The sequence below is a fragment of the Erpetoichthys calabaricus genome, chromosome 1 (assembly GCF_900747795.2).
Source record: "Erpetoichthys calabaricus chromosome 1, fErpCal1.3, whole genome shotgun sequence".
Taxonomy (NCBI): domain Eukaryota; kingdom Metazoa; phylum Chordata; class Cladistia; order Polypteriformes; family Polypteridae; genus Erpetoichthys; species Erpetoichthys calabaricus.
The window spans coordinates 113,014,314-113,086,402 of record NC_041394.2 but is presented as its reverse complement, the minus strand read 5'-3'; the positions used below and the strand labels follow the sequence as shown (position 1 = coordinate 113,086,402).

Sequence of the window (72,089 nt, the reverse complement as noted above, 5' to 3'; positions counted from 1 at the left end):
GGGTCTCCCTATGGGAAAGGAAGAGACCCCGTTCCGTCTGCGTCCCTGTAGAGTGACGGGAGACCGACGCTGGCTTGGGACACAGGGCCCTTGGACACCCGGCACACATCAGCCAGTGCCCTGACTGCCCTCTCGCTCTCTCCACCCTCACCACGAGATAGCCCATCACCGCCGCATCCACTGTTGGAGCCCCTGCTACTTGATTCCGATCATAAATATCACAGGTCATTTCGCTACGATCTCCTTTTCTTTGTACGGTGCCAGTTCCACTCACCTGCACCACTGTGCTTCTCCGGCCGAAGAATCCAGCATTGCGCCATTCCATGCACTGTCTCAGCGTCTTCACGGACTCGGCCGTCTTCCCCTCCAGCTCCTTCAATACGCTATGGAGGGCGTGTATCACTTGAAACAGCCACTCTGCGGGCTGAAGGCAATCCTCCAGCTCATGCAGAGCCGCCAGCAAGCACAGTCCATCAGCCGGTGGTGGACTTACCTGTTGTTCAGCCCTACACACCGGTAGTGTGCTGTAGGGCCTTCTGTACGGCCCAATTGGGTCCTTCCCCAGCTCAGGACGGATATTCGTTGGTTCTGTCTCTGACCAACATTCGACGGGCACGCAACACACACCATCCAATCCTTTGCCTGCCTCGGGGAGGGACTTCCGGTTCTCACCCATTTTCCCCTTCGAGCCCCTGATGCAGTGGCTCCTCCTCCACAGCTCTTCCTGGTGCCACCGCGCTGACGAAGCCCCACGGATCAGCATGCGTCTGCCACTGACGTGGATCTGGGCAGTCCCTGCCTGCAACACAGAAACAAAGTCCGGCCTCCCAGGGCCGACTGCCGTTGGGTAGGGAACTTACCTCCCGGATCCCATCTGTCCAAGGGGATTTCCTTGGTGTGGCCTTGCTAAACGCGATGCTGTCCCGGGCATCCTCAGCGGCGGCACGCTCATAGGAGTCCGCAGCACTCCTGCTATGCCGAATGTTGTCTTCCCACATCAGGTGGGGATGGCGATTCTGTGAACTGTTGGCGGTTTCTTGGGTGAGTCAATCTCGTGGGGCTGTGCGGGCCGTCCACAAAATTATTTTTAGCAACGGGTCCCTGCCTTGAAACAGGTGGAGAGTCCCATTTGGGTTGCAATTTTGGAGAACAGCCTGGACACAGACAGGCAGACACCGATGGTTTACACCCAAACACACGTTTATTCATATTTACAAGTGAATATCCAACCGCACACTACCCAGTGCCCCAGCACTAAGCACCCTCAGTCCAGGCCTCTATCACAACGCCTTTCCTTCGCCGCCTCCATTCCTGTGCTCCAAGCTACGTTCACTTCCACCCGACTCCACTTGACGAATGGAGGGAGGCGGCCCCTTTTATGTTCATCCAGATGTGCTCCAGGTTATCTCATATTAAACTTCCACCGGCACAACCTGGTGTGGCGGAAGTGCTGACGTCCAGGGCTCTTCAGCATCCGGGTGCCCCCTGGCAGTGACCACGGGCCCCTATAGGGTTGAGCTTCCATGCTCTGTTCCTGTGGTCCCCATACCAACCAGGGCAGCTGCCCCCTTGTGGTCCAGAGAAGGCGTAATCCCTCTTCCGGTCCTTCCAGACGTCCCGGCTGGGTACCGCCCCCAGCCACTCGCCACAATATATATATATATTTATATGTATGAAGCCATAACAGAATAAATTATTAAACATCAGGAAAAGGACTGAGTGTAACTCAAGAGTTAACTAAATGTAACTTAAAGCTTAAAGAGTAAGAGGTCTGTGCCCCATCTTAAGTAGAAGATACCAATGAGTAATGAACACCCCTCCAGAAAGAGGGGATAAAATGATGGAACAGCCCATACATCTCTCCTATTAAGTGGTGCTAAGATCAATAAAACAATCCGCAAAACACCCATCATAGTGAAGTGATGTTCAGAACAATGGGAGAGGTGATACTAGACAGAATTAACTGGTGGCTTTGGAACTGGATTGGAATAAAGTGATAAAGTTCTGCAAATTACACCTGATGATGTGATGTGTTATATGAGGAAACAGTAATTAGAAATAATGATTGCATACTCCATGGACTGATACATTTGTGCGTAACTCTGTGCAAATAAAGAAATGTTCTTATCTGAGCTCCATGACTGCCTTCTTTGAAGATGGAGGAAAGTTTCTTCCACGACAACGCCTGCACATGTTCATTACCAATGACAACACTGAGCAATTCTGTACTATGATACTGACAAACCGATAAGGACTTTAGGCCCTGGCTCACCTTCAGCCCATAAAAAGTGGATCACTGCTCTTCTTTGGTGCAAAGTGAGAGCAGAATGGCCATTTTTACATGTCTACTTCTAGACAACAACAAGAGAAACTGACAATTCAGGTTTGGAAATGTACCACTGAGACCACAGACACACTATGTTTGCGGGAAAGGCTGTACCCTTGTAAGATGGTACTGCACAGCTTCTGCAATCCAAATTTCAGATTCACTATAAAATATAAATGACTTTATAATTGATCAGTTTCGAGTAATTAAAACATTTGTTTCAGGACCTTTTGCATGCCTTACCGACCCCAATTCTTGCCCTTATGATTGGTTATTTTAACTTCTTCTGGTTTTCAGGCACTAGCCTATACCTGACTTCACCTCTGCCTTCACCCATTAGGATTTTTCACATGTTGATTGTTTTATTAGGCCATTGACAACTGACAACATTTTGAATATTATGACACTTATTCATTTTATTTGCATAAATCCTAAACACCAGGATGACCATTATATTACAGTGAATTCGCTGGCATCTTCCTCAAACCAAAACTTGTGGTGTAGTTCTTGTACTTCACTCTCAGTAGTGGAATAAGGTTGACTTCTCATCTGCCATACACCTCCAAAAGCAAAGGTTTGCCTTCTGAAATGCCTCTCTCAGCATGTCTGTAATGCTCATCTATCTGTAAACTGTCATGTCAGTCTTTCATGGTCGCTGTCATCAATGTTTGAGTACAGTGCCACATTTCAGTGGTGGTTTGTCAGCCTTTTTTCAGTAAATGAGAGGGGCAATTGTAAACTACAAAGCAAATTCTCCTACTTTTCTTGGCTGTCAAATACTTTTAATGTCCTTAATGAATATAATATCACCAAGAGTAATACAATGACACTGCAGTTAACACTGCTGCTTCATAACGCCAGAGATCAGTGTACAATTTTCAAGCTGGAGGATTAAAAAAGTTTGCACTATAACTGTGGTTTTCAGACAATATTTGGGTACAAACAGTTGTTTGATTGCATTGACCTTAATGATGCAATAAGATGCTGCAGATGTTTAGACGGTTGTGGCGAGTGCCCTCTTCTACACGGTGGTGTGCTGGGGAGGCAGCATAAAGAAGAGGGACGACTCATGCCTGGACAAACTGGTGAGGAAGGCAGGTTCTATTGTAGGCATGGAGCTGGACAGTTTGACATCTGTGGCAGAGCAACGGGCGCTGAGCAGGCTCCTGTCAATCATGGAGAATCCACTGCATCTGCTGAACAGTATCATCTCCAGACAGAGGAGCAACTTCAGTGCCAGACTGCTGTCAATGTCCTGCTCCACTGACAGACTGAGGAGATCATTCCTCCCCCACACTATGTGACTCTTCACTTCCACCCGGGGGGGGGGGGGGGGGGGGTAAACAGTAACATTATACAGTGTTATTGACTGTTATACCTGCCTCGCACTCTCCACCTTGCATTTTTTAACTTGCACTGCATTTTTATCACTCTTTAATTAATATTGTTTTTATCAGTATGCTGCTGCTGGAGTATCCCCTTGGGATTAATAAAGTATCTATCTATCTATCTATCTATCTATCTATCTATCTATCTATCTATCTATCTATCTATCTATCTATCTATCTATCTATCTATCTATCTATCTATCTATCTATCGGGTCCTTAAAATGCTTGTTCTTGTAGTTTCATTTTATGTAATTTCATTCTGAATATTTTACCCAACCATCCAATTTATAGTGAAGAACCTCAGATGCAAAGAGTGATAATTTTTTATGTGTCTCTGTTTTACCATTATTAATTGGATCTTGGTTAATAAAGGAGAGAGAACCTCAATCTACCCAAATAAATAATCATTAAGAAGTAAAAAACAACAAAAAAACTATAAAATAATAGGCAGCGACTTCATCAATAAAACCCATGACAGGAACTGACATCTTTCTGAATTTTTCTGGAGAATTCAAAGACATCCTGTTAAGAACTTCTAAAATGTCAAACTGATAAACCTTTCAATAGAATAATTTCTTCTGGAATAGTTTTCTATTTAAGAAATTGGTGTAATGATAAATAGAGCTCAGTTTCAACATTGTATATACAAAATGAAAATGACAGTTTGGTTACCTTTTGCTTTGACAGCGGCGTTTTTTAGGTTTTGTATTCCTTGTTCACCACTTGTCTGTATCTTTAGCCATGAAACTTATCAGTTCATTTACATGAATGGTGGGCTCAACACATATTAGTTTTGTTTTTTGTACTTACATGATTTGTCTTTTCATTTTTGTTATTTGACCAAAGGCAGTTTGCAATCTCACTACATGTCAGTAGATGATGCTATATAAATACCTTTTCTGCTGAATTCAAATAACGATTTCCTTGTCTGCAATGATAATAAAGGAGAACAGATGGGAATTTGACACATTTACATCACTCAACATATGATATACAAGCTGATAAAATACACCTCAAGTGCTTCTCTCATTGTTACAATACTGCTGTGCTTGTGGCCCATTGAGTGGTTTGGTTCAGTTTTCATTGAGCCCTTGTAATTTTTTGCTTTTTCCTCTTTTATCACTTATGACTTTTTGGCCAAAGAGCAAACCATATTTGCAAGTGAATTAAAAGATGCCTGCTGTGGGCTGGCGCCCTGCCCGGGGTTTGTTTCCTGCCTTGTGCCCTGTGTTGGTTGGGATTGGCTCCAGCAGACCCCCGTGACCGTGTAGTTAGGATATAGCGGGTTGGATAATGGATGGATGGATAGATTAAATGATGCTAGACATCAAGCGTTGTAGCACTATACTGTATGAAAAAGAAACTGCTTGCCTTTATTCACACACCCACTGCAACGGCTGCTTTCTGTTTGTTTCAGTAAAAGGAGTGCTGTCAGGTTCTACAAATAAGTATCATTTTGGCATTTTGATTTTTAAATTTCACCAGTATTTGTCAAAATATAACTACTTTTGCATTCTTTTGTTCGTGTTGTGTTTGGCACCTCTGTGATATCACGGTGGGTATTTTATGTTAAGGTTACTTATTTATTGCAAAAATCAATCCCAACACTTTTGCCAGCGGAACAGCATATTTGTTCTCAGCAGGCAAAGATGTTAAAGTTACTACATTTACTGTATACTTCATGTTTTGCAAGAAAGGCAGGCCACATCATTTAAGATTCTCTCTGTTTAGACCAGGACCAGCGGCTGGATGCTTTGAGAAGTAGTAATGAAAGTCTGATTCTACAAGGAAAAAAAAACCTTTTTGAGGGCCAGCTACGTGCAACATGATAAAGTCAGTATGCACTGTAAGAAAACTAATTAAACCAAAAGGTGAACAAAGAGCAGCAAACCTTTTGGTGACACGTCTGCTTGTATTTCAAAAATGAGGCAGCACTCCTAGATCTTGTTTTTTTTAGTAATCTTCATGAATGGACACTGAAGATCTAAAATAAATGGGGCTTGCCTGGGTTATGCCGCACATCAGACACACAACTCCCTTAAAGACTGAGAACTCCATAACTGTGATTACTGTTTGGTTCCCCTTGAAATAATGTCAGACGCCCTGCAGAGTAGGTGAAAGGAGCTCCTGCTAGGTGTGCTTTCTTCTATTGAAAGTATGGAACAGAGTGTATTTTGTGCTTGAGGCCCTTTGAAATCCACTGTTACAGTATGTACTCTATACATGTGTGATGATGACATCCAAAATAACATATTTTAAGTGAAGGTGCTAATAGATTTGATAATCAGATCATTTGCAGCACCAAGGTGTTATGTAATATACTCTAAAATATTCATATTCTGTACATTCAACAACAATTAAAACTAACTGATTTAACACATTGTGGTATTGAACTCAGACATTGTTTTCCTCATTTGATGAAAAGCCTGAATTCAATACAAGCACAATGCATTTTGGGACATCAAAGACAAATTGAGTAAAGTATTATAACCTGTCCCAAGAGGTTCTGCCCATAAAAGCAAGTTAATATTGGAATGGTGGACACTTTGTGATGAATAGGTTTCAGGTACAAATACCATAAGGGGCTGGTGAAAGAGATCCTTGAATTTCAAAGCCACAAAAAAAAAAACTTACATAACCAGAGCACTTAACTGTTCCTACAGACACATTTCATTACTACAATGGATAACATCTCTAAAATGTGAAAGAGAGTGAGCCAGTGCTTACTGCCCTTAACTTGAAGGAATGGGCAACGTATTATGCTTATCCCTGGGGTCCGGTGATTGGACCTATAGATACTTTACTTAGTCGATAATCAGATGTAATCTGCTTAAAATATTTTTAATGCATTCCAAGGGAGAAGTTTGATTCTAGATAAGAAAGATAACACAAAACATAAAATCCCCTGGTAGTACACCCAATATGGTAGCTTCTCATCCTAGCTTTCTTTGCTGTGGCCCCTTATTATTCCAATTCTAGGAGTCTAGGAGAATAAACATTGTAAGAATCAGATAACATTTAGGTCCTCAACAAGATAAAATTTTAGTTGTTGCTATTCCCTTCATTGATTATCCTTACCTTTATGGCTACTTGACGCACCATTTTTATTGACTAAACAATTTACAGAAGCAACTAAAAAGGCAAATTAAAACTGTTGAATATAAGTCAATGGACACTAAGTTCAAACTATATAATGCACTAGCAACACTGTATCTGGAGTACTGTGTGCAGTTGTAGTCACCACACTACAAGAAAGACATAGCAGCACTTGAAGCTATGCAGAGGAGAGCAACCATGTGCATCCCAGGACTCTGACAGACTCAGAGAATTAAACCTTTTTGTTTCAAGCACAGGAGACTGCATGAGGACCTAATCCAGGTATTTAAAATACTCAAAGGCATTGATAAAGTAGATCCAGCAACATTCTTTTGGCTTAAGGGTGAATCAGATACTTGAGGATATCAGTGGAAATTAAGGGAAAGTGCATTTAAGACTGAAGCCAGAAAGCACTTCTTTATGCAAAGAGTTGTGGGACTTTGGAACAAACTACCATGACATGTTGTTGAAGCAGAAACCTTGACAACCTTTAAAGTATCTGGATGAGATATGGCGAAAGCTTAGATATTATTTTGTTTTTTTTTTATTGAATTTATTAAAAGCATATAACATTCCATACAATCTAGTCAAACTTAAAAACACTAAATTCAATTCAACTCCCACCCATAAGAAAGAGAGGAAGGCCAACAGCTAGAGTAAAACTATTGAGAGAACTAACGAGAGAAAGTAGTCCTTCTCCCCAGTATATGCATATTGTAAAATGTTACTGATTAGATTCTGCCAGGTTTTAGAAAAGTTTTGAACAGAACCTCTAAGTGAGAATTTGATTGTTTCCAATTTCAAATAGTACATAACATCAGTTACCCACTGACTTAGAATAGCAGAGTTAGGATTTTTTCAGTTGAGCAAGATAAGTCTGAGTGCCAATAGTGTAGTAAAGGCAATTACAGTTTGTTTGTCTTTCTCCACTTTAAGCCCATCTGGAAGTACACCAAACACAGCTGTTTGTGGATTAGGAGGGATTGTGACACCAAGGCTGTCTAATAGGCATTTAAAATTTTTGTCCAGAAAGATGTTAATTTGGTACACACCGAAAACATGTGGCCTAGTGAGTCTGGAGCTCGAGTGCAACGTTCACAGGTTGGATCTTTCCCTGTAAAGATGTTGGACATTTTTAAAAAAGATAGATGTGCTTGATAAAAGATTTTACGTTGAATAATTGAATACTTTGCGCATAAGGAACTAGAGTGAATTCTGTGCATGGCTGCCTTCCAATTCTTCTCTGAAATGTTGAGTGAGAGATCCTCTCCCCAATGTAATCTTGGGAACTCATTGACAGCAAAATGTAAATTAAGTGATTTTTTTTTATACTTTGGCTATATTGTTGAATAAAAGCGTATGTGTCTATTTGATATTTGGACTAAAGTCTTTACACATTATATACTTCATGTCATTATTAGTATAACATGGTGTTTTGTCTTGGTAGAGTAATATATATTGCTCTACTTTCCCCTATTGTATTATTAACATGTAGCCTTAGTCAGAATGCCTAATCTCACAGACTTACCACTGTTTATAAGGTATTATTGTATATAACTTATCCCCACCTTCCCTTCTATATCTATAACCTCAGGCAATTAGATGTAGTAAAAAGACAAGCAGAAGTTAAGTTACAGTTTAAATAATGTATTATTGATAATATTCATAAATAATAACAAAATGCAAAGTATATTTGAATATTGGCAACCATTCAACCTGATTAAATGTTGATATGTAGTTCAGACGGCACACAGACTTCTAGTTACTTAAATGTCTCTAATTAAGGCATCATTGTTGCTCAGCTTTCAGCCACATGTCTGTTCAAAATGGCTGCTGAGCTGTGCTCTTCATTGTGTGGTCTTCATCACAGTTTAACAAGAGAGATGCTTCTTTCAGATGTTGGTTAGTAAGAGAGAGAGATTGTGAGGTTAAACACATATATTTATAGATGTTCTGTCCAACCCCGAGAGCCAATAGGACATCATTGTACTTAAAGGCCTCTGAGACAAGCCAATTCCAAACAGCCATACCTCAGACCATCTTAATCCCTGCCACCCCCAAGACCATATATCTTTAAGTCTTTCTTGCGGCGGAGGGGGGGGTTGAAATAAATTAAGCAAAGAAACACTAACCAAACCAGTTTAAGGCACATCTTCCCCCAAATTCAAAATTCAAAGAGGCTCAGCCGTAAAAGGGGGGGCAAACACGAATGCCTCTCACCAAAGTAACACTAAATTACATTGCTTTGCCTAAAAATCAAATACAGACATACAAAATATTCATCAAGTTATATGTAAAATCTCACATCACAACACATGGAAAAGGTTCTGCTTTAGGTATGTGTTCAGCATTGCTTGCCTCGCATTTCCTTTCATCCTACACTTACCCCATCTTCCACAATCTACTGCTACATAAATCCAGGTCATCGTGAAAAGTAACGTACGTGCACGTGCCTGCTGCCACTCCCCAACTCCTCCCAGAATTATGCCTCTTTGAATATGCAAATCAATATAAATAGCCTTTAAGCTCAGCATTCTGTGAAAAGGCAATGGCAAAAGCATGGGGTAAAATAGAAGAATTTCAGCGAATACCAAGTAGAGGCAAGGAAAAACGTACTATTTGTTGGTTTAAACAGTGGTATAAACAACAAAAGGAAGTTGATCGAGTGACATAGAGTGTCAGAGAAACTCGAAAGCTCAAGTTCACAAAGTCGCACAGTGCTCGAAATATAAAAGAAGTTGTCAGATATCAAAGTTGCCGTGAGAAGGCGAGTCATAGCCCACTGTCTGAGTGTCATATTACAGTTTATTAGGGTACAGAGAAAAGACAAAAAAAATAGGGACATGGTGGGAAAAAAGCTCGAAATGTCAACTTTAATCTCGAAATTTCCACTTTAATCACGTAGTTTATTTTGTCATTAAAGTAGAACATCATAAACTTCATCTTAAAATCGCTTAATTGACTAGTTTCTCAAACACCATCATAACTAAAGTAAATGCTATGTATGTTAAATGCTTTGTTTTGTATTTGTTCTTCTATGTGCTCTATGTGTGTGAATCACTACGTGCTTCTTAAATGGGCTTTCTCTTCCTCTGACAGGACACAGAAACCATTACATTCATGATATTACAGCTCTCTGAATAATTTAAATACTGAGATGTATACTTGAAATCATTTTCATGATGATATGAGTTAAAGCATGTTATTAAACATGGGAACACGGTAGCACAGTGATAGTGACAAGCTGGCACCCCGTCCAGAGATTGTTCTTCTAGTCTCCCGCAGGATGCTTGCTGTGCCATGTGTGACCTTTGATGAAATAATTTATTGCAGCAGTACTGTCTCTTTCAAATATAATAACCCCCAATTCCTGTCCTTCCTTTTCTTTCTCCAAGTACCCAATCGCCACACAATCAGTTCAGTAATAGAAGTTAAGCCATCTGTAAACTTAGAACTCCGATTCTTCAAAACTTTTAAGGAACATTGAAATATCTCTATAGTATGTGTTTAATTATTCTATCCATCTATCCTTCCAGTGTTGCACCAGCTCCAGCAAGAATACAGTGCGAGGCGGGAACAATCCCTGACTGGGCACCAGCTTCTTGCTAGTGCTATGACACCGTGTTCTCACATGTTTAATTATGAACAATATAGATTATTTAAATGATGTTGACATTTTATTTGTATAATGTAATAAACATATTTTGCTGCATTTCATCTTAAAAATGATATCATTATATGGAAATACACACTAAAGTGGCTTAGGTTGTGCAATATTATAACTGTATCGCAAGTTTACTGTGATGTAATTGTACTTATAAGTACAAACAGTTCTACAAGGAGCACTTGATGGACTGATTGATTGCGTTTATAGTTCTTGGGATGAAACTGTTTCTGAGCCATGAGGTCAGTACAAGAAAGGCTCTGAAGCATTTGCTGTATGGGAGCAGTTCAAATAGGCAGCATGGCTGAGGCAGCGTGTGCTATATGCTGTATCCCGATAATTATCTTTCCAATCAGCTACTGTAGAGCTGTGATTCCACACTCAGATACAGCTGATATAAATATTCCGAGTGGTGCAGTGAGAGTAATATGGAAAAAGATGATCTGCTGCGGCAACCCCTAACGGGAGCAGCTGAAAGAAGAAGAAGGTGCAGTGACAGTAACAACGCTAAAGCAGCTATGGTATTTCGAATAGTTTGGTCATTCCATGTACAAATATATTGTTATGGGTTAATTGCAATCAGATGCCTTAAACTAATAAACAATATGCTGTTAATTTCAGTGTATATGATAAAGCCACATCACAGATGTGGATCTAAAAAAGAAAGGGAAACCACACTGGAACAAAAGCACTGCTTTGATGCTGGTTGCCGCCAGTATGCAAAACCGAGTGGAGAACTTGCATACGCCAGAGTTTGAGCTAGGGTGAAAATGTGTGTGGATTTACACCAAGTTTAGGTTTTAAACATCGCGATTTGAGTGTGGAAACAGGCGTACACAACATTTTTGTGCGTACGCACTGTTTATACATGAGGCCTCAGGTTTTCATAGCTTGTATATTTGCCACCCAGTAATAAAACTGAAAATTAGGTAGAGCCATGCCACCTTCTGATTTAGGTTGTTATAGGGTCGCCTTTGGATGAGTGGATATTTCGAATTCCAAATAAATGAAGTTATGATTGAATCTAATTTCTTAAAAAATTATTTGTTAATGTATATAGGGATGTTTTGAAATAGAAACAGAAGCTTAGGGAGAAAATTCACCTTAGTAGTGGTTAATTCTCCCAGCTAAAGTAAGATGGAAGGTAAACCATCTATGCACATCTTGTTTAAGTTTTTCTAAGCAGACAGCAAAACTTTGTTGAAAATGAGTTTTATATTTACTTGTTATGTTTACTCCTAGGTATTTAAATTGATCTGCAATGATAAAAGTGAAGGTGCCCAATCTAATGTTGTTTACTAGAGAATACTCTGGAAAAAGCACACTTTTCTTCAAAATTAATTTTGAGTCCAGGTAACTTTTGAAATTCTGCTAGTACTGTTAGGGCTGCAGGTACAGAATTGTATGGGTCTGATATTAACAGTACCATATCATCTGTATATAGTGATATTTTCTGTCCTTCTCCAAAAATCCCCTTTATCTCTGATGCATTTCGAAAGTGAACAGCCAATGGCTCTATGGTAATTGCAGATAGTAGTGGTGACAAGGGGCATCCTTGTCTACTTCCACGTTCTAGTTTGAAGTAGTCTGAAATAATGTTGTTAATATAAACTAAAAATTCTGGACTGGTATACAGTAGTTAGATCCATGCACATATGTTCAGGCCAAACCCAAACTTATGCAATGTGGTGAATAGGTAGTCCCATTCAGCCATACCAAATGCTTTTTTTGCATCCAAAGATAATAAGATATCCAGAGTGTTAGACTTTATGGGTGAATATATTACATTAAATAGGTGTCAAAGATTGGAAGTGTTTATCTTTAATAAATCCTCTTTGGTCTTGTAATATTACTGAAGGGAGCACTTTCTCAGTCCTTCTACCTAGAACTTTGGAGAGCATCTTCTTTCAGAAGTGAGATTGTTCTGTATGATGCACATTGCAATGTCCTTATTTTTCTTAGGAAAAAGAGTATTTAATGCTTGGCAAAAAGTTTGAGGTAGAATTTTATTGTATCTGGCCTCTATAAATGTTGCTAATAAAAGCAGAGCTAACTTAATTGAAAAGTTTTTTTTAAATTCAGCAGGGTAGACATCAGGACCTGGAGCCTCTTGCATAATGCTGTGCGTAGAATTCACGCTAAAACTTGGCATACGGACAAAAGCGGAAATGTGCATACGCACAAAAAATCCAGAGCTATAAATCTGTGCATACGCCAACTTCAACGTTCTTCCACTCCATAAATCCCAGTCAGCAAGAAAATTTTAACGCTTGTGCACGTCCCTGACGCCCCACCCCAGCTCCTTCCAGAATTACGCCTCTTTGAATATGCAAATCAATATAAATAGCCCCTCGTGTTTTGCATTCTGTGAAAAGCCAATGGCAAAAGCACAGGGTCAAATAGAAGAATTTCAGCGAATACCAAGTAGAGGCAAGGAAAAGCATACTATTTGTTGGTTTAAGCAGTGATATAAACAACAAAAGAAAGTTGATTGAGTGACAGAGTGGTGGAGAACCTCGAAGTTCAAGTTCAGACAGTCGCACAGTGGCGAAATAAATAAGAAGTGGTCAGATATCAAAGTTGCTGTGACAAGGGGAGTCGTAGCCCACCATCTGAGTGTCATACAGTAGCGTATTAGGGTACAGAGAAAAGAAAAAAAAACAGGGACACAGCGGGGAAAAAAGGTTGAAATTTCCACTTTAATCACGTAGTTTATTTTGTCATTGAAGTAGAACATCATAAACTTTATCTTAAAATTGTTTAATTTAATAGTTTATCAAATCCCATCATAACTAAAGTAGCACGTTAAATGTTTCGTATTCTATGTGTTCTTCTATGTACTTTATACCATATGTGTGAATCACTACTTGCTTCTTAAATGGGCTTTCTCTTCCGCCGACAGGACACAGAATACATTATGTTCATGATATTACAGTTCTCTGAACAATTTAAATACTAAGATGTATGCTTGATACCATTTTCATGATGATACAAATATTTTGGCTCGTCGGCGCAGTGGTAGTGACGAGCTGGCACCCGTCCAGAGATTGTTCCTGCCTCCCGCAAAATGCTTGTTGTGCCATGCATGACCCTCAATAATGCATACTACTATTCCTGTCCTTCCGTTTCTTTCTCCAAATAACCAGTCACCAAACAATCAGCTCTTTAATAAATGTCAAGCCATCTGTAAGCTTAGAACACTGATTCTTCAAAACTTTTAAGGAACATTGAAATATCTTTGTAGTACATGTTTAATTATTCCATCCATCTATCCATCCAGGGTCGCAGCAGTCCCAGGAAGCATACAGCGCAAGACAGGAACAATCCCTGAATGGGGCGCCAGCTCATGCGCCAGCAAGTCATCACATGTTTAATCATTAACAATATACATTATTTAAATTAAATTAAAAATTGGTCTCTATAATGTAATATATATACTTTTCTGCATTTCATCTTAAAAATAATATCAAGAGCTGCAAGAAGATACCACTTGGAAATCTAAATTGTCGTCATCATCTGTAAATACACACTCTCTTCTATTGAATTGAATTCCTTTACTGTTATTGTATGGTACAATGAAATTCAATATACATATCTTCCATAAACTTATTTTCCTATTAAATGGTAAAATAACCTGCAGTGGGCTGGCACCCTGCCCAGGGTTTGTTTCCTGCCTTGCGCCCTGTGTTGGCTGGGATTGGCTCCAGCAGACCCCCGTGACCCTGTAGTTAGGATATAGGGGGTTGGATAATGGATGGATGGATGGTAAAATAACAGCAACAACATCAACAATAATTATAAAGGATAAAAAACAGTGAAAAATATACAATATGAAAACATAAGTGGCTCAGGTTGTGCAATATTACAACTGTAATGCAAGTTGAGGTAATTGAACTTATAAGTACAAACAGTTCTACCAAGAGCACTTGATGGACTGATTGAGTGCATTTATAGCTCTTGGGATGAAACTGTTTCTGAACTGTGAGGTCCATACAGGAAAAGCTCTGAAGCGTTTGCCGAATGGGTGAAGTTCAAATAGACTGTGTGCATGGCTGAGGCAGCATGTACTAGATGCTTTATCCCGATAATCCTCTGCGATCTCCACAGCCTGCCATAGACCTTTCTGATCAGCTGCTGTATAGCTGTGATTCCACACTCAGATACAGTGGGTTAAAATACTCTGAGTGGTGGACTGACAGTAACAACACTAAAGCAGCTATGGTATTTGTAATAGTTTGTCCATTCTGTGGACAGGTTGATTACAATCAAAAATCTTAAATTTATAAACGATATGCAGTTAATATCTGTGTATTTGATAAAGCGGCGTCAAGGATGTGAATCTAAAAAAGAATGAGAAACCACACAGGAACAGCAGCAGTGTTTTGACACTGGGTGTCGGCAGTTTGCAAAACCTAGTGGAAACTTGCGTACGCACAGGGTAAGGCTAACGTGAGATTGTGCATGGCTTTACGCCAAGTTTAGTTTTTATACATCTCAAAGTCAGTGTGGAAACAGGAATATGCAACATTTTGTGCATACGCATTGTTTATACATGAGGCCATTGGATTTCCTAATCTTTCATTGACGATTGTTTTGATTTTAATTGACTCATCAGTATTAAACTAACAAAAAATGCTATGCGTATATAAAACCATTATGAATATAATGATTTTATGATTTTACTTTTGATACAATGAATTTAGCTCTGTTTGTGGGTTGCATCAATGATTTGAATTCTTTATTTTTAAGAAAGACCATTAAAGGTGTTTCAGAAGTACTATATAACAAAAGAATCTGAAATTCCAAATACATTTTCTAACGAAAAATTAATAGTCTATTGTTAATATCAGGTCTACTGAAATATCGCCGCTAAAACTGAGGTTTCCTTTTAGGCTTTCCCACAACACTACCCGTTAAAGGTAAAAGAATATTTCACAGACTAAGGGGGCAATGGGCAGTGTCTGCCATGGCACATTCCAAACATCAACCAATCAAAATAGCTCCTTTTATTACTAATAATAACTGTTTCTTTTAATAAATTGCAAGTGACAAACAAGAACATATTTGCATGGAAAGAGAAAAGGAACATCACAAACCTGTAACAAAAATGCACTTTGTATCATTTTTCATAAAGAGTTTTTCCTTTGCTGTTTTTAGGATAGAACTGAGACAAAGAGGGTCCCATGACCCATTTCTCTTAAACAAGATGGTAGCTGGTGCAAAATTTAATAGAAAAGTTAAAAAACTATTTAGAAACTGATTCAAAATAACTATAGATCATTGCAGTTTCCTACTCTCAACACATGGATTCAGTATTCAACCATTCAGGTTTTGAAAATAATGCATATGAAAGGACAGTGGGTACACGGGAAATGTTGTTCTAAATAGCTCTTCTACTGTGCTAAATACAGCACATTTTAATGCCTATGTCATAAATTTATACTATGGTATTTATACTTGGTATTCAAAGCATTCATTTATAAAATTGTTGAAACAGAAAGTGGATGAGATGACGAATTATTTAGAACAGAAATATCAGTCCCCAGAGCACATTAGTCTCATAAATATTTCCAAAAATTGTCCTCTGGGGGTGGGAATTACTGTCCAAAACTTGACTAGATACAAAAGGGGCCTAGAAGAAACTTTATAAAATAAGATTTATTTTAACAGAATTACTGTGTAGCACAAGAAGCTCCTTCGAACACCAAAGGAATTGCCTGAGAAGGCAAGGCAATACACAGCAAACACAATCCTGATACAGAATTCCAAGGTGAAATCAAAAACAGAGCACAAGGTCAAAATTCCAGGAAATCACAATAAGCAACAAGCACAGCAAAACACAAGTAAACACTCCACTCCATAGTGCATTCAAAATGAACTGCCAGGAACTATGGAAGGCCCTCAATTTATAGAGTGAACAGGAGTTCCTGTCGGTGATTTGCTGGTGGCCCCACCTTATGGGGAAACACCCGTAAAACAAATGGCACATAAAACAGGCTACATATAAAGAGACAAAATGAAAAATTGAGACATTAAACATGAACTTAAATCCTAGCCAAAGGAGGAAACCTGGCTGAGATGTGGCTAGAACTGCTTCTCAAGACCACAAACCTTTCCAGTTAAGTTGACTATTTTCATGCAGTTATTACATATGTAGTTTAACATGGTGGGATCTCGGATAACATTCCACATATTGCGTTTATTGCTGATGATGGGCTTGAAAACCATTATTTTATACTTTTCTACATTTCAGAGAGTCTTCTCCAATCTATGTCAGTGATTGCTAGATTTAGAGTATCAATTTTGCAATTTGTTTGTATTAAATAGTAGGATAGGAAATCAGTCTGTTACTTTTAACAGCCTGCCTATGAAAAAAAATGTTATGAGCTCGGAGTCTGAAAAACAGTTCTGAACAGTTCCAAAAAAATGCCCACTAAAGGGGAAATCCTGTCAAAAACCCTGGCTAGATACAAAAAGGAACATGTAAAAATATTATAAACATTAAAAGATTTTCAAAAGCTCTATTAAACAGTTATGCTCTGTAGAGCACAAAGATAAAAGGGAGTTGCCAGTGATTCAGTCTAAAGCAAACACAAGTATCAATACTGTGAAAGAAAAATTACACTTAGGGGTCACAAAGTCATTTAGGAGTAATATAGTTATTGTGCATAAAGTGTGTTGGTATGCTTTCCACATTAAAATATAGCATCTATCTTAAAAGTAGTATAAAAGTGGCAATAAATCTCAGAAACTTGTTCAAGCATATCAGGAAGCCAGATAAAGGTCATGTGAACAAAAAAGAACAAAAAGGTCTTGGGTGATGGTTCAAGAAGTTGACTGACTGTCATGTACCCAGTAAATCATGACAGATGTCTTGCACAAAGGGAACTAAAGAAGTTAGAAAAGTATTGTAAGGACCAAGTACTGTATGTAGTAGAAATGAGACTTTAATTTAGATATGTTACATGAGTATATAAGCTAACGAACCAATCAGAGTAAATGTCAGATGATGTGTACGCAATAGTTTAGCACTGTTAGGTAAATTCAGTTGATTATAAGTATAGACCTGGGGGAATTTTTCGTACGTGGATTACTCATTTAGCCAGATGTAATTGTTGATGATTTGGCATGATCCTGGATCTATCGGTTTTTCGAAACTCTTGCTGGATGTGTTGTCATAGCAGTGCATCCAAATCTTCAAACCTGCTCGGAGCAGGTTTGTTCTATGTAAACAAGGATTAGCTCACACACTTAACACTAGAATTACCAGAGCCTACGAAAAAACTCGTATATCCGGCCCACCTTAAATCGCTTCTTAAATCCGTTCACACCTCTCCGCCAGCATCCTTTGTCCTCTAAATGTGCTGATAAAAGACAAGCTGCCAGCAGCCGGCTATTCCATCCCCCCACCGACTTAGAACGTGAGCAAACTTTTCCCAGCTCACGCCTTGATTGATTATGTGGGAGTGAAGTGGAGTTTTACAGTGGAAATAAGAGATCATTATTCTAAAGTAATCTGTGTAAACACATTGTTAAAACAGAAACTTTGTCATATTTTAGTAATAAATGTTACAAAATGTAGTAGGCATAAACTATAGAATGTGTAAAGCCCGAGTTCCAAAGATCAAATAAACACTTTCACAAAAGCTTCAAGGATGGTACAACAGCCTCCGTGGTGTAGCGCGTTAAGATTTACCTCTTAGAGCACAACAGCTCTGCCGCCTCACAGACCTGAGTTCGATTCCCCGTTGGGGATAAAATGTTGCTTTTTTTTTTTTTCTTTTTAACCTCAAACGGACATAAAATTTATAAATTGGTATGCACTGTCAGTTAATGAGATTGTTATATTTTCATGTGGGATGCTCCTTTTAAAATATTTTTTTAACAATTGAGACTGCAATTAACAGGAACAACGGCAATCCTCTAAATACCGGTCCCAAATTATTTAACAACTGTTTTCCTATCGAGTGGACAATATTTAGGAGCGGGAGCAATAAGGTTAGTTATAACCAGCTTACTTATTTAAAAATATCGGTTGCATCATGACATCTGACAAGATAATAATGATGATGTACTTCTGGCTGTATGAAGTGAAGTCGAAGCATGTGATGTTGTTTGAGGGTCTGACCAGCTGGGATACCATAGTGAATTATAATAACTACTTTTACCACTAAGAGACGTTGCAGCTGTTGTGCTGGAATTAATACAAAATATTGGAAATACATCTTATTGTCTTGCAATAAATATTTTTTCGCGGCTTTCAGTGTAGTATTGTCCACTCGATAGGAAAACAGTTGTTAAATAATTTGGGACCGGTATTCAGAGGATTGCCGGAACAACTTTCCTTATAACTGTTATTTTTAAGATCCATAACACACAGACAGACAGAGCACTGCGTAATAGAGAGACAGACAGGCAGAGATATATAAATAAACAGGGAAGCCACGTGTACTGAAAGAAAAAAAAAGATCAACGTGTGCGTTGTTTCTGCTGCACTGAATGAGCTCACCCGCTCTAACATCACCCCTCCCCCCGATCTGACTAAGATCGGGGGAGGGGTGATGTTAGAGCGGGTGAGCTTATTCAGTGCAGCAGAAACAACGCACACGTTGATCTTTTTTTTTCTTTCAGTACACGTGGTTTCCCTGTTTATTTATATATCTAGTGACTTCTCTGCCTGTCTGTCTCTGTATTACGCAGTGCTCTGACTGTCTGTGTGTTATGGATCTTAAAAATAACAGTTATAAGGAAAGTTGTTCCTGTTAATTGCAGTCTCAATTGTTAAAAAAATATTTTAAAAGGAGCATCCCACATGAAAATATAACGATCTCATTAACTGACAGTGCATACCAATTTATAAATTTTATGTCCGTTTGAGGTTAAAAAGAAAAAAAAAAAAAGCAACATTTTATCCCCAGCGGGAAATCGAATTCAGGTCTGTGAGGCGGCAGAGCTGTTGTGCTCTAAGAGGCAAATCTTAATGCGCTATGCCACGGAGGCTGTTGTACCGTCCTTGAAGCTTTTGTGAAAGTGTTTATTTGATCTTTGGAACTTGGACTTTACACATTCTATAATTTTTGCCTACTACATTTTGTAACATTTATTACTAAAATATGACAAAGTTTCTGTTTTAACAATGTGTTTACACAGATTACTTTAGAATAACGATCTCTTATTTCCACTGTAAAACTCCACTTCACTCCCACATAATCAATCGAGACATGAGCTGGGAAAAGTTTGCTCACGTTCTAAGTCGGTGGGGTGATGGAATAGCCGGCTGCTGGCAGCTTGTCTTTTATCAGCACATTTAGAGGACAAAGGATGCTGGCGGAGAGGTGTGAACGGATTTAAGAAGCGATTTAAGGTGGGCCGGATATACGAGTTTTTTCGTAGGCTCTGGTAATTCTAGTGTTAATCAGTGTCCATGCATGGAATTCGCTCAGTCATGGCTTTGTCGTTTATGAATGAGCGACTAATTGATATCGATGCGCAAATTATAAGAAGAGAATATAGAGAGGGTTTTGCGCGATCGGCAAGATCCTTTAGTGCTCCCGGAGGAAATTCTTTTCAAAAGATACCGCTTTAGCCAGGGGGGAATATTGTACCTCAAAGATTTATTAGCACCTTATATTCGAAGTCAAACTCGGTGAAGTCGGGCTCTCACAACCACACAGTCCGTATGCATTGCTTTGAGGTTTTTTGCAAGCGGCACTTTTTTATATACTGTAGGCGATGCAGAACATTTATCTAAAAGTGCAGTTTGCCAGGCAATTCGTAAAGTCTGTTTGGCTCTGAAATATTTCCTTCGGGTTTTCATAGTGTTTCCTGGACACCTGCGTGTGCAGACAATAAAAGAGGCGTTTCATGCCATTGCAGGTAGGCAATACACAGGCAAAAACACCCACAGTTACATGAAGAATCTCACAATCAGCCTAACATTCTCATTACCCAGGATTTCCAAATGTGATTGGTGCACATGGGACTGATCAGAGTGGAGTTTGATCAAACATTATTTGGAAAATGTACCTCTCCTCCTGAGGAATAATCAGACAAAGTGTCTTCATCAAATATTTGACCTTCGTCAATATCTCGTAGGTCAGACACAAGTTCTAGGGATATGACATTCTCTGCAACTGATCCAACAAAAAAAAGAGGGCTATATGAAACATACATTATGGCACACATTGAGGACAAATATATGCAGTGACCATCCTTTACCTGAAATGAAGTAACCACTGTATACTGCCACTGGTTCTGAGGAGGAGCTTCCCCCTGGAATGCCCTCAGAAACAGGGTGATGGGTATTTTGCTGGATAGCCAAGTCTTCTGCAGGGGTTAGGTCTGGACCGCGTGGACCTCCACCTGTTTTTTGCTTGTTGGCCTTCTTAATAGCTTTAAAATTAATGTTTTTTATAGTATATATGATTCTTTATGTCAACAATTCTTTAAATAGTTATATATCAATATTTACCAGTTTGAAGTATATTCTTGTACTTCACTTTAACCTGTTCCCATATTCTCCTTGTACTCACGTTTGATCTGGAATTATGACATATTAAATAATAATTAATCTGACACATAGGAAATAAAATGCTGCATTCAGTAAGTACAATGCACACTACTTAGCATTTAATTTGTCGGCCACTTTTTGCCAGCCATCTTTTATGGTTTGGGCTGCTTTTCCAGTGTTACCCCTTGTGCATATTAAATCTTGAAATTCTTCATGTCCTTCGAATAGAAGGTCCTGCTCCGCTTGTGTTAAAAAAAATGCGCCCATTCTTTCGTTATTTTGTTACAGCCTATCAAAGACTTGCTGATCATGTTTGCTAGACTCAATATATATGGGCTTTTCAATCAGTGCGGGCACGCGCATTCATCTCAGATGATTAGATCCAGCTAAACTAATCTACTACACGGCTGCATTAGAAAAAACGACTTATCCCGAATGAGTTTCACTGGCATTAACTCATCCAAGATGAGGCATCTGATCTTGGATGATTAAAGCGATGTACGGAAAATACCCACCTGTGCTCTTATTCTTTGGCTGCTTGCTGACAACATCTGCCCAGGGCACTTGTCCCTTTGTAGACTGCTGTAGCAAGAATGCCTCCTCTTCGAGAGAAAATAGAGGATGCAGTGGACAAGCCTCGTCCTGTCTGGTTTCTCACTCATTAAAGTTGAGGACAAGATTTCATTCTTTAATATATTTCCAATTTAATTTCTACCACAGTTTTTGATGCCAGAATGAGGGGCCGTCCGATTCCTGCCAGAGAATGACATCCAGCAGATTGAGAATCTCATGAGAAGTGAGGCCGATGATGTAGCTATATCTGGTGGGACTTGTTCGGCAAAATTTAGGACAAGCCCATTTCTATCTGACTGGGACTCAAGACTCCAGAGGATGAAACCATTATACCTATATGAGTAGGTGAAGGCTTGTTCATTTGTTCTTTTGGGGATAAGACGGGTCTGAATCCAATGTCGATAAAATAACAGGCTCAAGTCTGGCAAAAAAATAAAAGGTGAAAGTCCTGGAATAAAATTTATTTTGCACAAAAATTTCAAAATAACGGATATAAATTCTAGAGCTGTTAGTTAATTTGGGTTGAAGGCCACAGTTTTTGGTGAATGCACAGAAAAATAGGGTTAAAAAATAGAGTTACAGTGATCCCCCACCTATCACAGAAGTTACGTTCCAGACCCACCCGGGATAAGTGAAAATCCGCGATATAGAAAGACCACATTTTTTTTTTATAGTTTAAGCCTTAAAATACCCCTCCCACACGCTTTAAACACATGTAAACTTATTAAAATAAGTTTATACTGACACCAGCATAGGAGAGAGTTTCCCCCCACCCATAATTACAGCAGCCCAGGTAAGCAGAAGGAGACTTCGTGCCAGCAAAACAGTGGGTCCAGATGGAGTATCGCCACAGCTGCTGAAGGCCTGTGCATTGGAGCTGGGGAGTCCTCTACAGCGCATCTTCAACCTGAGCCTGGAACAGGGGAGAGTCCCGAGGCTTTGGAAAACATCTTGGCTCACCCCAGTCCCAAAGGTATCACATCCTAGTGAGCTGAATGACTTCCGGCCTGTTGCTCTGACATCACATGTGATGAAGACCATGGAGCAGCTGCTGCTTCACCACCTGAGGCCACAGGTCCGCCACGCCCTCGACCCTCTGCATTTCGCATACCAGGAGAAGGTGGGAGCGGAAGATGCCATCATCTACATGCTACACTGATCCCTCTTCCACTTGGACAGAGGCAGTGGTGCTGTAAGAATTGTGTTTCTGGACTTCTCTAGCGCCTTCAACACCATCCAACCTCTGCTCCTTAGGGACAAACTGACAGAGATGGGAGTAGATTCATGCCTGGTGGCATGGATCATAGACTATGTTAAAGACAGACCTCAGTATGTGCATCTCGGGAACTGCAGGTCTGACATTGTGGTCAGCAACACAGGAGCACCACAGGGGACTGTACTTTCTCCGGTCCTGTTCAGCCTATATACATCGGACTTCCAATACAACTCAGAGTCCTGCCATGTGCAAATGTTCGCTGATGACACTGCTATCATGGGCTGCATTAGGAGTGGGCAGGAGGAGGAGTATAGGAACCTAATCAAGGACTTTGTTAAATGGTGCGACTCAAACCACCTACACCTGAACATTTTAGGAGACCCAGGCCCCTCCTGGACCCCATGATCATCAAAGGTGACTGTGTGCAGAGGGTGCAGACCTATAAATACCTAGGAGTGCAGCTGGATGATAAATTGGACTGGACTGCCAATACTGATGCTCTGTGCAAGAGAGGACAGAGTCAACTATACTTACCTTAGAAGGCTGGCGTCCTTCAACATCTGCAATAAGATGCTGCAGATGTTCTATTAGACAGTTGTGGCGAGTGCCCTCTTCTACGCAGTGGTGTGCTAGGGAGGCAACATAAAGAAGAAGGACGCCTCACGCCTGGACAAACTGGTGAGGAAGGCAGGCTCTATTGTAGGCATGGAGCTGGACAGTTTGACATCTGTGGCAGAGTGATGGGCACTGAGCAGGCTCCTATCAATTATGGAGAATCCACTGCATCCACTGAACAGTATCATCTCCAGACAGAGGAGCTGCTCCACTGACAGACTGAGGAGATCGTTCCTCCCCCACACTATGCGACTCTTTAATTTAATATTCTATCTATCTATCTATCTATCTATCTATCTATCTATCTATCTATCTATCTATCTATCTAAAACACACTTTGGATACACATATGATACACGGATGTCGGGCTAAAGATATGAGTAACATAATAATAATCATTATCAGTTTTACCTTCTCCTGTATGGTCAAGGTCTTCCTCTGGTGCTTAGGCTCACTGCCACCAGAAGGCTTACAAGATGCAGGACACTTGGGAGCCATCGTAGGGCTTTAAACAAAACGAAAAGTTCAGAAAAGTTTGCTCAGAAAAGTCGGACCACAAGCAAGGTACGCGATACGCAATTCGTCGGGGACCCACGCTTGCTGTTCTTGCGAGATTACACCACGTTAGCAGCAACTAATCAGAGCCCAAGAGAATAAAATCCGTTCTGATTGAGCCTCATCTTTCAGCCAATAATGGGCTTTGTAAGAAATCATCTGGGTGCTGTAACGTGAAACTCTTTGTCTGCTGAAAAACGTATGCTTTGTTATGAATTGGCTGCAAAGTACACTACAAGTAAGATGTACTTATTGAATTTTTCCGCGATATAGCAGGGGCGCGATAGCTGAACCTCGACAGAGCGGGGGATTACTGTATACAGTATATAAACTATACAATACAATACAATTGTACAATACTTTGTATATTCCCTCTTTGGTTGTGTAGATTCTGCTGCTATGCACTTTGCTAAACTCGCAGCAGTGATCGGGGGCTGTGATGTGTTTGTTTAGATTAAAAGAAGGAATAGAAATAAGTGCAATTTGATGTAATTAATAGGTCACTTTAAGGAGTAGTGTAAAAAGGAGCTGCAAAGTAGTAGCTTTGCAGTTTTAGTAAAGATTTGGGAATAAAATGAGATTACAGTGTAATTCTAAAGACATAAGAGGACCTTGTGAGGTAGTTTTGTGTATTAAATAATTATAGAGTAACACTTAAATATAACTGAATCCGCTGCGAAGTTGCGCAAGCAAGAAAAGAGTGCAAGCGAGAGACTGAGAGTATGTTTGAAAAGAATGTTTTAGTTTTATAAGGTGACATGCTTGAGGGAGATGTTGCAAGTAGTTAAATGTGTTAAAGGAATGCTAGACGTGTCTAAAAATGTAGTATTATGCCTAAGAAAAGATGTGTGAATGGGATTTCTTTATCTGAACTACACTATGAACATGTGCACTATTTGGTAAAATGAAAACATCTCTACTTTTTGTTTATAAAAATGTTTCTAAACATGCAAAACATCTTTCCTTCAAACCCTGTTCAAGTTTTAAGGAAAAATGTTCTTTTGATAATTATCCAATACAGAGGAGAGTATTTCTTTCAAGAATAAAAATGCTACCGTGTGTGTGTGTGTCAGTCAACTAATTAAATAAGGTTTCAAAAGTGAAGAACGCTTCATGTGCATATATAAGATATTGATATTGTTTCAAATAGTTTGAAGATCGGTTTTCAGGTACTTTAAGTACTATTAAAGAGGAGTGGTATGGCAGCACACAATAGGAAATGGTAAGTAAACAGATTTCTTAATGTGCTGCAAATGAAGATAAAGTAAATGTAAATGCTTTAAATAGTGGATGCTAAAATAATAATAAAACTTGAATGACTTTAAATGTGTTAAAGACAGTTTAGTGACTTTGAGTATGTTATGCAATATATAAAAGGGATCTCTGTGACTGAAGTGCAATTAAAATAAGTTTAAGTGAGTCTTGGAATATGTTTGGTTAAAGATAATTTGTTAAAATATGCAGTGAGAAGTCAAGCAAAATGACACCTTTTATTGGCTAACTAAAAAGATTACAATATGCAAACTTTCAAGGCAACTCAGGCCCCTTCTTCAGGGAAGATGTAATTAGGGTTAGGGATTTTTAGTTAGCCAATAAAAGGTGTAATTTTGCTTGACTTCTCACTACATTCATAATGGCTAACACAGTACAACACCCTAGTACTACAGACATGAAAATATGTGGTGTAGTTTGAAAGGATCTACATGTGTATGAAGCAATTGATAAAAGTGTGAATAAATGTATATACTCTGAGTTCAAATTGCAAATGATATGATTAGATGCAATGAAAAAGTCTCCAAGTTTGGTAAAGTGTGTACACCACCTTCCTTTTGAGTAACAGCCATGCTTTAAAGGAAGAAGGTTCTTTTAATAATTTAAAGTAAATTTAAAGTAAAAGTAGACATATTCACCAAGACGGCAGAAAGATGGGGATACGGTCTGGCCTGCAGAGCAGATAGTGTTCCATACTGCGATAAGCTGTACAAAATGAGGATTAACTAACAAAAAAGGTAGACTGTGTCTTTTCTACAGAATCAACACTCTGGAAAAGATACAAGAAACATCTTGGAAATTAGTAACAAAATTGTGTGTGTGGCCTACAGGGGGTGCACCAGCTGCACAAACCCAATACAGGCAGACACCAGGCACAAGTCTCAGCATACAGCACGTGATTATTTCATGGCAAAGCACTTCTCGCTCGCTTGCTCCCCAAAGCAGCACAGTACACTAAAGCACTTTTCTTTCTGACTTTGCCCCTCCCTCCTTCCCTTCCTCCCTCTCTTTCTCTTTCTCTCTCTCTCCCTCCTGACTCTGGCTCTCAGAGAATTGCTAGCTGGCTCCTTTTAAGCTGCACCTGGGAGTGCTGAAGATGGCTCTTTAGCAGGGTCTGGGACTCTCCCAGATGTTGTGAAAGCCTAACATAGTAGGGCTCTGCCGTGTCTGTAGCTCCCCCTGGTAGTACCCCCAGAATCCAACAGGGTTTCAGTGAACTCCAACTCCCAGTATGTCCTGTGGGAATCTGTGATGCCACAGCAACCCATGGGGGCTGCCCTCTAGTGTCCCAGGGAGATAATGCCCTGAGACTGCTCTCTTCCCCGGTCCTTCCATCTAATTGATGTCCAGGGCCTCTGGCCGTACACGACATGTGCAAGAATAATTAGCCTTGACAAGAGGTTATGGGTAAAAGTAATCAATGTTGTTAAGCACAGATACTTTTAAAATATTTTCTTAGTCTAAAGTACTGTAATTTTTAAACTGACAAAGGTGCAGAACCTCCATTCTCAATATGGTTGGTGATGCACGAAGTACCTTGAAGGCATTTTAGATACAAATAGATTTTGAATTATAAGGCATTTGATGCATGTCATATATTGATTTCTTTTCCCATCCCCTTCTTGTCCATAAGCAGTTTGTATATTTTAAATGTGAAATGGAATGTTGATGTTTGAATGACTACATAGCTAATGAAAGTCATTCATGGAATTCATGGAAGGTTAGGTTTTGTTTTATTTCCTATAATTTGAAGTTCTAATGAAATATTCAAGAAACTTTGTTAAAATTTTAAAGCTTAAGGTAAAAATCTACATGTTAATTCATCCATCCATCCATCCATTTTCCAACCCGCTGAATCCGAACACAGGGTCACGGGGGTCTGCTGGAGCCAAACCCAGCCAACACAGGGCACAAGGCAGGAACCAATCCCGGGCAGGGTGCCAACCCACCGCAGTGTTAATTCATTAGTAGTAAAAATAATAGCTAAAGGAAACAACTGGGATATATATAAAGAAACTGTTTTAGCTTTAAGATAGCATGTTAATAGATGTGTTTTAAGATAATTTCTGCTGAAGTGACCTTTTAAATAATTTGAGGGACTTTATGTTGGAAATGGTAAAATATGTTTTATATGAATTACCCTGATAGACTTAGACATAGTGAAATATAAATTTCTTTGGAAAATGATTTAAAATCCGAGACTGCACATACTTGAACAATATTCTCTAAATTAGAAAATAGAATGTGAAGCCTAACTGTTCCAGTTTGCTTTAATTTAATTTTTTAATGCAGAATTAGGATTTTACCTGTCCAGACTGCGGATTTCTCCATTGACTTCTGCTTACTGTGCTGACTGAGAGATGTTCTCTGGAGGACACTGGTGTTATATTACCATCCATTGTTTTATGAAAAAGGGGGTGTAAAATGCCTTCCTAGATTCCATTTCAAGACAGGAATAAGAAGTGGAGTTAAAGTGCTCTCCAAATGTTCTTACTTTCTACATGAACCTCCATAGAACACGATTCCTTAACTAATAACCTCCACACCACTCTGCCTTCTCTTTTCTTTTGTTGTTATTGTTTTCCATCCCTGATTGTATTTGTGTCTATAGCAGAATGATAACATTTGGCTCTTGTTATTTGTTATATATATACTCTAACATCCGGCGCCGCCGAGAGTGGCAGCCTTTTCAGCAGCTCCGTGTAGGACTATATGTGTATGTGTATTTTTCTACTTTTATTTTTCTATTTTTATTTATTGTTAAAAATTATGTGAATTTCCCCCTGGGATTAATAAAGTATCTATCTATCTATCTATCTATCTATCTATCTATCTATCTATCTATCTATCTATCTATCTATCTATCTATCTATCTATCTATCTATCTATCTATCTATCTATCTATTAATGGGACCCTTTTCAGAGTTTTTACTAACTGATATCCTCTTGCTCCACATTTCCTCTATAAATAAACTAATAATATCAAAACTGACACAAGTGTCAATAATGAAGGATTTGTGATGTTATAGTAAATTAATTTGAGTTTTTGAAGCTATTTTCATAGCAGCCAGGGTTAAGTGCCAATAGTTGTGAGACCAATTGATATGCCTTTTACCTTGGTATATTTTAAGATTGATTGGTTCCTGCCTTGTGCCCTGTGTTGGCTGGGACCCCCGTGACCCTGTGTTCGGATTCAGCGGGTTGGACAATGGATGGATGGATTTTCTTTATATTGTGAATGAATTATTTGTTGTAATGGATATGCCTTTTAATTGAGTGGAGTCCACAACAACAGCCAAACTAGATACAACTGCAGAAGTGAATTATGGAGGGTCCACTGCTTAGCAGAGAGTGGTCAGTTTTTAACACTAGAATTACCAGAGCCAACGAAAAAACTCGTAAATCTGGCCCACCTTAAATCCCTTCGCACATCTCCGTCACCATATTTTGTCTTCTAAATGTGTCGATAAGCCCAAGCAGCAAGCAGCCTGCTATATCATGCCCCCCCACCGCCTCAAAACGGGCAAGAAGTTCTCCCAGTTCCTGCTTTGATTGATTATCTGGGAGTGAGCTACCCAGAATTGTAAGGGGAAATAATTTGATGTGTTTTGTGTCTACAACAATCCATGTATACACATCGTTAAAACAGAAATGTTTTTCATGCTTTAGTAATAAATAACAAAATGTAGACATGAACTGTATAATGTGTGAAGGCTGATGGCCAAATATCAAATAAACACTTTCACAAAAGGTGCAAGTATAAGACGACAGCTTCCGTGGTGTAGCGGTAAGATCTGTGGACTTATAATCTGGTGGTTGTGAGTTTGAAACTGGCTCTCCGGCAAATTTACCGTTTTCAGTAGTGATCTGCACTTATTATTAATATTATACAATAAAAACATTTTATTTTCACTTTTATTCTCTCAGTCACGATCACAATACCACATCCCCCATCCCCAACCCCCCGAGGATCTAATGCGGTTACTTTTTATCTGAAACTGGGAAAAACTGTAGATGTGAGTGGTGTTTTGAGACAATCAAACTGGAAATTCTCTGATCTGTAGGGATAAAAGCTGACACACAAACGCTGGTGAATCTGCCTTCTTTGTATCTCACTGTCACTTGATTTTTTTTATTCAGTTTTATTGAGTGTTCCTGCCTCACGCTGAATTAGTATGCACCTTATGGTCCATGATGTCAAAGTCGCACTGACAAAAAAACAGAGATGTAGTTATATACAATATGATGTTTGGAATTATTCATTTTATGACCTGTATAGTACATTTCGGAAAACATTGTGGCATGGATGCAACATTATTCATATTATTCATATTCACATAACATCTTGCGAGAAGTGTGTACATTGCAACAGGTACACATGTCGTAAATGTATACATTTCCAGTTGTAATCGGTGACTGCATGTTTTTTTTTCCCCTGTTCTTGCCAGTCTCCATGTTGCTGTATGGTGCTGTTTCTTTTGTACTCTAGGACATGCAGAGGAAAGAATAATACAGAGAGGTCAGTTCCGCGCTATATGCAATCATCAGATTCAAATGTTAACAGTTCCCACACACCCAAGGACTGTCCTTTCTACATTTACGAAATGTGTACCTGTTGCATTGTACACACTTCTCTCTCCCGCACGGCTGCCGCATATTCTTTAGCTAAAACTCTCTAAACCGTTTCCCATTCATTCTCTATGGTAGTGCTAAACCACATTCGATGCAATCTATTTTCTGCCACTTCCGTTTTGGGGGGGCGCTGTTCTGCGCTTTTTGCGCTCTGAGTGTCTGTCTGCCTTCGTTCGTTGACGTGCTGGGGCGTTTTTCTTCAAGTGTCTGTCTAGTGCTTTTCACATCTACATGTACTCTCACTGCAGTGTCTGTCGATTAATAAACAGGCTGTCTGTAGCATTTTGCATTTATTTTTAAAGTGATAAAAATATAAAATAAAACTAATATATTGCAAATACTGCTATGTATCTGTTTAGTGCCTTCTCTGTGTTTTATATAGTGCTTCTCTCTCTGCCTATTATACAGTGAATTCCCTGTCGATCTGTCTCTGCCTATTATATAGTGCCTTATCTATCTACTGTATCTCTCTCTCTCTCTCATTTACTGTGCATTTATGGAAAGAAAGAAGTTTTGATAATTCTATTTTTTTTCAGTGTTTGGAGAATAAAAAGACATCTTGATCAATCTCTGTGAAGCACGTATTCTGCTAAATAGTTTGTCATTATCATTTAGTTAGCTATTTCACACAAGTATGTCCCCAGTAAGCTTTTTTATATAATTCTTTATCCAGTTTTCTTGGTTAAAAGTGCCCACAGCCATGTATAGTTAGTTAGTGTGCTATATACATTTATAATAAACTTATAAATAGTATGTATGTGTATGTGTGCAATATCTATACAAATGTGTATGTATATATGTATGTATGTATGTGTAGGTTCTTTTGAATCATCATTTGTATAGTACCTACTTGATGGTTTTCATTTTTCCATGAGAGGGAAAACTTCTGTCTTTACTTCATACCTCATAATTTAAGCAACAGTCCAGTTAATTCCACAGAAGTTTAACAGACCACAGTGTGGCATCTGCAGTATTGCTTCTTTGTCTTCAATGCTTAAGCTTTAGAAACTCTGGGAATCTCAGGACGTTTATATTTACTAGACTTTCTTGTGCTTTCTCCCCTTAGGTCAAAATGCAGAGGAGGCCAACAGTATTTTTTCCAGGGTGTGTGAAAGTGAATTTTCGTAAAGGACCATTAGGCTTTTTACGCCAGGACCCATCTAATGAAGCAAAAATACTAAAGGACAACCCACAGTTGAGGGACAAGTCTGCCCCACTGAAGCAAGAGACTGTCCGAAGAAATGCCATCAGGATTATCTTGGAAAGAAGGGGTGATTCCACTGACAAAGTGGAGGTACTTAGGGAGTATGTTCTCCAGTTTGGAAAGTATAAAGGCAAGTCTTTTAGGTGGCTTCTTGAAAATGATGCAAGATATGCAGTCTACATCATACAAAATATTCAGAAGGAAAGAGACACGGGAGTCTTCTTTGAAGGTGGAAACAGCAAGGACAGTCTTCTGTCATTTGAGGAATATGCACTCAGCTTTCAGGAGGTAAAGTCTCTTCTGGATTATGAAGCAGAGAGACCAACTCTTCCAGCATCTTCAGAAGATGAAAACCTTGTTGGTTTTGGTGTGAGAGGGAAGAGCACCTGGAAGCAAATATGGGAGGGCAGGGCAGATGGTTATGCAGCTTTCATCATGGCACAAAAATGTGCAGAAGGTACAAAAATGCACCACTTGCAACAGTACTTGTTAAGGAAAAGCCACGCTGTAGTCACACCATCTTCAACTACTCAGTCTACTGAATCTTTGCCATCCAATCCAAGTAAACTGTCTGGTGGGTATCCTAAGTAATGCTAAAATCCTATGTTATTTCACATATATGTACATTTAATTTCAAGTCTATCATTTTTATTGTGTGTTTGTCCATGGGGTTTTTTTTTGTAGGGCTATGTCAATACACTTTTATTTATTTATTTTTATTTAATCTAGTGTGTTTTTTCCCTTAGGAGTGGATAATGATGAAGAATTGGAGAAGGCAATGCTAAACATACCACCATTATTCCTGACCCAATATGGTAACCAATATGATACGTATAGCACTACAAGTAAGTGAGATGTTTTCAGTCTTTTTTTTTTGTGTCCACTAACCACTTTCTACCATTTTAATATTTAGAAGTTGAACCACAACTCCTGGGGCCACCAACATCAGTAGAAACAGGTTTTTCAGCAATAATTCAAATCTGAAGACCAAAAGATGAATTTATCCGTTCATTAGTTTATTATTTTGGTCATGTTCTGACCATGTTCAACTAATAAAGTTCTTTTGTTCATGTTCCACTAACAATATCAAAAGAACAAAATAATTAATTTCAAACTATGAGGAGGGTAAGTGTTATTTTATTGTTTTGCATGTTCAAGTGTTCTAGTGCTTTATCTGCTCAAGTAAAGCTGTGGACATCCACAAGACGTGTTGTAATGAGGGTATAGCATGCTGGATTTTCTTATCACATTTAATTGAGCAGACAATGCATGAGGCAGCTTACATCGACAATTTTCAAACATTTTTTTCAACTTTGATAACTGCGGTTTCTTTATATTTTTGGTTTCCTCCCAGGTGATTCCACTCCATGTGCAACTGTGTCTAAACCACCTGATGAAGTACCTAGCTCTGTGCATTCAATACAGTTAGATGGTAAACTTGATTCTGCTTTTTTGGTAATTATAACAAAAATAAAAGCCTACACATTATTCCAAGCAAATCAAATGTGATTTTGCATCTACACAGATCCAGTTGTAAAGCAACCAGTGCCCATTCCTCTAGAGCTGCTGTGTGTTTTTCAGGAGCCAGCTGCAACTCAGCTTGAAGTGTTGTCAACATGTACTGTAGGTCACCAGTTCACTATAATTTACAAAGTTCTCATATTCTGCTTGTCTATTGTTGTAATTTACTTGTTTCTTCCCTGTAATGTACTTCACTTGTTTTCTACTCTGTACAGTAAGGACAATATATTCTACAACTGCCACTGTGTATAGGACTCCATTAAAGCACAAGTCCAAAACAACTGGTAAGTGTGAACTCTAAATAAAACAGGCTTTGAAATGTTGCCATTTCCTATAAAATTCCATAGTCAATCTACTTGCACTTAAAACCTTCTCTTGAATTTCTTCTCAGTATCTTCAGTGCCCCAACAGTCTTCACCTCTCCCAGGACTAGCAGCATCACAACAGGCGATACCCAGGGCTCAGAGTACGTTTGAAAGGATTTTGTCCCTTTCTTCTTTTTGTGTCTCCACTTACCAGTATACACATAACACCACTTAACAATGAAAAATAAATATTTATGTTTGGGATTACAGGTGGGTCTGCCCCTCTGCAGTATCCTGGGTACGATCATGATATTAGTCTGTGGAACTGCTCCCAGCAGCAGAAGGTCTGGATGAAAACAGAGCTGGAATCGATGGGGCTGTGGCCCGGCTCTCTCCCTGTTCGCCACCCAATGAAGATGGTGTCTGTGGCATTTCCCACCTCAGCCTGAGTTGATAGACTGCACTTTTGAGCTTCCATCGCCCAAGTACTTTCAACTTCACCCCTTCTTCATCTGGAAGCCTGAAAATGACAACTTGATGGGCAGGCTGAGGAACAACTATGTTCTGCCATGTCTTCAGGGTTGTTTACAACCACATATTGTATCAGCAGGTGTGGGCAGGCCTTGTGTGGTTGTTGGCATCAATGGACAATACTACCTGCTTGCATCAAGACTCTACTGCAGGGCATGTAAAAAACGCTGGTATGCTGACAATCCAGTGGTTAGAAAAACTTCCACAGAGATTCACCAACATTTTGCCTGTCAATGTAACATACAAGAAGGCCATCTGCAAAACTGATGTATGAACTAAGGAGAACAGGAAAGTCACCTAATGATATGGCTAACCAGATAAGGGAAATGATGCACCTTAAGTATGAGCAGGCTCACCTGGCCTACCTCCTTAGCTGTCAGAATATCATGGATGCTGAGAAAGGTCTGTATGGTCAGAGAACCATCAGTGAGTTTCTCAGGGGGGGAAACCAAACCAGCTCCTTTTGGTGGATATGAGGACTCTGATGGTTGGTGTGGAGTATCAGTCTCTGCCAATTATCTAACAGACTGCCTTTTATATGAATATACAAAAGGCAAGAGCCTACCATAAAGCTCCTCCAAGGCACCTTTGGCCAAGCCTTACGCTCAGACCACAGCAGGAAAGTCGCCAGAAAGGTCACATTCACATCTGGAACCATGTCCTCTTATGCAGTGATGAACGAGAACTGGATGATCCTCTCCTGGATAATGGTACAGTCTGAGACAGATAAGTCTTTAGAGCCCATGTACTGTAAAAGGGTTTGGCTAACCGGTACAGAATTGCTGAGGTTGACAAGGCTAACTTCCAGTGGGTAGACAGGTGAGGGGCAGTAGCCATTGTTTTCTAATTATCTACTAAATGTGTCACTTTGAATGAAAATAATTTGAATCAATGAATGAGTCATGTAATATGCAGATCATAGAGTGTGGGTTTAGACATGTATAGACTAATAAAGAGTCACTGGATACAGTACATCTTTACTGCATAATTCACACTTTGTGTTTTTCAGGGACTGCTGTTCAGCCTTCAGGGTTGCAGAATCGCTGCAAGTGGAACACCTTGACTGGAATGCCTGGAAAACAACTGAATCTATTGTAGCCCAAGCCATACATGGCTATCTACTGAACAGATGTGCATCAAGAACAATGTACAACAGAAACATTACCATCAAACTGGATCTGTTCCACTGTATGAGGCAAATTCTTCGAGAGTGTGTCTCTGAACATCATGCCCTTTACAGCTCTTTTTGCCAGTTCCTCTCTTGCTGCATTTTCTGTTGTGGATCAGGAAGACCTGCAGCGACTCAAGGATGCCTACACGTTCTGTGGAATTCATCCAGCAAATCCCACCAAGCAACATATCCGTGAGCATTGTAGGACAAAGATACCACAGCCAGATGAGCTGGTGAAGAGGGATGAGGAAGTGTTCCAGCATTTTTACCTAGCAAAGGATCCAACTGACATGTTCAAGCCATCTATGCTAAAATCTTGGAGAATTCAGCAAGTGCACATCCTTCGGGGCTGCCTCTGTGATCCCGAGCTTCCAGGTGGCATACTGTACAGGTATGGTGGGACTGTGCAGTTGAACCATGTTCAGGGTGAGGGTGCCAAAGTTCCTGTCTGGATCCCCATCAGAGGAACATCTCAGCAGGAGGGCTACCATTTCCACCAGTCTCACTGGGTCACTTGAACAAGTATCCTCAGTTATTCCAAGCTCAAGGAATGACAGGTGTTGCTCAGTGGAATTACCAGCGCTTGGTGGACGTGCAGCAGCCTGGTGTTCTCCTACCAGGTGTTTTTGACCAAGCACTAATTTCAGAGCTGAATGCAGCCTCCAAAAGAGTAACTGGGGAAGAAAAATATCCTACCCTTCATCTTTCTGACAGAGACACAGGAGAGATATTTGGTCTCGAATACATAGAGCCAGGATATCAGCCTGTTGTTCTGGACTGGGAAAAATACAAGAAGAAAACGGAGTCCTCTGTCCTCTTTGAGACAGCAAATGAGGGCAGCTCTACCACTGTCCAGGCACTTCCTTCACCACCAGCTTCCACCGGGCCATCTGTCCTGTTCCAGTTTCCTCCAGTTGCTGACATAAAAGCGGAAGTGTCACTATGCAGAGATGCTGATACTCTTTCCAAAACAGGTAAATTCATTACAAAGACCATAAGACACTAACTATACCTATTTTTTCTGCAGGTTTATGAATATTAATGGTCTCTTCTTTGTTTCAGAACCACCCAGCACACCATCTCTGCCTTTGCTGTCATCACCAGGAAGTGCTCGCACTGGACCAGTGAAAACTGGTGGAAGGGTGTTTGTCCTTGACCACAGACGCTGGACATCCCAGATGAAGGAAGCCATTGACAACCTTATCGATAAGTATCATGGCCAGAAAGACCTGCTAAAACTTGTGGACCATGATTATGCTGCCATGGTGCAGAAGTCTTGTAGAGACCCAAACACTATGTTCAATCCAACAACAAGGGTCCATATTGACAGATACATGAAGTATCTGGCCAAAATGAAGAACGTTAGCTCTTCTTTGAACACGAGCCAGGAGAAATTAATAGAGACACAAAGATTGTGGCACAGTTTGACTGAGGGTAGTCATACTGCCCATGTGCCAGTTGTGACTATGTCCCCTGCCATTGTCCACCCCCCTTCACCTTCTCCTGTCATTACACTGTCACAGGATTCAATTGAGAGAACTGTGCATGAAATCCTAGAGAAACAACAAAAACAGCAGCAGCAGCACCAACAGCCCCAAATACACAAGAAAAGGACAAAATCTTGTCTTTCATGTGGTCAGCCAAAATCAAGATACAAAAATGATGGCTCTTCAGTTCATTTTTTTTATCAGCAAGGCCCTGTCCATTATTTCTATTGTTCTATAAAGGTTTTTAAAATGTACGGATCAGAGGGACTGACAGATCCGAAATGCAATTTAAAGATTTTGCAGCTTTCAGCGGGAACTAGATGGCACAAGGAAGAGAGTAGAAGAGAAACAACAACAGAAATGGAAAAGGCCTGATCCACAGCCTCAGGGTCGCATCTGTCGATTTTGCCAGTTGCAGCTCAAGCAGGGTCCTAACAGCCCTCATATGCATGTGGCATTTCCAGGACACCGTGGTAAATACATTTACTGCCCAGCCAAGGTCTTCTCCCTTTATAAGGATAAGGGGATGGAAAGGTAGATGACTTGGAAAGAGTTCCAATCATCAGCTATTTATGAAACAGAGAGGAGGAGGTGGGAGGAGGAAAAGACGGAAATAAAAAAAAAGAAATAGTTTATTGAATAATTGGGAAAATATACTGACTTTCTTTGTTGTGCCTCTTTGGTTCTCCTGAGTCTCTCTGTATAATTGTGAGGAACATTTATAGTATTGTGGTTTAGCAAAAAGCTAAAGTTCACAAGTCTTTCACAAATTTTATAAAACTGGTAATCTGCTTCAAGCTAAATATGTTTCAATAATTATGTACATGTTTTTTTCTGTTGTAATAATCGCTTTAACTTTTTGTGTGAGACATTTTTTCATTATTAAAGTAAAAACCATTGCTATGGTACAAAAAATGTGTCCTGTTTGTCTCAGGGTGAGATTTCACCCCAGTCCTATGCACCTTACACATTAAACAATAAGTTAAAAAAATGCATTGTTGTTGTCTGGAAATTTAAATTCACAATGCACAGTTGGACCCTGCATCAAGTATTTAATTTATATGTTTCATTCTTATTTAATCCAAAGCATTCTGAAGAAAGAATACACACACACTCAACGGGCATTCACCTCTCTTGGGAATCAAACTCAGGTCTCTGAGATGCAGCAGGCCTGCTGCGCTCTGATTGGCTGAGCAGTCTGTGTCAACTATCTGCGACTGGCCCCTGCATACAAGTCAGCAATTCTTACCGCTACGCCACAGAAGCTGTTGTATCATCCTTGAACCTTTTGTGAAAGTGTTTATTTGATCTTTGTTTGTGCCTACATTTTGTTATTTATTACTAAAATATGAAAATGTTTTTGTTTTAAAAATGTGTTTACACAGATTATTGTAGAAACGGAACATACATGAAACGCATGTGTTTCAAATAATGATCTATTATTTTCACTCTAAAACTCTAGCACTTCACTCCCACATAATCAAGGCATGAGCTGGGAGAACTTTGTGCACATTCTGTGGCGGTGGGAGGATAGAATAGCAGGCTGCTTGTCTTTATCGGCACATTTACAGGACAAAAGTCGCTGAAGGAGAGGTTCGAAGGGATATAAGGTGGGCCAGATTTACAAGTTTTTTCGTAGGCTCTGGTAATTCTAGTGTTAAATAATTGAATAGCCGGCTCGATCTCTGTGGGTGTGGGTGTGTGTGCGGCTGCTGGAAGTTGGTGGGGTTGTTGAGACAGAACACACCTGCATGTGAGGGTGTGGTCTGTCATGATTGCTCCATTGGTTTCCATGGTCTGCAATTGAGGCTCTGTGCCCAAAGAAAAATACGAAATGGAAGAAAGAATGGAGGTTATAGAATGGAGAGAAGCAGGCTGGAAGGTGGAGAGAGCCCGGTGTGAGCCAGCGAGCAAAAAAAAGAGAGAAAACAGACAGCATGGGAGGACAGTCTATTGGGGAGTGGGAGGCCAATGCTCTGGGCTGCTGTACTGGATCACTCCAGCCAAGTGACTTGGGAAGTTGGAGTGATGGGGTGCTCACTCACATGTAAGTGGGGTAAGGTAGCAGGAGTTGGGGAGGCTCGGATGAGGTGCCCTTCGAGGGCCACAGATGGCCGCAGTGACTCAAGCTTTGGTGAAGCAAGGTTTGGATGGGGCGCCCTACTGTGAGCCATTGAACAGTAGGGCTGTAAATCTGGAGAAGATAGATGGCTGTGACTGTCAGATGGGGGTCTCCACTGCTGAGAGACCTTGTGAGAGGTAAGCAGAGGAGATGTCAGTTTTAAAAGGATTGCACTGGGGACTGAGTTTTAATAAACAGTTTCCTGCTTGGGAGATTGTAACCTTGTTTTTAAAGGACTATTGATTGAACCGGTTTTAACCACCACTGAACACTTCATTTTTATTGGAGTATGTGTTACTTATGGTAAACTTTATGAACACTGCTCTTTTGGACACTGTTTGTTAGATTTGTATATGCATGTATATTGTGCTATATGTATGTGTCCTCATTTGTCTGGCTCCTCTCAGTAACATTATTGATGGTGGCAGGTTCAAGAGGATCCCCGGAGGCCACAAGAGCATGGAGCCAACAATCACAAGAGGAAATTATTTTTATTTTTATTTGAGGATCTATTTTGAATGCAACAGAAGAAAAGAAAAGAAACTTGTATATTGTGCTTACCAGCTTCAGAATCCATTTTGACCATTAAAAAGTTAAAACAAAATGATACCTTTTATTGGCTAACTAGAAAGATTACAATATGCAATATTTCTTCAGGCAAGATGTAAACATGATTATGATTGCATATTGCATATTGTAATCTTTCTAGTTAGCCAATAAACGGCACCATTTTGCTGAATTTCTCACAACATCCATAATGGCTAACACAGTATAACACCCTAGTACTAGTGACCATTAAAAACAAATTGATCAGAATATAAGCAGAGACTGGATTAAAATGTCCATAGGTTTTACTGCTATTGTTATTGTTGATAAGGGTTAAACCTTACAATACAGGCCTAACACCTCATGAGATATTGATATGGGATCCATAAGGAACTTACAGCAATTACAGATAGTACAGATAGTATGACATAGTATGACAATACTGTCTAACATTGAGCAAAACTCTGAAGTTCTTTACACATTCTGGTAAAAGCTTCCTTGCATATTGGAGATAATAGTGCTTGAATTCGAACCCGGAGACTGGGCTGTAATAAAGGTCTGCAGACAGAGGGACTGACACCAAGGAAAAACAATCCACACTAGAAAATGGATCAAACCATATATCAGGCCATCGACCAATTGACCACTGTACCTCCATTTGTGGCAACATACTCAAGTTCCAGTTAAAGGGATCATGGATCACTAGAGATTAAGGTGCAAAAGATCATTGTGGATCCCAAATTGTAGAGAGCAGCCTACATGGAATCCAAAGCAGAGTCCTATTCATCAGATCAAGATATCCCAGGTATTGGTTTACTTTGGTTTGGGGTGTTGAACACCAAAACCTGATTATCATATTAAATCCTCACCATACAGGGAGTTTTGTCATAATATAATATCTGTTTTTCTGCAGTAACATCATTCAAAGAGGATTTGAATCGTGGAGTGATCGCTGATACAGGAAGAGAAGTTAATTATCTGCAAGCACAACAAAGCAAACGAACTATTTTCATAAGCAACATGTATTTATTGAATATTTGTAACTATTGTCTTTTTAATGGAAAATACTACATGATTATTGTTATGAATTTAAATATTTTTGGGTTTAACCTGCACGGCAATTGGGATAATATAATCAAATAGTTTTGGAAAATGTGATTAGCATAACATCGTCAGCCCTTGAGCAAAAGCAAGTGTAAGAGAAAATATTTTAATAGGCCTTTTGAAAAGACAAGTTACCATTAAGGATTCATTTTTGTATGAAATTTGAATTGTGCCCATGCCCATTAGTAATCTCTTGTATTAATCAGAATCTAACATATAACTGGTGTTTACACTCCTATAGTACAATAAATATAATGTACTGCATTTGTAGTCCAGGGAAGAGAATAACATATAATGCTGTAAACAAAAATGACCAGGATCTGGAGGTGTGTCATATAATTCTTCGCGATAATGCTTCATTTAGTGATACTGTGCTGATAATGTAAGATTTTAATAGCTTTGTAAAATATTTAATATTGCCCAGAGCATGGGAGCTTTCCAACAACATGAGTAACTAAATCATTTTCAATATAAGCTTCTTGTTCTATGTGTTTCACATGTTGTGTTTACCTGTATATATAATGGACTGTAAAATGTAGCTTTTGTAAAAATTTAGATGCTTTTTAAAGTGTTTGGTGAGGTCTGAAGTGTGTTTAAGTCATTTGGAGTTGGTTTTGCTACCTCTTCATCAGCACCTGAAGAGACCACGGTGCTGATAAATGATAAATATTATTCACCTAAAATATTTTGATTGGGTAGGTATTCTATTTGAACAAACTGTTCATTCCAGAATTGAACACCTGAGTTCTTCTAGGAATCTAGTTAGTAGTTCCAAAATAGTCATTGTCACCAAATTTCTGCTCAACCCATGATGCAATGCCCAGAGAAGATCTGATAAAGTGATAAGAAGTTTAATATGCCTGTCACTAATGACACCACACAGTTTTTTTTTGTGTGTTTTATGGTATGGAATTATATTGTGCATTTTAATGGCATAGGGTGATAAGCAAACCCCATGAAGTTTGTTTCGCCGTGAGTTTGGCAAAATAGCGGAAATGTTCAGGAACTCGGCCAAACTCCATAAAATGCCTTGAAGTCAATGGGAAAGGAGGAACTGAATTACTTTTGATTGGATCATAATGATGTAATGGTCTTTTAATTGTCTCAGAAGGCCAGGGAAGCATCTACCAACTATGCTGAACTGGTTATTGTGACCACAAATGTGATCTGAGCTGTGGAGCAGCAGTGCTAACCATTCCCCACAGAACAAAAGATGCAGCTAGATCGATAACCACAAACAAAATGCAACAAATGGCCACAAACTAATAGAAAGTAAAAAAATATAGATCAGTGCGCTCATAGAATTCCAATCTTGGAGCACACATTGGTCAAACTACAAAGCAGCAGCATTAGATTGGCTCCTTCCATTGTTTGCAGTTGTGGCTCTAGGCGCAGTTACAGCGTCTTTTATATTGCTGAGCTCTGTGCAGATGCTTCACACTATTTTCTTCCACCAAGAAGATGGAAATTCTTTGTAAAAGTAATAAACCTTTCATTATTATTAATATCTCATAGGGTCATATTCTGACATAAGGAAGGGGAGAGAGAGAGGGAGAGGATAGGGAGCACTCGTTTAATTTGTTTTGACTGGTAAGGGTAGCACATGACTAATTTATGCAGGTATAATTAGCCATGTGGCGCTGCATTGCCAGGGATGCAGTACTCATAACATTCTCATTGTGGTCTGTTAATTTACCCTTCAAATGAAAATACTGTAAGATTTTTTTTGGTTTTATTTGTATTAAATTAAATTCTTTCACCAGGATAGATTTACCTGATTTATATAAAATAATTTCTCAACTGAGACCATCCACCTGCATTCTTGTCCTAATACCAACAAGTTTTTTTCAAAGAAGTATCTGGCGTGCTAATTGATAGTATTCTTGACATAGGAAATTCATCATTAGATATGGGGGTCTTCCCAGACTGTCTTAAGACTGCTGTAGTTAAATCCCTGCTCAAGAAAAATAATCTCGACTCCTCCGCTTTTGAAAATTTTAGACCTATTTCTAACCTGCCTTTCTTAAGAAAAATCCAAGAGAAGGCAGTCATTATGCAGCTAAATGACCACTTCAATAAAATGCTGTTCTTGATAAGTTTCATTCAGGTTTCCGAACAGAAACTGCACTCATTAAAGTAGTAAATGACTTGTGGGTAAATGTAGACAGAGGCTGTTTATCTGTTCTCATCCTCTTACATCTGAGTGCCACATTTTATACCATTGATCACAATATTCTTAGAAATCAATGACATCTTAGTCAATAGGTGGGCCTCTCTGGCAGTGTCTTAAATTGGTTTGAGTTGTACCTGGCAGGTAGAAAATTCTTTGTTAGTTGTGGTAATTATACTTGAAAGCCACATGATATTCTATATGGTGTTCCACAGAGATCTATCCAGGGTTCAGTGCTCTTTTCGATCTACATGCTTCTGTTAGGTCAGATTATCTCGGGGCATAACGTGAGCTACCACAGCTATGCCGCTGACACACAACTATATTTCTCAAAAGCGCCTGATGACCCCGACTCTCTTGATTCACTGATACAATGTCTTACTTGGTAATGGTCATTGTCTCAAACTAAATAAGGAGCAAATAGAAATTTTAATGATTGTCAAAAATGGATTTAATGAGGGTATTAGAAATAAACTTGATCCATTAGGATTTTAATCCATAGGATTAAAAGTCAAGACAGAGGTAAAGAATTTAGGGGTAACTATTGACTCTGACCTGAATTTTAAATCACTTAGTAATCAGATCACTAGGACAGCATTTTTTCACTTAACAAATATAGCAAAAGTTAGACCTCTTATAACATTGCAAGATGCTGAGAAATTAGTTCATGCTTTTGTTTTCAGTTGATTAGATTACTGTAACGCACTCCTCTCAGGACTACCCAAATAAGACATCAATTGATTGCAACTAGTGCAGAATGCAGTGGCTAGAATCTTAACTAGGAAAAGAAAATCCAAGCACATCTCTCCAGTTTTGATGTCACTACTTTGGTTACCTGTGTCATTTAGAATTGATTTTAAAATACTACTTATGGTTTACAAAGCCTCAAATGAGTGTCTGCTAATAATTCCAAGAGCTAAACTTAAAAGAAGTGGTGAGGTGGCCTTCTGCTGTTATGCACCTAAAACGTGGAATAGCTTACCAATAGAAATTCGCTAGGCTTATACAGTGGAGCTTTTTAAAAAAAACTGCTAAAACTCATTATTTTAACATGGCTTTCTCATAGCTTCATTCATGTATATTTAATTATTATTATCATTCATGGTGGCTCCAAAATCCGTACTAACCCCTATTTTCTCAGCTGTTCTTTTTCCAGTTTTCTGTGGTGGCGATCTGCAGCACCACCACCACCTGATTAAAGCACCGTGATGTCCTTACATTGATGGATTAAAGGCCAAAAGTCTTCCATGTGAACCCTGAATACCATGAGGACTGATTGAGGTCATTTATGTTAGGTAGAATGCCTAGAGGGGGCTGGGCGGTTTCGTGGCCTTGGAACCCCTGCAGATTTGTTTTTCTCCAGCAGTCTGGGGTTTTTTTTTTGTTTTTTCTGTCCTCCCTGGCCATCGCACCTTACTTTTAGTTTATGTTAATTAGTATTGCCTTATTTTATTTTTAATATGTTTTGTCTTTTTTTCTCTTTCTTCATCCTGTAAAGCACTTTGAGCTACATCATTGGTATGAAAATGTGCTATATACAGTAAATAAATGTTGTTATTGTTGTGTGTGTTTTTAAGTGCATGTGGCTGTTTCAAGTCCTGACAGCATGAATGTGTAGAGCAGATCAGGCAAAGATCTTATAGTATATATGCATGAATGTTCTGCACGTGACTGTTGAAGGTCTGTTGGGGGTTCAGAGCCTATTTTGATAGTATGGGGTGCAAGGCAGGACTACCATGTAGGGGGCACCAGTAAATCACAGGGCAACAAACACCCGAAGCCTGTAGACAGCTAGTGTGTCAGTCTGATGAAATGGCTATTCTGGAAATGCTAAGGAATTTATAAAACTTCTTAATGAAAAGAATGCCTTTAAATAATACACATTTTTAATATATCTCAATGATGACAATCTTTATCATTGAAGATAGTTATTTTTGGCCTTGTGGGGGAATTATTTGAATAGCAAATGGTTACACTTTTCAAGTTAAGCAACAATGATTCTAGAATATTCATTTAAAATTATTAAATGAAGTAAACAAACAATTCCACTTTTAAAAAAAGTAAGCAAATAAACATAAAAACAAGAAAAGGGTGCATAAGTAAGGAAAATGAATATTAAGTAATCATAGTCATTCGGTTCAGCTGAAATGCCTTTGAAAATGTAAGGTTAAGTAAAACACAAAAGTTTCTGATATTACTAGGCAAATTTATCACCAGAGTCTGCCTGGCACTAAATATGCCAACATGATAAAGCAGAGTGGTTTCTTTCGAACAACCTTATGTATATCAGCACTGGCTTTGTGGAAATTGATCTCAAAAGCTGTCACCAAAATAAATCACGAGCAGCTTCTCTAGAAAATTGAATCTCAGGACTTTACTTTCAAAGTTTCTCCACAGATAAACACAACAGACCAGGGAAGTGATTCCCACGTTACAAACGCCTCTAATGAAAATGCATTATGATGGGCACTTTTTCAAATATCTTAATGATAAAGGTTGCTTAGTGGATGTTATGGATTTTATTTTATGTTGTAAATCTAAAGATATCTACTGAGTGGAGATTAAATGATGCAGATGTTACACTAATATTATCAATATTTTCATATTCATTTGGTAAATGTTTTTAAACAACCATCATTTTTAACAAAAATCCAGCTTCTTTAACACTAATGGACAGATGTATAGAAGTATTAAGTTAAGGGTGTATGAACGTGACAATATGGTTCTTACAGAGTGTTTATAGTAAACAGCACTTGTTTTGTTGAGGCTGGAGTCACATGTGGAATTAAGCTGAGGAGTATTCATTAAAGGCCAAGAGGCTAGCCCCAGTGTTTTATTGGGTGAGAAAATCTCACGATCTTTACCAGGAACCACAACTTCACAATACTATCTTTTTGAAAATTCTCTAGAATTAAAACTTTGTCTAATATGAAAAAATACATAGAGGTAAGTTCCACATTTGAAATTTTAAAAGAAAATTACAGATATTCCTTTTCAACTGTTTGAACACTTATCAACAAAACTGATGAAGACTAATGAGTCAAAATTTTCTCAGTGTGGAAATAACCTCCACCTATTTTTTATCTTTACTAATCAAAGGTGACACAGACCCATCGCTGAATGCAGTTTTGGTGATATGCACACTACTGACACATTGCTACAGTTCATTAATTAAATTGTGAGATAAGTGTGGGCACTGTGATGTGGTGAGAGCATCCAAAGGAAAGCAATCCTTTATTTGACTTCAGCTTGATCAATAAAATAAATAAATAAAATCAGCAAATGCTTTACTGCAACACCCAAACATGAATAGGAAGAAGCAAGACATTTTATTTTTGTCTATAACATCAAGAAATGGGGAACATTTCGGTGACTTTTTAGTCATGTTTCAGCTTGAGAAAAACCAAAGGAAACCTAAATACACTATGAACAGTGGTTGCCCTCAGATGAACTTGAAAACCTCACTGCACTCAAGAATTGTGAAATACCTGCACAATTTGAACCAGCACTGTGGGATCTCTTTAATCTGAAGTCTGCAATACAAAATGGAGAGGAAAAAAATCTGTATAAGCTTTCCACTGTGAAAAAAATGTTTTGATGTGAACAGACCATTCAGTTCAACATAGCTCACTGTTTCCTGCTCACTAAAGGTCTCCAAAAATATACTTGACTTGAAATTACAAAGCCTCCAAAGAATGACAACAGTGACACAACGTTTTTTGTGTGAAGAAATGATTCCTAACATTTATTTAAAATTCACAGTTGAACAGCTTTCATCTGTGTCTGCATGAGCTTTTTAACAAACTCATTTGAAAGTAAAAGCTGGAGTCATCCTTACCTATTCCCTTGATAATTTTAAGTATTTCTGTAACGTTATGTGTTATGTCTCCATTTAAATAATCTAAATATATTCAGCTCCTGCAGGTAAAGATTTGAATTGATCACTCAATTAATTATGAGACTTGCCTTTAGCAATGCCAGAAATCAATCAATTAATTAATTAAACCACTTAAAACGATGCCCACCCAAGGACACCAAAGTAATGTAGGCTGTATTAGGAATCTCTGTTTTACCTCCCAGCCAGGACATCAGAAGTATGAAGTGAACTGTACAATCATAAATCGGTGAAAGTCTACATTAACTACTTACTTTCTCTGTTGTGGTTCGACTTAGCAATTTACAATTTTCACAAATAATCCAGACACTCTTGCTATAGTAAGCCACATAAAAAAAATATTTATAACATAAGGATAATAGAAGATGGATATATGCAAATACAGTATATACTGTATATATACAGTATGTGTATAGATATATATGTATATAGATAGGACAAAAGGACAAAAACAACGCAAAACAAAAAATTACGACAGATTAGTTATTCTCTTGTGAACTAGGAGTTCCAACTGCCAAACCCCGGTGAGATAAATGGGAAAAAATAATATCTTTATAAAATTAAAAAGGAATTATTTTTCACAAAATGCATAGTCACATTCTTACTGGATTTAGGAAGAAACTTATAGCCGTTAAAGACTTATCCTTCCTAGAGGTTGTTGTGTTTCAGTTACAGAGACACCAATACCATAATACATTAAGTGGTTTTATCCTAAGTAGGCATACTTATGGTTTGGGATAGTCAATGCTTTTTTCCTTTCCTGGATGGCTTTCTCCAGCACACGTAAGTGAAGTTAAGTGTACTTTCTTTGTTCAGTAGCTTTTCTCCTTCTCCACTTTTGTTGTATATTCTGGTTGCAGGCATTAGTTACATCTGCTCGGTAGCTGGTGATCTGTCAGCTACAATCAACTTTTACATTCAGCTTCTCTCTGTTTGTGCACTTGCTGTTCCTCTGCAAAGGTCTGGACTAATGGCACCCTTGTTCAACTCCATTACAGACAAGTCTTTAACGTTTTCTGTCCAGCATGGTTGTTCTTTGGAATAAAAGGGATTGTTCCAGCCTTTCTTATGGACACATCCTATAGGCAATGGGCCCTGCTTTATGAAGCTAAGCTATGGCCAGGTTAAGAGCAGTGAGCTTAATGAGCAGAAAGCAGATTTGGTGTGTGCAAGAGTTTTGAAAGGAATAGATGATGTTTGCTGATGACATTGTGATCTGTAGCGATAGTAGGGAGCAGGTTGAGGAGACCCTGGAGAGGTGGAGATATGCTCTAGAGAGGAAATGAATGAAGGTCAGTAGGAACAAGACAGAAAACATTTGTGTAAATGAAAGAGAGGTCAGTGGAATGGTGAGGATGCAAGGAGTAGAGTTGGCGAAGGTGGATGAGTTTAAATACCTGGGATCAACAGTACAGAGTAATGGGGATTGTGGAAGAGATGTGAAAAAGAGAGTGCAGGCAGGGTGGAATGGGTGGAGAAGAGTGTCAGGAGTAATTTGTGACAGACGGTTATCAGCAAGAGTGAAAGGGAAGGTCTACAGGACAGTAGTGAGGCCAGCTATGTTATATGGGTTGGAGACGGTGGCACTGACCAGACAGCTTTAGACAGAGCTGGAGGTAGCAGAGTTAAAGATACTAAGATTTGCACTGGGTGTGATGAGGATGGATAGGATTAGAAATAAGTACATTAGAGGGTCAACTCAAGTTGGACGGTTGGGAGACAAAGTCAGAGAGGCGAGATTGCATTGGTTTGGACATGTGCAGAGGAGAGATGCTGAGTATATTGGGAGAAGGATGCTAAGGATAGAGCTGCCAGGGAAGAGGAAGGCCTAAGAGAAAGTTTATGGATGTGGTGAGAGAGGACATGCAGGTGATGGGTGTAACAGTGCATGATTCAGAGGACAGAAAGATATGGAAGAAGATGATCCGCTGTGGAAACCCCTAACGGGAGCAGCCGAAAGAAGAAGAATGGAGCAAACATTTGTCCATCATGGTTGCTAATTGTTGAGTTATAGTTCTTTGCCCTTGAGCAAGTATTTAGATTGTTTCTTTGCAGAGACATTTCTGGGGTGTAACTGAGTGATTAGTCATTTTATCAGATAAAGTGCAGATGCTGCATTCTAAAGAGGGGCCCAGAGAAGAGAAAGTTGATATTGAGAGTGTCTGGCAACAGAATTGTGCTCCAGGCATAGGAAAATTTATAATGCCAGTCTGTCCTACACTCCTCAGTCTCTCCTCATAGTTCATACCTTGAACTCCTGAAGTAGTTCTAGTAGCCCTTCTATGGATTTTCTAATGTCATTCTTCTAATCTGAATAACACTACTGCCTACAATAGGTCAAATGAGGGACTGCAAGTCAGCTTTTCTTATTTCATCAGCAAAATGCCAGGATGTTCCTCTTAATCTATACTTTTTCAACCTCCCAGGAATTTTTCTGAATCTAGGACATCTCCACTAATCTTGCTAGTTTAAGAATAATTCCACATGTAGCCAACATTTTTTTCATGTTTTTTTTCAATATGTTTCTGCATGTTTAGAGTTGTTTACATTTTAATTTATTTTGTGTTTTTTATTCAGTGGTGTTTTGATTTGTTTTTGTGGTTTCCAATCTTTTTTGCATGATTCATTTTGTGTCGTTTTCATTTGTTTTAAACTTTTTAAATTTCTTGGTATGTTTTTACTTCTTTTTCCATGCTGACTTTCATTCTTTATGATTTATTGTTATGTATTGCACTCATTTGGAGTATTTTATGGGTTTCTAGGAAGAACCAACTTGTGCAGGGGTAGGCAAATACAAGTCAAAGGAGGAAAAAGGTGGGTTTTGTGGAATATGTCTTATTTTAAATTTGTTCATAAAAACCTTAATAAATGCAGTGTTTGAAAGCTGAAATGCCAGGTTAGGTTTCCATGTAATTTCGCTGGTCTTTTACTATATCACTAAACTATCATTTGAAACATGGATTCATAGTACTCAGTGCGACTTGCTGTGTATTTTCAGGGTACTTGAAGACCTGAAGAAAATTAGAAAATAGCAAGAATCCTGTTGGCAAAGTTGATATTAATTTTGGCCTAGGAACTTGTGACTCATGAGGTTGAAATATAAATCTCAAGAAGAGAGACGAAGTGGCAAAGAGAGATTCCCCAGCCATCAGTCTCCTTCAGACCTGCTTTTAGCTGTGCATATCACTGTATTCTGTTTGTGTGACAATAAAGATCCGATACACCTACCTGTACAGAACGTTCTGTGTAATTTAGCATGATAAACTCAAAACAGATCAAGAGGGATAAAATCACAATGCATCTGGCACATTAAATGTTAAAAAACAGTTCCTACTTGACAGAAAAAAATGCTGCTGAATATTCAAATTGAGGTCCACCAAACAATGATTCTGCTATGTCAATGTGTCCACCTTCAGGCTCACCGCGAAAGGACAGTAATCCATTAAGATCATGTCTTTTTTGTTGTTAGCCCATGTTGTCCTATTTTGATAATGTCAAAAATGATCAGCAGGGGGCTATCTTGGATAATAAGTGAGTAGCTATACCAAAATTTCATTCTGAAAGGCCACAAAAGGATGAGACTGAGTAAAGAGGAAAAGTGCAGGTCACACTGGTCTAGAAGCACTGCCGAAAAATTCAACAACCTCTGAAGGCTCTCGGATAAAGCCACACCAAGAAATGACATCGTTTCTCTCTGTAGTCCTGGCCAATCCCAGGTAGCCCAGTAACTATGAGACATCAGAAATTAAGCTTTTACTTGCATCATGTCTAAGAGAAAAATATAAAATAGTAAATATATATATTTTAGAATTCACTGCAGATGTTATGTTAGTTCAATGTATTCATTTGTCAGTTTTGAATGATCTTATAAGCAATATTTAATTATCTGAAAAATTTGACAGTTCATATCTAGATGGAGGTCCAATTCTTTCGCATAATCACAACAAATGTCTGTCCATCCATCCATCTTGAAGCAGATGGTGAAAATAATCAGTAATTATTATCACGGGGATTTGTGCTTTAATTTGCGTTACATTTCATGTACGTACATACTGTACATTCAGATATGTAGATTTATAAATGAAAGTGCTTTCCCTGAGATAGAAATAGGAATTTTACTTGAAGTTTGATATTTAATGAAATAAGACCTGCATCTGCAAACAACAGAAGAGTATAAAAGAGAAAATTCACTGACCGGTTACAAAACAATTCAGCTAGAAGGTTCTGAAAAGAAAAAAAGATGCAGAAAATGGGCTACCAGGGCAAACTTGCATAATAAGATGTCATGTGTTTGTAAACAAAGACAGTATTTAGTGAAAAATGTTAACATTTTTGAATGGATAAAACTTTTAAGACAAAGAACTGAAAATTGTTCTACTATAAAAAAAGTCCCGGTGCTTCCACCTTGACAGTTACTGCTTGTGAGGAGGGTCTCAAATGGGACAAGTCCAATGTGAAGAAGAAACTTCTTCAACTAAGTTAGTCATTTGAAGGGATGTGTTTTTCTTTGACTCCATAAAGTGATGGTTGCAGTCCACATTCTCTGTGGGGTTTAAACACAAGGTTATGTCCCATGGGTCCAGTGAGGATGCACCATCTGCACAGTGAAAACCTGGTTACACTGCAATGCAGTTGGTGTTGCATACCAGCAGAAATTAGGGGCTAGTGCATAAAGCAGAGAAAAAAGGAATGGCTAAGGGCCTAGCCCCAGTATTCTGCTAATATATAAAATAATGGCAGGCTACATAGGCAAGGAAAAAAGACCAGGGGCTTCATGCATAACGCTGTGTGTAGAATTCACACTATAACATGGCATACGAACAAAAGCGGAAATGTGCGTACGTGCAAAAAAATGCAGATGCATAAATCTGTGCGTACGCCAACTTCCATGTTCTTCCGCTACATAAATCCTGGTGACTGTGAAAAGTAACACACTTGCACGTGCCTGCTGTCCCGCCCCATCTCCTCCCAGAATTATGCCTCTTTGAATATGCAAATCAATATAAATAGCCCTTAAGCTTGGCGTTCTGTGAAAAGACAATGGCAAAAGCACTGGGCAAAATAGAAGAATTTCAGAGAATATCAAGTGGAGGCAAGGAAAAACGTACTATTTGTTGGTTTAAACAGTGATATAAACAACAAAAGAAAGTTGATTGAGTGACATAGAGTGTCTGAGAAACTCGAAAGTTCAAGTTCACAAAGTCGCACAGTGCCCGAAATAAAAAAGAAGTTGTCAGATATCAAAGTTGCCGTGAAAAGGTGAGTTGTAGCCCACCTTCTGAGAGTCATATGGAAGCTTATTGGGGTACAGAGAAAAGAAAAAAAAATAGGAACATTGTGGGGAAAAAAAGCTCAAAATGTCAACTTTAATCTCGAAATTTCCACTTTAATCATGTAATTTATTTTGTCATTAAAGTAGAACATCATAATCTTCATCTTAAAATCATTTAATTTCCTAGTTTCTCAAATACCATCGTAACTAAAGTAGCACATTAAATGCTTTGTATTGTATGTGTTTTTCTGTGTGCACTATGTGTGTGAATCACTACGTGCTTCTTAAACAGGCTTTCTCTTTCTCCGACAGGACACAGAATCCATTACATTCGTGATATTACAGCTCTCTGAATAATTTAAATACTGAGATGTATCCTTGATATCAATTTCATGATGCTAGTAATTAAAGCATGGATTAAACATGGGAACACAGTGATAGTGACAAACTGGTGCCCCGTCCAGAGATTGTTCCAGCCTCCCACAAGATGCTTGTTGCGCCGTGTGCGACCTTCGATGAAATAATTTATTGCAGCAGTAGTGTCTCTCTCAAACGTATTAACCCCCAATTCCTATCCTTCCTTTACTTTCTCCAAGTACCCAATCGCCACACAATCAGCTCTGTAATAGATGTAATAATAATAATAATAATACATTTTATTTGAAGCGCCTTTCAAAAAACTCAAGGTCACTGTACAATCAGGTTAAAAAATAAACATTCAATAACTAGAAAATTTAAAATCCAAATAAAACATCAGATAAAACAGCAATAACAGTTACAATGAATAAGCAATTTTGAACAGATAAGTTTTAAGATTAGCCTGAAATTGGTGAAGGGTAGTCATATTCCTAAGATAAGCCGGTAATGAGTTCCATAAGGAAGGTGCCGATCTGCTAAATGCGCGATATCCCATCGTAACAAGACGTGCTGGTGGATTATTTAAGTTAATGGAAAAAGAGGATCTGAGCATACGAGAGGGTTTAGTGACTTGTAGGAGCTGTGAGAGATATGTGGGGGCAAGATTATGAATGGCCTTATATGTAAGGACTAAAATTTTGTAGTTGACCCTAAACTTTATTGGCAGCCAATGAAGCTGCTGAATAACGGGTGTAATGTGATCAGAATAGGGTGTTTTAGTAATTATACGAGCAGCCGAATTTTGAACAAGTTGAAGTTTATGTAGTAACTTTTGAGGCAGACCAAAGAGAAGTGAATTGCAATAGTCCAGGCGGGAGGTGACCAAACTGTTGACTAAAATGGCAGTAGAGTGATTTGACAAAAATGGACGCAAGCGATTAATGTTTCGCAGGTGAAAGTAAGCTGCTCGAGTAACAGAACTGATGTGAGACTGGAAAGATAACGTGCTGTCCAGAATTACACCAAGGCTTTTTATCTGATCTGTACAGGTAACAGAAGTATTGTCTATTACTACTGAGATCTTTGATGCCTTCGCTATTGCAGATTTCGTGCCCATAAGAAGCACCTCAGTTTTATTAGAGTTCAACTGCAAGAAGTTGGAAGATAACCAAGACTTGATCTCAGCAAGGCAATCAGTAAGTGAGGATGGTGGAAGCGATACAGATGGTGAAGTGGAAATATATAACTGGGTGTCATCTGCGTAACAATGAAAGTTTATCTTCCATTTACGAAAAATGACACCCAAAGGAAGCAGATAAATGATAAACAGCAAGGGGCCAAGGACAGAACCCTGAGGAACCCCAGATACTACAGGAGTGGGAGTGGAGGTACATGTATCCAGCTGAATGAATTGAGTTCTGTCTGTAAGATATGACTTAAACCAAGTTAATGGAATGTGAGAAATACCTAGTGCAGATAGCCTTTTTAGCAGGGTGAAATGACAGACAGTGTCAAATGCAGCACTGAGGTCAAGAAGAACAAGGATTGTGATTAGGCCTGAGTCTGCAGCCACTAATAGATCATTAGTGATCTTAACTAGTGCCGTCTCAGTGCTGTGAAAACGTCGGAAGCCTGACTGGAATGGTTCGTATAAACTGTTAGCAGATAAATACTGATGAAGTTGGGAAGCCACAGTTTTTTCAAGAACCTTTGAAATAAAAGGAAGATTAGAAATTGGTCGGAAATTATTAAAGTCAGTAGGGTCAACCCCAGGTTTTTTCAGTAGGGGGTGAATCACGGCAGTTTTCATAGACTGGTGAACAATTCCGGTGGAAAGTGACGAGTGAATAATTGAAACAACAAGAGGAGCTAGCGAGGGAAGGCAGGTTTTAATCAGAACAGTGGGAATTGGATCCAAGTGACAGGTTGAAGGCTTAGAGCTATTGATGAGATCCATGATTTCTGAGGTGGAAGGAAGCTCAAACATGGAAAATGAATGAGTAGGAGGAGAAAAATCATCAATGGTGGAGTCAATAGCAACAGAGCCTAAATTATAATGTATTGCCTGGATTTTATCATTAAAAAATGTCATTAAGGTGTTACAAAATTCATTAGAAAGGCAATGCAAGGAAAGAGAGTCTGGGGGACTTGTTAGTGATCTAAGCAGGGAAAAAAGTGTTCCAGAGTTCCCCTTGTTGGAGGAAATTAGGGCAGTAAAATAGGCAGCTTTAGCATGCCGTATGCTGCCCCTATAGTGATGCATATGGCTAAAATACATTTCTTTATGAACATTAAGACCTGTCTTCTTGTACAGCCGTTCCAACTGCCGACCTTTAGATTTTAAAATGCGCAAAGCTGGTGTAAACCATGGGGCAGTGTGTGTAAATGAAACTGATCGGGTTTTGAGTGGGGCTACCGAATTCAAAATGTCAAGAAGTCCTTCGTTATAAAAGTTAACTAAATCAGGCGGAGAAATAGTTTGTAATGATTCCACAAGTATATCAATACCTAATTGAAAATTGCTCATGTTGATATTTTTAAGATTCCTAAAAGTTATTACACGAAGAGGTTTAATGGTGTAGACAGTAAGAGTCATATTAAATGTAAGGAGAAAATGATCTGAAGAGGGAAATTCTTCTGCAGTACAGTCATTCGGAGTAAGTCCAGTACAGCAAATCAAATCCAAGATATGTCCTTTGACATGTGTCGGGGTTTCAATAAACTGCTGAAAGTCAAAGTTATCAAGGCAAGAAATAAAATCTCTGGTCGCCAAGGACTTACTATTATCCAAATGAATGTTAAAATCACCCATTATTATTATGGTCGAAGATAACGAGGACAAATAAGCTAAAAAAAGCAGAAAAGTCATTCAGAAACTCTTTGTTGAATTTAGGAGGACGGTAAATAGTTGCAACAATGGTGGGAATAGAGCCAGGTAGTTGACAGACAAGAGACTCAAATGAACCAAAGGAAGAGACTGTCAGCGGCGTAACTCGCAATGTTTCGCGGTAAAATATCGCAAGACCTCCTCCACGACCAGAGTTGCGAGGCTGTGCCATGTAAACAAACCCGGGAGGTGTTGCTTCGTTGAGCAAAGTAAAGTCCTGGGGTTGCTGCCACGTCTCATTTAGAGAAAGGATGTCGATGTTACGATCCGTAAGAAGATCCTGAATGAGATGGGTCTTACCTGTAAGGGAACGGATGTTGAGATGAGCAAAGTTAATGGTATCCTCGCTGAGATGAGCAGGAGCGCTAGCCACCGTAGCTAGGCTGGCTAACACACTCGGATCCGAAGTTCTGCCAGTTGTCCTCAGCGATGGACGAGAAGTGGACCAGTAAGAGGTTATTGGAGCTCGTGTATCCTGTTGAAAATTCCGGCGGGAGCCTCTATGGATATATCTCCGTCGTGGCCAAAAAAGATGTCCGGGAAAGTTAACAGGACGTCCACAGGAGATCCAGTCATCCTTGGACGAAGTCGAAGAAGATCCGCCGCCGAATATTGATACAGGCTTAAAACCGGCTGAATCATCGTTGACAGGAGGCAAAGGGCTAGTACAAGACAGGTAAGAGCCCTGCATATCCAGTTTCCTTGCACTGATCCTGCCATCATTAGGAGTTGTTAACCGCGCCCGACAATCCCGATAAGGTTTCAAATCGAGTTCAATTTGGGTAAAAGTTTACTTGAAAAGTTCACAGAAAATCCACAAAAGTTGTTATAAGTTATTATGGGTTCAAAAAATGCTTAAGAGAAGTTAATTAAAAAGTATTTAAGAATTAATCTCTAAAAAAAGGGGGTAGGCAGCGGCGAGCAGTCATGCCAGCGTTCACCACACCTCCAGTTGTATACTGCTATACGTATATATATGTAAAGCCATCTGTAAGCTGAGAACGCCAATTCTTCAAAACTTTTAAGGAACATTAAAATATCTTTGTAGTACATGTTTAATTATTGTATCCATCTATCCATCCAGTGTCATGCCAGCCCCAGCAAGCATACAGCATGAGGCAGGAACAATCCCTGAACTGGGCGCCAGCTCATCGCTACCGCTGTCCTCACATATTAAATTATTTACAATATACATTATTTAAATGATGTTAAAATTTTATCTGTATAATGTAATAAACATTTTGCTACATTTCATCTTAAAAATGATATTGTCTTCATATGTAAATATTCACTTTATAAATTGGCTCAGGTTGTGCAATATTATAACTGTAGTGCAAGTTTACAGTGAGGTGATTGTACTTATAAGTAAAAACAGTTCTACAAGGAGCACTTGATGGAGTGTTTGAGTGTGTTTATAGTTCTTGGGATGAAACTGTTTCTGAACTGCAAGGAAAGGTTCTGAAGCTTCTGCTGTATGGAGGCAGTTCAAATAGACAGCATTTCTGAGGCAGCGTGTGCTTGATGCTGTATACTGATAATTCTCTTTCTGATCAGCTGTTGTAGAGCTGTGATTCTACATTCAGATACAGTGGGATAAACACTCTGAATGGTGCATTGAGAGGAACAACGCTAAAGCAGCTATGGTGTTTGGAATAGTGTGGCCATTCTGTGGACCATTATATTGTTACAGGTTAATTACAATCAGATGCCTTAAACTAATAAACAATATGCAGTTAATTTCAGTGTATTTGATAAAGCCACGTCAGGGATGTTGATCTAAAAAAGAAAGGGAAACCACACTGGAACAAAACCACTGATTTGATGCTGGGTGCCGCCAGTTTGCAAAACTGAGTGGAGAGCTTGCGTACAACAAGGATTTGCCTGGTGTGAAAATGTGCGTGGCTTTACACTAAGTTTAGGTTATATACCTGTACATCGTGATGTGAGCGTGGAAACAGGCATACACAACATTTTTGTGCATATGCGCCGTTTATACATGAGGCCCCAGGAGATGAACAACTGTTGTTCAGCTAGCTAGTGGCAAATTCAGGAAGACTAAATAATATTTTCATCAAAACCAAAAGTTCTTCAAAACCATCCATCCATCCATTATCCAACCCGACACAAGTTGGAAAGAACCTAGTTAGAAGTCAAGAAACCAAGGAGTCTTTCACCTAAAATACACATCAGAACTTACACATGGCACAGACTTATAAAGTGTTGTTTTGGTGACATCCCAACACACAACTTCCAAGAGTTGTGCACCTCAGAACAGGTCATCATGTTATGGTAACAAATATGTTCTTTGTTTATTTAACCTTTGTGTTTTTCAAATAATATTTTTGTTATGCTAGGAATGCTGCTTGAGGTTTTGATTTTGTGCAATATTATAATTTTTATAGTGTGCATTAATTATTTTGTATTTTTGTATTATATTCATAATATATGTAGTACTTTTTTGGTGGGGTGTGATTTGACCTGCCTTCTTTGTGTAGAGCTTGTGGAAGCAGGGCCACTTACTTACTCAGCTGGGGGATTGGCCCCTTGTTTTTGAACTTGTAAGTCTTTCTTTGTTGTATTTTCTGATTTTGACTCGTGCTTCAATTATAACATACTGTTTTTGGTTTTGCGTTCTTTGGATTCATTTGTTCTAGGTTTTGGCAAAACTTATTTTTGCCTTTTTATCCTGCCTTGCTTTTTGCTCTTCTATTTTTTGAATTCTTAATAAATTCTTTAACTATTAAAGGAACATTGCTTTGTTATTTGTACCAGAGGTTTACAGTTTCCCCTCTCTTCATTTCTCTGCAGTTTAAAAATTGTTAGCTCCATGTTTGGGCCTGGTAGGGGAGAGGCCTATTCGTGCCTCCAGATCTATAATGAATGCAGGTCTGGTTTTTTGTTTTGTTGTGGCAAGAATCACAACAGCCACAAAATGGTTGTGTCCATAAAAAACAAAATGGCAATGTGGTAAATAGAAAACTTAAATACTCCACTCAAAAATAATTATTATGTTATATTACATTTTTATGTTATTTACTCCATGTAGTTTGTAGTGATGACTGAGAAAACATTTTAATCTTATGTTTTTATGCAGAATGAGAGAAAAATGTTTATGATTTAATAAAACCAAATGCGACCCATACTATCCATCCATCCATCCATTTTCCAACCCGCTGAATCCGAACACAGGGTCACGGGTGTCTGCTGGAGCCAATCCCAGCCAACACAGGGCACAAGGCAGGAAACAATCCTGGGCAGGGTGCCAACCCACCGCAGGGCACACACAAACACACACACACACCAAGCACACACTAGGGCCAATTTAGGATCGCCAATCCACCTAACCGGCATGTCTTTGGACTGTGGGAGGAAACCGGAGCGCCCGGAGGAAACCCACGCAGACACGGGGAGAACATGCAAACTCCACGCAGGGAGGACCCGGGAATCGAACCCAGGTCCCCAGGTGTCCCAACTGCGAGGCAGCAGCGCTACCCACTGCGCCACCGTGCCGCCACCCATACTATACAACAGCAAATAATTCTCTTTCCTGTGTTGCATAACCCATGTCTGTTATCCACTTGTATGCTCAAACTGTGCAAAATGCATGCATTTAAGCTAAAATATTAATCGTTATTTCCAGAAAAATCATTGCAAATCTTAAATAAGAAAATACTTTTGTATATTACTGTGCTTTTGAATGGAAATTCTGCCCCTTCCCTTCATTCATTGGTCAAGAGTCCTGTCTTTTTTGAGCATACATCTGGATAAAGAAAAACATTCTCACAATGTCGACATTCAACAGCATGGGTCACCATTGGGTTCTATTATATCATATTTTTTTTTCTCTTGTAAACCATGAAAATATGATGGTGATGGGTGTAACAGAACAATATGGAGAGAACAGAAAGATATGGAAGAAGATGATCCACTGTGACAACCCCTAACGGGAGCAGCTGAAAGAGGAAGAAAGCATGAAATATGAGATTAAAATTTTTTCTTGGCCATTACTACAAAGTGCATTACATATTAAAAACGCAGTTTTGGGTTTAACATTAAAAACATTTACCTTGTTCCAGAAGCAATATATGAATAAAGTATTTCAAATTGTATGAGGGTATAAAACCACTAGAAAATAATAGAAGAACTTTACAAAGTCACCAAAACAGAAATGCTGAAAAAGATGAGCAAAACAAAAACTACCACACACAAGATATAGAAACTAAAAAATAAGTAATACTTATAAGACAAAGAACACAATGCACCACAGAAAAGGAAACAAAAACTGTTGTTGAAAAATATTAATAGGATGGCATCTGGACTTTTAATATTGATCAGAAAATCATTTCTGTATGAAAAGAATGGCAGCAATAACATGCTGTGCCCTCACATGTGTGCCACTCACTTGTTGAGCACTTTGCAAGAATGATCATCATTCTGGTGATGTCCCAACTCCTTAACCAGTTTTAAGCCTTTGGAAAGGCATAGAAAGTAAACTGAAATGAAACAAAAATGAAAACACATGCAGTCACATCAGACTGTTGCAAAACCTGTCAGCATGAATGGCTCATTACTGCCTCGTATCATCAGCCCCACTAACTCAGACCTGCAGAGCAGGTATAGGAGTGCACTCCCAAACCCCAGTCTCATGGGCATATGGAAGTTACTGACTGTTCTGTGATTTTTCTTTCCTATTCATGCAGATTATATCTATGATTTTGTAACCTCAGACCAGGGATAAATCCAAACTATGAACACCACTGTAGGTAGTGGTCAGAAAGTGAAATCCATTTTTGTTATGTAGGAGGCCATTGAGCCTCGTGGTGTTCTTTTAGAAATACTGTAATTCGGATGGGAAGGTCTCATGTGACCAGTCTTGTATCTTTTCTCCTTCAGAATACAACAGAGACACTGATCTTTGTAGTCACATGTTCATAAATGCTGTTCATGGACACAGTGTTCAGACAAAAAGCAATTGAACGAAACCGGCCATTAGGCATCAGCAAAGTATGAAGGCCTTTCCTTTCATACATGAATCCCTAAAAATAAGCTTATAATTCATAGTCAGAGCTGAGGTAGGCTGACAGTGAAAGGTGAGGATGGCAAGAAGAACAAAGAAGGTGACAGAACTGAGCTGTTTATGAAATAGGAAGGCAAACCAGCCATTATGAGAAGTAATGAGGGTTTCTGTAACAGGTAGACCCTGCAAGCAGCACAATGGTGATGTTTCCTTTATTGACTGAGGTGCTTTCTTTGTTCTCCTTCCTTTGCCTGTGTTTGCATGAATGAGCCAAAATTGTGTTATTAAAATCAGTGTCTTTTTTGTTGAGCTTATAGACGGCACAGGTGGGGTATGGCCTTCAAAACTGTCATAACAATTATTAGCTGAGCACATCTGAATCTTTATTAGAGGTCTGTATAAAATGTGTTCATTGGTGCTGATCTAAATTGACACACAGATTCCATTAAAATAGTTTCAATGTGTTACTTTCAAGCCTGGCGTTTTTTGTCATTGTGCACAGAGTGATATTCCTGATTTTTCTTTAGCATGGCAATCGACAGTGGATTTAGAAATTGTATTTAGACCTCTTCACTTTCTGCATACTTAGTTGTGTTGTAAATTTCATTTCAAATGGGTAAATTTGCCATTTTTGCCTGTCAGTCTGCAATTAATAACCTATGATGATAAAGTTAAAACATATTTTCAGATAAGGTGCAAATGTATTAAAAATCAACTGAAATTTTTCATTCATATAAGTATTCATATTCTAAATTTAGGACTTGGTAAACGCCCCTCTGGCAGCAATTACAGCTTTGAGTCTTCTTGGTAAGTCTCTACAAGCTTTGTACAACTTGAATTGGGCAGTTTATCCAATTCTCCCTGGTAGCTCTATTAAATTGGATGGAAAGCATCTGTAAACCACCATCCCCAGCACCTGCCTCTACAGATGTTCTATGGGGTTTAAGTATGGGCTAGGCTGGGCCACTCAAAGATGGTCAGAGACGTGTCCTGAAGTCACTCCAGCATTGTCTTGGCTGTATGTATTGGGTCATTGTCGTGCTGAAAGGTGAACTGTCACTCCAGTCTGAGGTTTGAGTACACTCTGGGGCAGGTTTTATTCAATGACTTCTCTGTATTTGGCTGCATTCATCCATCCCTCGATTCTGACCATTCTCCGTGTCCCTGCAATTGAGAAGTACCCCCATAGTATGATGCTGCCACCACCGTGCTTGATCATCGGGATGTTATTAGGCAGGAGATAAGCAGTGCCTGCTCTTCACCGGACATAGTGCTTAGATTTCTGCCTAAAGAGTTTAGTTTGTGTCTTTTCAGGCCAAAGAATCTGTTTCCTCTTGCACTCAGGATGATTTAAACTGTCATATGCCTTTAACTTAAGAATGACTTCTGTCTTGCTATACTACCATATTAAATGCGTGATTGATGGGGTGCTGCTGAGATGGTTATCCTTCCAACAGGTTCTCCCATTTCATCTGAGGACTTCTGAAGCTCTGTTAGAGTGACCATAAGGTTCTTGGTCATCTCTTTGCCTGGTTGCTCAGTTTGGCTGGATGACCAATTCTAGTAAGTGTTCTAATGATTCCAAACATCTTCTTTTGCACAAATATTGAGACCACTGTGTAACCGGGAGCACTCAATGTTTTAGAAATGCTTTTATACCCTTGTCCTGATCAATGCTTCACCACAATTTTATGCCATGGACTTCACAGCTTAGTTTTTGGTCAGACATGCAGTGTGAACTATGTGACCTCATATACACAAGTGTGTTGCCTTTCAAAATAACATCCGGACAATTAATTTATTCACAGGTGGACTCCAATTAAGTTCTAGGCACATTTCAAAGATAATTAAAGCAAACAGAATACACCTGACCATAAATTATAGTGCCACAGAAAAGGGTCTGAATACTTATATATGATTTCTGGATTCTGGGTAACAGGCAGTGTGGTGTAGTGGTTAAAGCTTTGGACTTCAAACCCTGAGACTGGGTGTTCAAATCCCACTACAGACACTGTGTGACCCCGACCAAGTCATGTGCCTGTGCTCCATTTGGAAAATGAAAAGAAATGGAACCAGTTGTATCTCGCATATTGTAAGTCACCTTGGATAAAGTGCCAGCCCAATTAATAAATGTAAATGTCAAACCCTGGGTTTGATTTTTAATAAATTTGCAAAACTTTGCGAAAATATGTTTTCAGTTTGTCATTATGGGTTACTGAGTGTAGGCAAAAATGGCACATTTATCCATTTAAAATGAAATCTACAACACAACAAAGTGTACAGAAAGTGAAGGGATCTTTCTAAATCCACTATAATCCACAGATAATTGTGATAGTAAATGTTCTTAAAAATGTTTTATCCTAGAATGGATTGGTGCCCAATCTAAGGTTTGTTCCTGCCTCACACAAAAACTTCCAGGATATGATTGGACCCCTTAAAACCATGCCGTGGATCAAAGAGATTTTATGATACTATGATATGTTCTGTAAGGTCAGCCTTGGGTCTCCCACTATTTTAGTAGCCTAACTAATAAGAATAAATTAATTATGTAATTATAATAATAATAATAATAATAATAATAATAATAATAATAATAATAATGTAATTATAATTGTGTAAATATTTTCAGTAATTTTAATTCATGACACTCAGTCAGGTTATGTGTGATGTTGTAGGAACTGGTTTGGCATTTATTAGCTTTTATCCACAGAATACTGTAGTGGACACTCATTTCAATTTCACTATCACTACTGATAATAACACTTCTACTACTACTGGTACGGATTTGTCAGATATGCAGGATTTGTTTGCTGTTTCTGTCTTTTATTCTTTCTGCATCTGTACAAAGAGGGTGCGAATCACTTAATGTATTGAACAATGAGCAAGGTACAGTAATAAAAATGTGAAAAAAAGCAAGGCACCTTTCCGAACCTGCCTACTTCATTACCTGGTGGAGACGAACAGGAGCTTTTGCTGGCACCCCATGGCACAGTCTTGGATCCTTGGTCTTTATAACTGCAGCGCTTCTTATTGTGCCACAAGAAATTCAGAACAATAGATAGATAGATAGATAGATAGATAGATAGATAGATAGATAGATAGATAGATAGATAGATAGATAGATAGATAGATAGATATATGTCATTGATATGATCAGATGAACTGTTGCAAAGTCATGCCTTAACCTTGCTTTGGTCTGAGGTACTCTGGTGATAGATACCCTAACAAATACCCGTGTTACAAACAGACCCATAAAATTCAAGTGAGTTTCAGGGATGTCATAGGAGCACCTCACAGATCTATCAATTTGCAGGAAGTTCAAGTCTCATCTCTAGAAGAAATCTTCTGCTATGTACTCTGTTGTGCCAAAAACAAGGCAGTTAAAGTCTTGTCTTCTTAGGGAGGTAGCTGTCAAAAAACAGGGCCTATTAAAGCCCATTGAGGCATTCCTTATGTGATCTCGGGCTATATAAGAAATAAATTGTTGTTGTTATTGTTGTAAAGTGAATACATCTGGTGCTAGGGGAGTTTGTTGAGCCCAACAGAGTAACTCTTGGGTGGTCACAGAGAGGTTCTAGTAAACGTAGAAAGTGGATGGAACATTCCTTGGCTTTATATAGTAAGGGTAGCAACATTAAAATTAACTGGGAAGCTTTTGGCATAGGGATGGAACCAACCTTCAGCAGGACACCAGTCATTTGCAGGGCATTTTCACCTACAATTGTATGTAAATATAAACAAATTAGTCTCATTTCATCTAAGAATCAGGCCCTGTGATGGACTGGTGCTCCATTTAGGGCTGTTTTCAGCCCCCTGTGACCTAATAAAGTCTGAAAACCTTCTATTATGTTGTGTAACAGCTGAGATTCACTGGCAGAAGGAGTACAGAGAGAAAAGTTATAGTTAAGTCAGAAAAGACATCGTTTATTTATGTAAATGTTAAAGTAATTTTAGAAAACCTCAATTATACCCATGTTTTAGTAATTATGTATATAGTAATGTGAAATACTTAAGGACTTTAACAATAACTTTTGTAGGAAAAGTAACACATTAACCATTTTTATTCATACTCTGTTAATATAAGATCTATTACTCCTGTCTCAAAAAACTCATTTAAATTTATCATGCTATATATAATTGAAATTTTACAAGATGTTCCTTTAATTTAAGAGGCATAAAATCTGTGGACTGACAATGAAACTTCCATATATTTTTATAATTTTTCACTGACAAAAATAATCTCGACGTAACCTTGATTTATTTCAAAACATTGTAGCTAAATTGAACACTGTTAAATGCCAGTAGGTTTGCTATAGTTGTTCATTAAGCAGCATTTATTTTAATCCTTCTTCTTAAAATGCTAAAAAGCAGTAACAGTGAAGAAATGAGTTCTTTCCAAATGTATTATTTGGTTTCTCAGTTATGTTGTATTTTCTGAGAAATATCTGATTTTGGAGAGTTGTTAACAGTTAAATTCTCTTCTATGGTGTTAACTTTTTTAAAGAATATTTTCAGTTATTTTAATTCAAGACACTCAATCAGGTTATGTGTGATATTGTAGGAACTGGTTTGACACTTACTAGCTTTTAATAACTGAATTTATCAAGATTACTTTGAACTGCAGTGTAGTTGGTAAGTCTGTAGCAAACTCAAGACCCTGATGTGGCCTGTGTACCTTTCTAATTTGGCCCATGTCATCAACATGTTACGTTATGTGTGCGTGTGGACCAACAGTACGCTTAAGGACTTCTTTTTGATCTGCATTTCATATATAGATTGTATGTGTTGGTAAATAATCAAGTCTTGACACAACAAAAAGGTTTGGAACAGCCTCTCGTATACTTGAAAGCTGGCTGCAATGGCCTTTACAGACAAGAGTCCAAAACATAACTGAACCAACAGTACAGACAAGGTGGTTTTAATGTCGGGGGGTGAATGATGTCAATCAGGAGGAACCGGAAGTGGTGTCTTCTGGAGAGGAGCCAGAGGTGCCATCATGGGAGCCAGGCGGAATTTTCCGTATTTGGTCTGCCGGGAGATAAGAGAAAGGATTAGTGCACTTTGCATCACCCTTGTCTACCCGGGAATTGTCTTCTTTTGAGCTCTTTAGCTGCCTCCCATGCGCATGTATGTGACACTGTGCATAATTTACATTGACATGTGGCATTAAAATGAGTCTACAGTGCCTACTCTATGTACAGTATGTAGATGAATAGAAAATGGGTGCTTCTAATAAAACAGTGAAGAGAAGATGTGATGCCACACTGCCATAAATAGATATAGTGTTTTAGGAATGATGCCAAATATGTGATACTGTATGTGTCTCAGGACAGAGATGATGGGTCACAAAACACCACTGCTGCCATTCTGCTCACTTTTCAAAGCAGCACTGCTGTCAGAGCTGGCCACCCTCCCGAAGCTTACCTGACTGCTGCCACAGCCCTACACAATTGCTTTGATTATTCTACTTACTTGATTGTTGTACGTGGACAGAAAATGCTTTTGAATTTCTACTTGTGGCAAATGTGATTGTCATCCATTTGTGATCGATTCTGATATGTGTGATTCATCGGCTGTCCATTTACACCCAACTTTATGCACTGACCAGGTTACCTGAGAGCTGTTTATAGGTAGTCTTTGAAAACCCAGGATGCAATGAATTTGGCTTAACAGAGGCACTCTTTATATTGAACATCCTTGTTTTCTTCTGCCGCAGGTTATAGGTTTATTTTTGTTTTCATACAGATTCCCTTTTATAGATAATAATAATAATAATAATAATAATAATAATGCATTTTATTTATAGGGCACTTTACATTAGCAGTAAATCTCAAAGTGCTACATAAAAAGTTCAAACAAAGGCAAAGCAAGATAAAAACAGAGATAAAACAACAATAATTATAACATTCTTGTAAATAAGCTTTCCTAAATAGAAAAGTCTTTAGCTGTTTTTTAAAACAGCCCACAATCTGCTGTATTCTTAGGTTCTCTGGTAGGGCATTCCAGAGCCATGGAGCAGCAGCTGCAAAGGTTCGGTCACCCATTATATGTAGTTTGGTCACAGGGGGGCGAAGGCGGTAGGTATTTGCAAAACGGAGGTTTCTTGCAGTGGATTGTAGTGTAAGGAGTTCCTTGAGATATTGTGGAGCATTTCCATGGATACACTGGTGAGTAAACAAACAGAGTTTTTATTTGATGCGGAGATGGATAGGGAGCCAATGGAGTGACCGAAGGATTGGTGAAATGTGTTCATATTTCCGCACCCTCATCAGGATTCTTGCAGCACTATTTTGAACTTGTTGTAGCTTTTGAAGGCTCTTGTTGGGTATCCCGATGAGGAGTGCATTACAATAGTCCAGTCTGGAAGAGACAAAGGCATGAACCAGCTTTTCAGCATCACAGAGGGAGAGGTAGGGCCGGAGTTGGCTATATTTCGGAGATAAAGGAAAGCAATTTTACAAAGGTATGGACATGTGTATCAAATGAGATGGTAGTCTAACTTGACACCCAGCTTTGTAACAGAAGGGGAGAGGGTAATGGTATGGTCAGAAAAGGAAATACAATTTACAGAGGAACGGAGTTGATGGGGGGTGCCAATTAAAAGAGCTTCAGTTTTGGTGCTGTTCAGCTTGAGGAAGGTCTTGGACATCCAGGCCTCAATCTCATCCAAGCAAGAGGAAAGAGTTGATGGAGGTATAAGAGAAGTCGAATCCAGTCTCACATAGAGCTGCGTATCATCGGCATAGCAATGGAATGAAACTTCATGCTTGCGGATGATGTGACCCAGGGGTAGCATATAGATATTAAAGAGGGTCGGCCCAAGGACTGATCCTTGTGGGACTCCACAGGTGACAGTGTGGGTATGAGATTTAGCATCCCCCAAGGCCACATACTCAACCCTATCTATAAGATAGGACTCAAACCACTCCAAAGCAATGTCAGAAAGTCCAATTATATAGTGAAGATGATAAAGGAGAATATTGTGATCTACCATATCAAATGCAGCTGTGAGGTCCAGGAGGATAAGGAGTGATGGAGAGCCCTGGTTAGCAGCCATCAGGAGGTCATTGGTGACTCTGACCAGGGCTGTCTCTGTACTGTGAGAAGTTCAGGAACCAGATTGAAATTTTTCAAACAGACTGAATTTTTTGAGGTGATCCTGAAGCTGAACCAAAACAACCTTTTCCAAAACCTTGTCCAACCTTCCATTTTTGTCTAATAGTTTGCTATCACTTAAAGATCCAAAGATGATTTTTTTAAATGAGGTCTAATTTTGGCGGTTTTCAAGGCCAGTGGGACTAAGCCTCTCTAGAGAGAGTGATTAATGATATCAGCAATAAGATGGCTTATATCTGATACATTAGCTTTTACCAGAGGAGTAGGAAAAGGGTCCAATGAACATGTTGAAGGCCTCATCCTCTGTATGATGCCCTCAACTTCTTTAACTGTGGTACAGAGGAACTGGGAAAGGCAGCCTATTGGCTTTGATGTAGAAACATCCAGTGATGGAGGGCTGGATTCAGACAATAAGGAGTGGATGATGTCTACCTTAGAGGTGAAATATTCAATAAAATTATTGCACTGCTCCTCTGTGAAATTATTACAGGTGTAGGTGTGAGGATTGAGTAAATGATTTATCACGGAAAAAAGTTGTTTGGAATTTCCAGGACTGTTGTTGATTAAATTTGAATAATATTGAGATCTGGCAGTGGTCAGTGCCCTGGAGTAGTTTTTTTGGTGTTCCCGATAAGCTAATTTGTGGACCATTAAACTGGTTGCAACAAAACGCCACTCGAGGGCTCGCCCAGCTGTTTTCATCTGTCGAAGCTCAATTATAAACCACGGAGCAGATTTTACAAAAGAGACCACTAGTGATTCAACTGGGGCATGGGCCTCAAGGATGTCTCAAGATTTGTCATGTCAACTTATTTTGCAACCCACTTAATTGAAACTGGTTTGGGGGCTTGGTGGCTGGAACCTGTCTTAGCAAGCATAGGGTGCAAGGCAGGAACAACCCCTGAACAGTGTGCCAGTCCATCGTAAGGTGAGCACACCCACACACACACATACATACACAAAAGGGCCCATTTAGTGACACCAATCCACCTAACCTGCATGTCTTTGGCCTGTGGGAGAAAACCCATGCTGAACTCCATGGAGGGAGGCCTGAGATAGAAATCCTGGCTTCCTTACTCTGAGGTAGCAGTGTTACCACTGTGCCACCCACTAGAAAATCTTGTCTTCTATTTTAATTTATGTTAAATTTGTGCACTGATGCAGGATTTGGATAAACTGTATAAATGCAGCTTTCATTTTGTTTTTCATTAAAACCACCAGGTAAGAAACAAAAATACTCTAAGGCTGAATTTTTGCCTAACTGCTAAACTGTTCCGCATACATTTTATAATTTTGGCACTACTTGAATTGCACATTTAATACTATTTATATTAGGCTTGTTGTTTGTTTTAAATTACTATAATAATCATTATTATTTTATATTATCACTGTAAATAATTTGTAATTATTATAGAAAAACTGATCATACTGCGTAGCAGTCATGTATGTCCTTCATATTGTATATAAAATCTCCTTCTGTTCCATGTAACTTTCATTAACTTTATCAGTGGACCACTAGAAACAAGGGGTTTAAAGGTGAACAAAGAAAAAATTAGGTTTTGAATTTTAGTGATTTGTATTTTTATAATTATAAGGAACTTTAACTAAACTTATCATTATCATTGTTAACTTTTCAAAGCTGGTATTGTGTTCATAAAATGAAACTACCAATGTGCAATTAATCTATATATTGTTGTGTTGCTGTATTTATATATTTGGGATTACACATTTTTTTTAATTTAATACACTGAGTTTTATAATGCTAAGTCAAACTTACATTCATGTGTCCAATATCTGTGTTAACTGCTAGTTTTATCTGGTCATTTACCAACAATTGTGAAATTCATAAAACCAATACATAACTACAGTTCACATAAAATGCATACAGCACATTATATTATTATGTATTTAACAGATGTCAAACAACTTCCAAAGTAAGTTATAATACATACAAGAATGAAGGTGCAAGATTCAATGCAACAGAGAACAAGATAACAAAGTCAGCACAGGGGAGTAGAACTACTTTGTACTTATTCCTATGACCAGACTAAGACAGAAATCAGTATCCTAAACTCTATCAGTACATCAGCAGCTATCCTGTAGGGGAGAACCTAAGATACAAAATCTCTCTATTATAATAAAAAAATCCAGGGACGAGATGAGACTTTTTATCCTGGGACAAGATGTGACTTTTTCAGAGAGATACTTTCATGTCCCGCGAGGCAAGACTTTGTGCCAAGAGATTTAACCATGTCCGGGGTGGGAAATAAAAGACAAAGAGTAGATGACAAAGTAGAACGTCATAAAGAATTCAAAAACGTTGGCGCACTACACATGCAGAGCAGGTTTGAGATAATGAAAGTACTAAAATTCGAAAGTCTCAAAAAAATGATTGTAAAGATCACATTAGCGGAAACAAACGACAAAGAAACAAACAAAGATAACAGATTATAAGCAAAATATTAGATAGGTATAGTAAAACTATAACAAAGGGTTAAATAACAATAATCCTACATTCCGTGACACAATGATGGCAACCATTTACAGTTTCACCTAGGGCAGTAAAAGCACTAAAGCTGGCCCTGGCACTGACGTTGTTTATTCCCTCAGTACCCATTTCTGTCCTGTTGCTGCTGGTAGCTTTCCTGGCCCACTGCACTTTCAAAGAAAAGAAAAGCAGATGAAGAGAAAAGACAGTTTCAAACGGGATGCGGGGAGAGAGGTACCTGTGTGTCATGTTTGTAAAGTAAAAGCGGCAGGAGTTGTTTGTTCATATTTTCTGGCCCAAATCGGGGATATGAATTGCTACTTCTGGCCCTCAGTAAAACTGAGTGTGACAGTATAGATTCCGATGTGTCAAAATCTCACAGATTTTATTCAATGAATGTTTTTTTAATAGAATCAGAGGAAAACAAGAAACATGCATTCAGTTCAATATGTTTGTATTCGTGGGCCTACTGTAAAAATTGCAATTTTTTTTTTTTTTTTTAATTTACTAAAGCAATTAGGTAGGGTCAGTCTCCTTACAGGAAATGACAGCCACTAATGTAGACTGTGCAATGCCAGATTGCAATTAGATATTTTTCTAGCTCTCTAGGTAGAAATGAGACTAACACTGAACAAAAATCAGTCTTAATTACAAATAATACCTTGAAACAGTTCATTTAATCCATATATGAACTGCCAATGTGACAATTTGACCAATATAAGATACATCAGGTTTTTTGTAATAAAAACATTTTCAATTTGATAAAATAGTTTTTTTTTCAAAAACTCACAGCAAACAAAAGATAAGATTTTTTTACCAAATCATTTAATTAAGTCCACACATTTAGCTGATAGTTGCTGAAGCACACAGTAAATATCAAAGAAGCACACATAACCCTTTGATTTTTGTAGACATTATTCTCCATTCAAGAAGCATTAGCTTCAGCAGCCTATAATGCAGGACATAAAATATTATGGGTAGAGATGAGCTTACCACTACTTTTTAGCAGCTGTTTTTTTTTTTTAATACTTTGTGCACATTCCAAATGGTCCAATCAGTCATCAGCTTCACTTTGTTGTCCTGTATCTGCCTGAAATTGAATGGATCAAATGATGCTATAAGTGGCTGAGTTTTTGATTTCATCTTTAAAGTTAGTAGTTGGTGCCTCCAATGTATCAATAACTGAATTATTAAAAAGATAAGTTTGGTATTTTCCAAGTCAAAGTTATTTCTTCACGAACATTGTATATATGGATTTACCATGCAAAATTGTGTTTTAAAGTTAAGCATTTTCCATAAACTTTTAATAATGCAGAGACTCTGTCCTGGCATTTCATTATGGAAGACATGGGACATGAAGCAAAACTGGAAAATAAAAGTGTAGTTACTAAATATATCTATGTTTTAAGACAAAAAAGTTATTTAGTATTGATCTGCATCTTTAGATTACACACACATTGCAAAAGAGCTTATAAATGTAATTTTCAAACCAAAAAATGACCAATATTATGCCACTTTAAAAGAAGACCAGATTTGTGCTCTGCCTCAATGTTTGTGTTCCTTTGCAATAACCTTTCACCCTCAGGGGTGTGCAAACATGCATAGTTAGGTCAATTTCCTCATTAACATACCAGGGTGTGTAAGTAGGAGCTGCGCCCAATTAAAATGAGCCCAAGAAGGTTAGTTAGAGTGGAGGACATCATTGAAGAAACCACATGGTAATATCGGGAGATCGAATAAGCATAGAGGAGAAGATGAGGCAGGGCAGTTGGGACCCGCAAGGGAGCAAAGTCAATGGTGCTCCAAAGGGTTTCTCCGCTGAACAATTGTGTGCGAGCAAGGATGTGGAGCAAAGCCTCCCAGGGATCCAGAAAGTGGTAATGGAGCAGATAGGAAGACGGAGGTCCGGCTATGTGCATCTCAGCCACTGCCAATGGAGACAAGTAGGAGGAGGTACCTTGACAACTTGAATATTTTCGTAATTGGATTTTACAGTATTTCATTTTAACCTCCACATGAGCACTGATTTTATTATGGACTTTTATTTATTAAGATCTGGACTTTATTAACATTACTTCACTTTATTTATTATTTGGAGAGCACCCATGAAATAAGAACACTACACAATTTTGGACCAACCTCTGTGGCATTTCTCATCTTGATTTACAACTATCAACAGTCTTAGGTTCAAAGGCAATGGGCAACTGCAGCCAACCCAGACCATCACAAAGTATATTCTATCGTGACTTAGTAGTACTGGGATTTATCTTTCTCCTGAATAGTGAAGAATAAACAAATTGTGTTGTATTTTGGTACACTGTATTAATCCCGAGGGGAAATTGTTTTTTTACAATTTTCATTCCTTTTTCGTTAACAGTGCTGACAATTGTTTGATATAAATGCAGTAAATCTGTCTTTATTTATAAGTAGTATCAAGGAAATTAGGAATTGCAGATCCATGTGCTGAAAGTGCTTCGAACAAGACATTATAGGCTGTCACATGCATGTGCTTGGGGAACAACCTCAAGGTTTAGGTGAGTGTAAGACATGAGGGGGCACTGTCTAATAATGTTCTCTCTTCTCCTTCCCCTTCTGCAGAAAGGAAGAATTACACCTCTTCCACTCTGATGTCACTTCCATGGTCAGACCACCTGGACCCACCTCTTCCTTACAGAATTCCACATAAGAGGAAATGAAGCCATCTTGGGGAGACTATCTGAAATTTATTTAAGTCACATCTTTGCGCGCTAACATGTGTTTTATTTTACACCTTTTGCATACTACAATATACGGGGTTTGCCTTCGGGCGCCCTAGACTCTTTATCTTCTACCTTTTGTCTATTTACAAGGTGTAGATGTTAAAATCTAGCCTAGGAAAGTTCTTAAGTTTCTCCAAGTGCTGGACACTCTCCTTTTTAATACTTGTGTTTTTCCTGGTGCAAACATAAATAATAATTGCGCAAAAATGAATTAAAATTAGGAAAAACATGTAAGATAAATAGCATAATTTTCAATTGCATTTTTGGAGAACAGGGTTACATAGCCATA

General features: G+C 38.7%; 1 protein-coding gene and 1 long non-coding RNA gene across 2 annotated transcripts; both read left to right on the top strand.

Annotated features, from left to right (window-relative positions):
* The first annotated feature begins 31,972 nt into the window (after nucleotides 1-31,972).
* LOC127528787 (uncharacterized) lies at nucleotides 31,973-32,857 on the top strand. Its single transcript, XR_007935402.1, has 3 exons — nucleotides 31,973-32,484; nucleotides 32,578-32,670; nucleotides 32,789-32,857. It is a non-coding gene; the product is annotated as an uncharacterized LOC127528787 (long non-coding RNA).
* Nucleotides 32,858-35,130: 2,273 nt separating this feature from the next.
* On the top strand, nucleotides 35,131-36,442 carry LOC127526821 (uncharacterized). Its single transcript, XM_051923674.1, has 2 exons — nucleotides 35,131-35,554; nucleotides 35,643-36,442. Exons 1-2 carry the CDS (start codon nucleotides 35,131-35,133, stop codon nucleotides 36,440-36,442), a joined length of 1,224 nt encoding a protein of 407 aa, XP_051779634.1.
* Nucleotides 36,443-72,089: the final 35,647 nt, after the last annotated feature.

Bases quoted from the DNA above. Each gene is read 5' to 3' on its own strand.
- LOC127526821 (XM_051923674.1), top strand. From the start codon at position 35,131: ATGACAGGTGTTGCTCAGTGGAATTACCAGCGCTTGGTGGACGTGCAG. The intron at 35,555-35,642 runs GTAAATTCATTA...TCTTTGTTTCAG, and splicing joins TGATACTCTTTCCAAAACAG to AACCACCCAGCACACCATCT.